This window comes from Eleutherodactylus coqui, chromosome 4 (genome assembly GCF_035609145.1).
Source record: "Eleutherodactylus coqui strain aEleCoq1 chromosome 4, aEleCoq1.hap1, whole genome shotgun sequence".
Lineage (NCBI taxonomy): Eukaryota > Metazoa > Chordata > Amphibia > Anura > Eleutherodactylidae > Eleutherodactylus > Eleutherodactylus coqui.
The window spans coordinates 149,035,365-149,107,453 of record NC_089840.1 but is presented as its reverse complement, the minus strand read 5'-3'; the positions used below and the strand labels follow the sequence as shown (position 1 = coordinate 149,107,453).

The window sequence follows — 72,089 nt, the reverse complement described above, 5'->3', positions numbered from 1 at the left end:
GCCGCGATTTGTTTCCCGCATAGCATCGCGGTACCATGCAGGAAAACATTGCTCATGTGCATGACCGCATTCAAAAGAATGGAAGTCATATTTTTGCAAGATTTGTGCATCTCAGAATGTGCAAATCTTGTGCGATTTCCTTGCCCATGTGAAGCTGGCTTAAATCCACAGCATTTAGAGTACAAACCATACAGATGAGCTTTTCACAAATCTCATCCAATTGCTGCAGAAAAAATCTGCAGTGGAGTTAACATTTGGTTGAAATTTTAATCTGCAGTATGTAATTAATTACTGTGGATTTTATTTCCACACCAAAACCAGCAGCAAAAATAATGCACCATTTGCTGCAGTTTCTGCGGCTCGGGATTTGCTGCACATTCTGTACTGATTTTTGCAATGTGGATCCAACACGAATGTATGTGCTTACCATAAAAGGATACTATAGGCTAACTTCAGTGTATACAATGCATTGGGAAAGTCTTCAGACCCTTTTACTTCTTTACATTTTATGTTGTGGCTTTGTGCAAATGTAAGCTCTTAAAGACCGCCCATACGTCTCCGGTGCCAGGGACAGTGGGTGCTTGGCTGTCAGATGACAGCTTGGTACTTCCTCTAACAGCAGGGACAAAAAAACATGTATCTCCGTTATTTAACTCTTTATATGTCGATGTCAGGGTGACCGCGGTATGTAAATGTCTGACAGAGGCGGGAGGCTCCCTGTGTCACCCATCAAACCCCCGTAGTGTGATTGCAGGGTTGGGAGGGATTGCTTTGACACCTGAATGCTTGCAAATTGCCTCTGGGTCTGCCAGCTATGGTGGCCTATGAGTCTCAGGCTTTATTCACATGAGCGTATATTGTCCGCCATTTTCATGGCCGGCCGATATACGCTACCATCTGATGCATTGGATTCCGTAAAAACATTGACGCTTGTGTGAATAAGCCCTCAGGCTGAGCTTTATAGGCTTTCTAATGCTCGGCTATACCGAAGTATAGTAGTGTATTAGAAGACTGATAAAAGATGTGGGACAAAAATAAAAAGTCAAAACACCACCTTTCTCCCTTTACCATGTAAAAAAATCATACATGTGGTATTCCTGCATAATGACCCAGAGAAAAGTACATTATTAACCCACACAGTGCACGTCATGAAAAAAAATACAAAAAACATGGCAAAATAGCCACTCTCACCTTACAGAAACCAGAATAGAAAGTGATAAATACATTGCATGGATAACAAATGATAACAATAGCATCCTGCAAATAAAAAACCCTTTCACAGCACAGTAGTCAAAAAAATAAAATGTTAGGGGTCTTTGAACACGGTTATAAACAAAAAAACATTTTTTAAAAAGTGTGAAAAACTTGCAATAAAACCTACATAAATATGGTACTCACATAATCGTAGCGGTTTGCAGAATTAATTTAACATATTTATACCACATGGTAAACGCCATTAAAATAAAAGCATGCCAGAATTGCAGATTTTATCTTGCCTCCAGAAAAAAATTGAATGAAAAGCAATAAAATGTTATATGTTCTCAAAAAACAAGCCCTTATAGAGCTCTGTCGATGGAAAAATAAAAATGCTCTGGCTCTAGGAATACAAATCTTTATTAAAAGAAAAGTGACTTTTGTGTACAAAAATAGCAAAACATTAAAAAAAACCTGTATAATCTTGGTATCGCTAAAAAAGGGCTGACCGGAGAATGATGTTATCACTTTGTTTATTTTGCACACTGAGCGCCGTAAAAAATGAAATCCAAAAAGAAAATGGCAGAATTTCTTTTTTTTCCCCAAACAATTACCCAGGATTGTGTTGAGGCACAGATCTGGAGAAGGCTTCAAAAAATGTATGCTGCCCTGAAAGTTTCCAAGAGCCCAGCGGCCTCCATAATTCTTACATGGAAAAAGTCTGAAACACTTCCTAGAGCCGGTCGACCCTCCAAACTAAGTAATCAGGGAGAGGGGCCTTGGTAAGAGAAGTGACCAAGAACCCAGTGGTCACTCTGACTAAGCTGACAGGACCCTGTTTGCAGATGGGAGAAACTGCATGAAGGTCAACCATCACTGCAGCACTCTACCAATCTGCGCTTTAAGGCAGAGCGGCCAAAAAGAAGCCTCTCCTCAACAAGGCCGCTTTCACGCAGCCGAGAAAATGGTGTGGGATTTGTGCGTTACAAGGTGCACACATCTTGCACGAATATGAACCCTATTCTTTTGAATGGGGTCATATACATGAGCCATTTTTTCCCCACATCGTGGTGTGGGGAAAAATTGTAGCATGTCTCATCTTTAGGCGATCTCTCGAATGCCCCGCCCATCGTTTTTAACGGGACTTGGAAAAATATTGTATGGCGTGTGATATTTCCCATTGAAAGCAATTGCTACTTCCCTGACATGGTGGGAGGCGTTTTTGGACACAAACGCGCCTTGCATCGATGGGGAAATCACACGTTCCCGAGCGCAATATCATGCCTGCTTGTGTGGAATTATCCTAAGGGCTCTTTCACACCATTCCTTCAGATAGCAGCATCATGCTGGGGGGACAGGGAGAACAGTCAGGATTGATGGAAAGCTGAATGGAGCAAAGTATGTAGTTTATGAAAACCTGATCTAGAGTGCGAGGGACCTCAGACTGGGCAGAAGGTTCACCTTTAAACAAGACAATGAACCAAAGAGCACAGAGGGGGGGCCTTGGGACAACTCTGTGAATGTCCTTGAGTGACCCAACCAGAGCCCGGACTTGAATCCAATTCAACACCTCTGGAGAGACCTGAAAATGGCTGTCCACAGATGGCTCCCATCCAGCAGAGCTGGAGAGGGTATGCAGAGTAGAACGGCAGAAAATCCCCAAATCCAGGTGTGCAAACCTTGTGGCATCATAGCCTACAAGACTGGAGGCTGGAATCACTGCCAAAGGGGCTTCAACTAAGTACTGAGTACACGGTGTGAATACTTATGCAAAATGTTAGTTTTTAATTTAAAAAAAATAACAAAAACTTCTACCATTCTTTTGTCCTTATGGGGTATTGAGAGCAGAATTATGGGGAAAATGTTTTACACAAGCCCACAACTTAACAAAATGTAAAAAAGTGAAATGGTCAGAGGACTTTCCAATTGCAGTGTATATTGCTGTTTGTGTACGAAATTCATATTCTAGATCAGCAGTGTATTAGATTTTCCACAGCTTGTTTTTCTCAATTCACATGTAGCAGGTGTTACAAACATTCATCACCTGGTTTCCTCACTATAAATGCAGTGACATCCACCTTGAAAGCATTTTAATGTTTAATATACTAGCAAACACTAGATAAACAATTAACTAAAAATAGGGCTTGGGCCGCCTGCACATGCCCGCATGCGGAATCCAGCCCTGACCGCTGCTAGCGACCCTGCATACCTGTCAGTCATCTTTTTTTTCTGTACTGTGGATGGTTCGGACAGCTCACCATTAGACATGCGCAGTACAGATTTTCCTGCGCCGTCGCTGGGCGATGACGTGGGTGCCCACAAGCTTTCCGCAATGTTAATTGTGGAAGGGTTGCAGGTCGGACTGCTTCCATTGACCTCAATGGAAACTGAGCAGAATCCTCGGCAAGAAAAAAATCTCAATTGATTTCCATCCATGTGCAGGAAGAATCTCTTCTCCATAGCGTGCTATGGACAGTGTTTGCTGTGGAACCCGGAGGCAGACGCCCGCTCCAGACTCCACAATGCAAATCCACCTGTGTGCAGCCGTCCTTAATAAAGTAGACCTTGTGGAGCAGATCAATAGTATAAACCAAGATGAATATTACAGAACAATGCTCTTTCTCCACTTATCAGTGACTTCTCTGCCCCATGCCTCCTGCACTGAGCACTCTCAATACTATAACCCTACATCAGAGTCCCTTACACTGAGGGATAAGGTTACAGTTGCTGTGCATAGAAGTCTATGGAGAGGCAAGGAGAAAAAAGGAGGGTGACAGTTTAAGTGGTGAAACTTACAGTGTGTCTCCAGGTATAAAGATCATTCTTAAGAGAAACATTGTGTAGTGTAATTTCATCATGTATCTTTATAGGATTTGGAGAATTTCCAGTAGAGGTTTGTCTACTTATCTTCTTGATTTATGATGAAAATTCTTACTACAGCAGCAGGGGAGCTTACTCTATATAGCTTAAAATGAACTAAATTAAAAAATTCTTAGTGGGACACCTCCATGTAGTCCACCTAATCTCCATAGGCCGGGCTGGCTGCAGAGGTGGAGCAAGCTCATCTGTATTATATTTGAAGGAAAATAAAGGACATGATTGTGCAAATATGGACTATTAAGGCATTACATAATACCCCTGTACAGTGACCATAAAAAGGTATATAGCAGTTCTACACAGGTGCTCTACAGACCGTATAAGTGATTATAGTACAGTTAACTCCTTTGTGACCGCCGATACGCCTTTTGACGGCCTCACTAGCTGGGCTTTATTCTACACGGCCGTCAATTGATGGCCTCACTGTGGAAAAAAGCCACAGCTTCAGGCTCTCACCTACCCGAGGTCGGTGGCAGTCTGGAGCACACGCGGAGAGCTGTGGTTTGCAGTCCCCAGTCATCCGATTACCAATATCTAACAGATATCGGCGACCGAATGAAAGTGCATGGCACTTCAGCTCCCCTCAGCAATCGGATCGCTTTGTTGGGATGAAACGGCTTACCTGAAGCCTGCTGCAGTCCCCCGCCGCCATCTTCCTTCCCGGAATCCCGTCTACATGTGCTGCGACCACTAGCAAAATGGTGGGCGCTTGCGCAATAGCAGGCAGAAACCCAGGAAATTTGAAATTTCTCTGCTCTCCGCTACCAAAGGCAATAGAGAACAAGGAGATGTCACCGGGAGTCATGCTATGCGGTCCCCGGTCACATGATCGCCATTATCCAATGGATAACGCCGATCATATACAGTTAAAAAAGTTTAATCTCTCCTCACCAATCGTATCCGTGAGCGGAGATGAAATTACACACCAAAGGCCCCCGGCTTTATCCTCGGACCTTACTCCGGCTTCTGCGCATGTGCCCATCGGCAAAATGGCAGACAAATGCGCAAAAGCCGAGGATTGCTGGGGTAATTTAAAATGTGCTGCAAGCGCAGAAGCTGGAGAAGGCCTGGGAAATTTAAAATATCTTTGCTCCTGGCTAATAAAGGTAGCCGAGAGCCTAGAGCAGTGGCCAAGGACTGCAGCAAGTGGTTCTTGGTCACATGATCGCCATTATCCATTGGATCACATAAAAGTTTTTAAAAAGTCAACGTTTAATCTCCCCTCACTGATGCGATCAGTGAGGGGAGATGAAACTTCTTACTAGGGGCCTCTGCTTTTGAACTCCGACGTGATCCTCCTCCACGGACTATGTTCTGCTTCTGAGCATGTACCCGCCAGCAAAACGCCGGACACATGCGCAGAAGCCGGGGAGAGCCCAGGAGATTTAAAATCTCCCTGCTACCAAAGGTCGACGAGAGCCAGGATCAGTGACCGGTGGCCTTGTTGAGCGGTCCCTGGTCACATGATAAAAAGGTAGCGGTCTACCTTAGGCTGGTTTCACACGACCGGATAGGAATTGTGGATTTCGCATGTGTTTGATCAGCGGTAATACACAGATCAATGAAATGCATTGGATTACACAATTCCACTCACATTAGCGGGTTGGAATTACGTAATCCACTTACAGGAAACAATGCAGCATTTTCTATTTTACCACGGATATCCACAACTAAGAGGCCATTGTGCTTTATGGTCGCGGATATACTCATAGCCCATATGCAATTACATTGAGTATGGGCTGCGGGTACCTGTGTCATTGCTAAGCAACGAAGCGGGAAGTATACACAAAAAAAGGTGTGCTGCACATAACCACCTGCATGAATATGCACTTATGCGCAGTACACTATGCGGCCGTAGGCAGGGCTGCGGCTGGGCTCACAGCTGGGATCCGCTGTGGGCCTCCGCAAGCGGATTCAACATACGGCAGTGTGAGCTCAGCATTATTCAGATCGCTACCTGTAATACATAATTTACAAGAAGCCCCGGGAACGTTCGCCTTCCTGCAGTTCCAGGAGCAGCTTGTTGAGCGCCTTCTGTGTGAGACCGCCGCACCGCAAAGATTACAGTGACTCACAGAGCGACACTTTTTACACCCCATCCCTGCCGCTAAGGTCAAAAAATACCCCCCTAAAAACGTGTCGGGTTTGCAACGAGCATGGGAGGAGGAGGGATACTCAGTTTTACTGCCCCATGCGCCCATCCCAACCAGGGCTCTGTTATTACCCCTGCTTTCAGACACACTACACAGTTTACATTATTACTTTTATCTAAGGTTCAGGAAATGCCAAGGGGGGGGGGGGGGGGGCTGATCATTTTTATAGAGTCCATTTTTTTCTGCAGAAGTGAGCAATTGGGCCTGGAATTTATTCAGTTGTGCCCTGAAATCCAATGGGTGTTCCCTCCATTATAGGCCGAGCCATGTGTCCTATAAGTAGATTAGGGCCACAACGGGTATATTTCTGAACACAGGATAAACATGGGTATCCATTTTAGGGTGCAAATCTTCATTTATATGTGTGCTGTATGAAAAAAATGTTTTTAAAATGACACAATTGCCAAAAAAAATGAAAATCATAATTTTGTTCATTCAAAAAATAGGTGTGCGCAGTACACCCCTAGATGAATTCATTATGGGTCTAGTTTTCAAAATGGGGTCATTTGTGGGGGTTCTCCATCGTTTTGGCTGCTCAAGGGCTCTACAAGTGGGTAATGGGTCCTGAAACACCCTCAAGCAAAATGTTTGTTCTGAAAGCCACCGGCTGCCTCTTTCTGCTTTGGGCCCCATTGTGCATACAGACATAATCGGTGTTCCTAAACACAGGACAAACAGGGTTATCCATTTTGAGGTGCAAATCCTCATTTTCATGTGCACTATAGAAAACAACCTATCTTTAAAATGACATACAGTAGAACCTCAACTAATGTCATTAATCCGTCCGGAAACAATGGACTTTAGTAGAAATCAATGTTAGTTAAGGACATTATTTCCATAGGAATTAATGTAAATCCAATTAATTGGTTCTAGATGTTCCAAAAAACACACCAAACACCGTTTAATAGAGAATAACTCTTTAATACCAAAAACAATAACAATACTGAATGAATATAAAACACAACTGTAAAGAATAAATTAACATTGCAGGGACATCATTATAGCAGTATGTAGCACTGTGTTATCTGTGCTTTGACATAGGACTGCAGTATTTATTTGCAAATGTTTCTTTACTATACTGTACTCATCTGTACAGTACTTACATTTTGCAGTACAGTGGGGATTCAGGAGGCAGGCAGCGTTTAGTCGGCACTTTGGGGATTCAGCTGCTGTACTGTGTCAGGAGGCAGGCAGACACAGCAACGTTCAGCCGACACTGTGGAGAGGGGAGTGGGAGGAGTAGGCGTGCGCTGATGCAGGAGAAGCAGGAAGTGACCGGCATCAGCTGTGCGCTGGCTCACTGAGCGGCGTCCGGGGTCATGAAGTGGTCGGCGACCTTATCTGAGCAATGCAACTTTATTTGAGGGACCGCGAATTTCTGGAGTTTTTCTTCTGATGACGTTTATCATGCGGGGCAAATAATGCATTACTTTCATAGAACAGACTTTTACGGATGCAGCAATACCAAATATGCATTTTTGTTTTATGATTTAGATATTTTTATTATAAATATGATGAAAGGTGTTTTTTTTTACTTTTAGTAATTTTTTTTAATAATTAGTAAAACTTTATTGATTTTATTTTTACTTTTTTTTTGGTCCCCAGAGGGACAACGTGCAATGCTTTGATCGCTCCTGTATTATGATCCACTGGCGTAACTATAGGGGATGCGATTGTACCCAGGCCCAGGAGCCTTAGGGGACCCATTAGGCCTCTCTTCTCCATAAAGGGAGCCCAGTACTATGAATAATGCATTATAGTTGGGGGTCCTGTTACAGGTTTTGCATTGGGGCCCAGGAGCTTCAAGTTACGCCTCTGTGTTAAGGGGTTAAGAGAAGTTGGGGGGCCCCAAGATAAACTCTTGCACCTGGGCCCATGAGCCTCTAGCTACACCCCTGGTATGATGTAATGCCATGGCATTACATCATACTGTGATCGGGCAGGCACTCTATCAAGCCACCCCACGGGCATCACTTGATAAGCATTCTGCCATGATGACCACATGGAAAGTAGATCAGGGAATTCAAAATGCCACTGTCAGAACTGACAGCAGCATTTGAAGGGTTAACTGCTCCAATGAGCCGCATGGCTTATCGGAGCTATTGCCACTAGGTGTTGGCTGTAAGAAACAGCCGGCAGCCACGATGTATGGAGGGAGATCTCCGCGCGATCTCTCTTCATACATAGCCCACAGCTGCAGGATGTAAAAACGCGATAGGCCGGTCCCTATCAGGTGAAAGTGCTGCAGACTGCCAGAAAGCAAGCTCTGCTTACTTACCAGGATGCACATCATGTCACTGTAAGGAGGAGGATACGGGCAGGAAGAGCTAGAAGGTGACCTGCTGTGCCCTCGCTCCACTATACCCCCGTCTACAGTATATGTGTGTACTATGGGTACAATGTATGTAGTATGTTGAGAATGGTTTTTGTGAGCATGCAAGAGGTTGGCTGAAAAAAACAACACCTACAGTCAACTACTTCACCCCTTTTCAAGAAATCTGTCTGCACTGAGTGTTACTATTATCTATGGACTGAAATTGTTCTAATGAAGGAATTGGGACTGTTCATGCTGAGAAACCTCATGTTATACCTTGTTGAATATATTGTGTTAATGTTTATTCCTGGTCGAAGGTGCGGATGCAAGAGTGTGACGCTGTATGGTCTCCATTGAGGGCAGGACCAGAGACTCTAAGACTGGGCTCACATGTATTGCGGATTCCGCGATCACAGTCCACGCAGACGATCTAAAGGTAAAACGCTGGTATTGAAAGGTATGTATTTTTGCAGAAACGAATTGTGTATTTCACGAGCGGAGGAAAAATCGCAGCATTCTATATTCTGCAGTGGAATCTGCGCGGACAGCCTCCATTGATTTTAATGAAGGCATTCAACCTGCAGCGCATTTGCAATTAACATTGCGTCATCGCTAAGCAACGGTGCAGGAAATGCAAATTTTAAAAAAAAACAAATTGTACTGTGCATGACCGCCTGCGAGCCTCCGCAGTCATCTGCAATACAGTTAATGCAGGTACGCAGGGTCACCACATGGCACATAGCCCAGTCTAACTGGAGTTGCTTCACTTGCCTCATGATGAGTTGTTAAGGCCCTTTTACATACGATTATCGCTCAAAAGCCATCTTTTGGGCGATAATCATTGCTTGTAAATGTGTGCCCATCGTGCACTTACCGTGCACTTTTTGTCCATCACTGATTCAGGTCAGCATTAGAGATGATCGAGCACCCAAATGCTCGGGTCCGCATTATTTGAGTCAAGCTTTTCGTAAAATTCGAGAGCTCTACTCGAGTAACAAACCCCATTGACTACAATGGGAGACTCAAGCATTTTGGTATGTGGGACGCCGGGTCCCGAGCTTTTTTTTTTTTCCCTTGGTTCGTGTGTTCTGCGTCGCGGCGGGGAGGGGCCAAAACAGGCACGTCACAGCGGGGAGGAGCCAAAAACTGGGGTGGGGTCAAACACGGCATGATGCTTGTTCGAGTAATGAGCACCATCGAGTACGCTAATACTCGAACGAGCATCAAGCTCGGCAGAGAACATTTGCTCAACTCTAGTCAACATGAAATCCATTGTCCCTGATAAGAGGGGCCGCACGCTGAGTTCTTCATGGACAGCACTGATAACATTCTTTAACAGCTGCTGTCCCACTGGAGAACAATAGTGGTGTATTTAGAGAACAGACCACCTGCTGTTCTCTAAATCCAGGCAAATGAAGCTAGTTAGCTACTAAAGGGCTGATTAACCCATTATTACCTAATGCAAAATGATCGCTCAAAACTGTCAGTTTCTGAAGAATTTTGAACTATTATCTGTGTGTGTAAATGCACCTTTACACAGTTGAAGAAAAGTGTACAACAAGTGGCAGTTGTGGCTTTAATGGCTACATGAGACTGACTGGAATCTGGAAGTATCATTTGGCCTCGTCTGGGAGAATCAGAGTGGGTCCAGCAAGGGAGTTTTGTAAAACCATAGATCTCAGTAACCTACCACCTTGGTTTCTTGACTGATTCATCTGTCACCTTGCCTTGAGCTGCTATGCCTGAGAAGAAAACACTGCTTGAAGAATCCCTGATGCTAGGCACCTGTATCCTCCGAGGCCCATCTTTAAAGGAGAGATACTGTTAGGGTGGTGCTGGCTGGGATCTTTTGTGCCACAGTGTTTCTAGCAGCACAGATCCATAGATGTTGGTGATTTTTTTGTCTGGGTGTGTGTGTGTTTCCAGTCAGCCAATCACTCCAGGTCAGTACACATAAAGCTGTCTTCTTAGGTGTGGGTGTAATTAACTTTCTCTGTGCTCATTCTCTCTCTCTCTGTGTGGCATAAGCAGGTTCTCTGGTGGCTGCTAGAAAGGTTTGCGTCTTGTGGTTTTCTTTGGTTGTGTCGTTGGACTCCTGGTTAGTGTAGAGACTAGCAGTATTGCTAGGAGCCGTGATATGGCCCGCTAGCTTCCATATTTTTGACATTTCCAAAGTCAACTAATACCTGCCATTTATAGCATTTACATCTGCTACTAATGGTTGTGTTTGCTGCTGTATAGTGTGTTTATGGTCTCTGTGTCTTATCTGGTCTAGTTTGTCCCTGTCAGTGGTGGCATGTGTATTTGCCTAGCCTGGGCGCAAATTCCTAGTAGCAGCAAGGGGCCCAGATCCGAAGACCGCTGGGCTGCCACCTGGAAATACTGTACTGTGACCTAAGCCAGCCCTGGAAAAACTACTGTACAGCCACAGACTTGAACCAAACTCAACCCTGTTGAGTTTGGTTTAGGTAAGTTGGCCTGTGGCATTAACCCTTAATCTAAGTGTGCTATTTAAAGACTAATATCCAAACTGAGTGTGCCCTCTAGAGACTGTAACCACCAAGTTGAGTGCCATAGAACAACAGCCCCTACAAGCAGATGATCAGTGGAAGTCCTGGGAGGCACACCTCCACTGATCAGCCATTGATTACCTATCCTGAGGCTAGATCATCAACACTTAGGCTGGGTTCACACAGGGCGGATTTCCATCTGGAATTTCACTGCGGCAAATCCGCATGCGGCCGCTAACCCCGGTATTAGCGGGCCATGTGGATGGGATTTGTGAAAAATCTCGTCCACACGGGACAACCAATCCGTCACGGCAAAGTCGGCGCTGCGGCATGGATTCCCTGGCCGCAGCATGTCAATTTTTTTTTTCCATTGCGGACGCGCTCTCCTCTATAGGAGCGCTGGTCGCAACAGAAAACGTGCGGTCAGCACTCCCAAACCCGCGGCTAAGTGCTGTGGGTTTTGAAGCAGCGCTTTCCCGATGGAAATCTCATGGTTTTTCACTGCGGCAAAACCGCAAGATTTACGCCGGGAATACGTCCCGTGTTACCCCAGCCTTAGAGATGAGAACCCCTATTTAAGCTCTGTACCTTCTGTGAAGAAAAGTTATTCTAGATTATGAGTGTCTGCCTCCAGTACTGTGCCTTATTCATGTTGGGTCCCAAATAGAAGTCAATAGCCATACATAAAACTGACTTGCGCACAAGCGCAAAATAAATTTATCTAAAAGTTACTACCATGAAAATGACTTCCATTGCCGCAAGAACAGAATAATTAAAAACTACAAGCAGTTTAAATTGAGTCTTTCAGCAATGATATGCTGCCCTCTGTGAGGGCAACATGAATTAGTGGCAATCACAGATTTCAATGGTGTGTCCAGGCCCAGACTGATAATCTACCCTAGCTGCTGTTAGGGACTCTGAGCGTTGGACCCACTGTGCTAACTAACCAGCCTGGCTTTTGGACCAGACCTGGTGTGGCTGGTAGCTGACCCCATTTGCAAGGCAATCGCAAGTGAGGAATCTTGCCCTAAGCTAATCAGGAAAATAGGAAGACCCCTGCCTAAAAGCAGGGTAGGTGTCCTGATAAAAACGGCCCCACTGTCTTCACCTCGGACACAGGGACGATGTACTGAACACAGGGGACACAAAACAGTACTGACTTACCACAGAGACAAGAATGATGCACAGACTAGAAGGAAATGAACAATGCACACAGGCAAAGAACATACAGATTAAACAGATGCAGGATCAAATAGGACAAAACAGTCCTGAGACAGGTGACCTAGATGTGCTGGGTGTCTGAGACAAACACACAACAATACTGAGGCAAAGATGGAAGATACCCAGCTCAGCTAAATAGGGAGGTAACTACCAATTAAGCTGCAGCTGGGCTGTGAGCACTGAGCAGGGTTAACTGGTGCAGTGCTGATATAAAACAGAAGCAAAGAATACATTCATACAGAAGAAATAGAATGATGCCCAAGTCTGACTAAAGCAGCAAGAGGGCGGTTGACACGGGTAGCAGAACTAACAGCTGGTGTGTAAACCACAGCTATGGGCAGATTAAAGGGAGGGGCCATTAGAGTAGACCCAGGAAGTAGCAAGGAAATGTGAATTAGCAGTGGGTTTAGTTGAATCATAGTGCAGCGTGGAGAAAGGAAATGTAGAAGGAAAGAAAATGCCAGGAGTCGAGAAAGGGAATGAGAGAAGTGAATAGGAACCGAGCAAGACGCTGCAAGCAACATGAAGGTCCAAAGTGGCAGAGGACGAGCAAGCCCAGGAAAAAAAGTTTAGGTGAGACCAGAAACATTTGTACACTACAGCTACTAGCCTCAATCACCCATAAGCAGTAAACTTCCCCAACTAAAGCCACAACGTACCCTTAAAGGCACACCCAAAATGAGATTGTACTAACCTTTTTTCACTCCTCCCCACCACTGCGTTAATCCCCAGAGTCTCTGCTTACTTCCATGTAGGACAGTCATGTGCTGCCCAAGTGTATGACCGCTGCAGCCAATCCCTGGCCATAGAAAGGTCACACACTTAAACAACAGTCAACACACTACCCAGAAGTGAGTGGAAACCCTGGGGACCAGAGCAACAAGGGTCAGAGCAGTAAGGGAGTGACGAAAGAGGTAAGTGTAGGCTGTTTTTTATCCAGCGATTTTAGTTTTTTTTAATGTAGCCAATAGACCACCTCTTTATGAGTCAATGTACAGTCCCCTCTAAGCTCTGACAAAGCAGAAGGATCTCTAGCCAAAGCTGTTCTTCCAGCAACATTGGCCAAAAGGATGTAAGATTCACTATTGTGATCTGGAGTCCACAAATAAGGGGTCTGGGGACTACAATGAGGGGGTTTGGTGACAACTATCAAGGCCTGTCTACAATTAAGGGTGCAGTCCCACAATATGGGATCTGCATTCGGGCAAAACTACGGCCACCCATAGCAGCTAGTGGCTGAGAATTCTTGCGAGCAACATTTTTAAGATTAAGTGACCAAGGGTAGGTGGGATAGTGGGTACATAGTTACCACTTCTTGGGGCAGTATCATAAGGGGTCTGCAATTAATTAAGGTTTCTTGTCTAGTTCTAGATTAATTTACGTGTTGAATCTGACTTCTGAATTTATTTCTAATGCTACAGTGGTCGGGGATAGCTGCAGAGGCGACGAGACAAAGATGTCTAATGCAAAATATGCATCAGGTAGTATACATTATTAGACTAAAGGCCCATTTACACGTAACAATTCTCGCTCAAAATTCATTAGAATGAATCTGAGTGATAATTATTTAGTGTGAATGTGAAAAAAATCATTCACTTGTCGTTCGCGGTTGTTTAACCCCTTAACGACTGCCCCATTGGGAAACTACGTCCTCAGTAAGTGGGCTTTAATCCTAGAGGACGTAGTTTTATGCATCCTCTTTGGATTAATGCCCACTTGCCTGAGGACGTGACAGCTCCATGCTGTCGGTGCCCGCAGGTAGCCGACAGCATGGAGCTGTCATCCCAGGATGCGGGCAGTCCCCCCCCCCCCCCCCGGTATTGCGATCGGCGCTATCCAATAGATAGCGCCGATCGCAAAAAAGTAAGTAAAACAGTGAAAAAAGTTAGATATTCAGCTGCCCTGATGGATCCGATCCATCAGGGCAGCTGAAAATACTCACCCGCCTTCTACCCGCTGCCCGCTGATCTGGTCCTCCCGGACCCGCCGCAGGCCATCTGCGCATGCGTGCCAGACGATGACGTCACGCGCACGCGCAGAAGCCCGGGAGCCCCCGGCAAATTTAAAAACTCCTGGCTCCCGGCTCCTGAAGGTAGCCAGGAACCAGGAGGTGTTACCGGGGACTGCTGTGAGTGGTCCCCGGGCACGCGATCGCCGCTATTCACGAAAAAGTTAAAAAAAGTTTTAAAAAAGTAAAGTTTCACCTCTCCTCATGGATCGGATCCATGAGGGGAGGTGAAAATACTCACCTCGGGTCCTCTGCGATGTCCCGATGTCCCGGGACCCGAAGTGCCCGTCTGCGCATGCGCGCCCGATGATTGACATCGGGCGCGTGCACAGAGGGGCTCGAGCCCCGGGAAATTTAAAATCCCCCTGCTCCAGGCTGCCATGTGTAGCCAGGAGCAGAGAGATGTCACCAGGGACATGATCACTGTTATCCAATGGATGACAGTGATCATGTAAAGTAAAAAAAAAAAAAGGGTACAAAGTAAAAAAAAAAGTTTAAAAACGTTTTAAAAAGTTAAAAAAGCTTGCATTTCATCTCCCCACACGGATCATATCTGTGAGGGAGGATGAAATGACGTACCTAAGGCCCACGGATTTATCCGCGGACCTTACCCCAGCTTCTGCGCACGCCGCCGTCGCCACAATGGCAGGCGCATGCACAAAAGCTGTGGTAATTTAAAATCTCCCTGTTCCTGGCTACAAAACTTAGCCGAGAGCCTGGAGATTTCACGGGGGGCCTCGGTGAGCGGTTCCCGGTCACGTGTTCGCCATTATCCAATGGATAATGGCGATCACGTAAAAGTAAAAAAAAAGGGGAAGGTTCATCTCTGCTCACCGATGTGATCGGTGAGAGGAGATGAAACTTTTTACCGGAGGCCTCCGTATTTGCACCCCGACGCGATCTTCCTCCGTGAACTTTCCCGGATTCTGCACATGCGACCGCCGGCAAAACACCGGACACATGCGCAGGAGGCGGGGAGCCCAGGAAAATTAAAATCTCCTTGCTCCCAGGCGACCAATGGTCGCCGAAGGCCTGGAGCAGTGACGGGTGGCCTCGTTGAGCGGTCCCTGGTCACGTGATAAAAAGGTAGCGATCTAACATAGGTCGGTCTCACATGACCGGATAGGAATTACGGATTCCGCATGCGTCTGATCCGCGGTATTACGCAGATCAATCGCATTGGATTACACAATTCCGCTCACATTAGTGGGTCGGAATTGTGTAATCCACTCGCAGAAAAGAGAACGCAGCATGTTCTATTTTACCGCGGATATGCGCAACATAGAGCCCATTGTGCTCCATGGTCGCGAATATACCCGCTGCCCATACGCAACTACATTGTATACGGACTGCGGGTACCCGCGTCATCGCTAAGCGACGGTGCGGGAAATGCAAACAAAAAAAAAGTACTGCGCATGACCGCCTGTGTGAGTAGGCAGTTATGCGCAGTACATTACGCGGCCGTACGCAGGGTCACAGCCGGGCTCACAGCTGGGATACGCTGCGGGCCTCCGCAAGCGGATTCCACCTACGGCTGCGTGAGCCCGGCGTTATTCAGACCGCTACCTGTAATACGCAATTTACAAGAAGCCCCGGGAACGCTTGCCTTCATGCAGTTCCAGGAGCACCTTGTTGAACGCCTTCTGTGTGAGACCGCCGCACCTCATCAAGCTTACGGAGACTCACGGAACGCCACTTTTTACACCCCATACCCGCCACTGAGGTCAAGAAATATCCCCAAAAAGCATGAGAGGAGGGGGAATACCGGTTTTATTGCCCCATGTACCCATCCCAACCAGCCTCCGTAATTACCCCTGTCTTTGGAAATACTACACAGTTCACATTATTACTTTTATCTAAGATTTAGGGAACGCCGAAAAGGGTGCGGAGTGTGTGGGGATATTTTTTTTAAGTGTCAATTTTTATTCCGTACAAATGAGCAATGGGGCCTGGAATTTATTCAGTTGTGCCCTGCAATCCAACGGGTGTTCCCTCCATTATGGGCCTAGCCATGTGTCCTGTAAGTAGATTAGGGCCCCAATGGGTATGTTTTTGAACACGGGACAAACAGGGGTATCCATTTTGGGGTGAATGTCTTCATTTCTATGTACACTGTACAAAAAAAACAGTTTTTAAATTGACGAAATTGCCAAAAAAATGAAAATCATAATTTTTTCCTTCTGCTTTGCTTAGATTTATTCAAATACTGTGGGGTCAAAATACGCAGTACACCCCTAGATGAATTTGTTAAGGGGTCTAGTTTTTAAAATGGGGTCAGTTGTGGGGGTTCTTTATCGTTTTGGCCGCTCAATGGCTCTACAAGTGGGAAAGGGGGCCTGGAATTTATTCAGTTGTACACTGAAATCCAACGGGTGCTCCTTCTATTATAGGCCTAGCCATGTGTCCTTTAAGTAGATTAGGGCCACAATGGTTATGGTTCTAAACACGGGACAAACAGGGGTATCCATTTTGGGGTGAAAGTCTTCATCCGTATGTGAGCTGTACAAAAAAAACAGTTTTTAAATTGATACAACTGCCAAAAAAATGAAAATTGTAATTTTTTTCCTATTGCTTTGCTTAGATTTATTCAAAAATTGTAGTGTAAAAATACACAGTACTCCCCTAGATAAATTCGTTAGGGGGTTTACTTTTCAAAATGGGGTCATTTGTTGGGGTACTCTGTCGTTTTGGCTGCTCAAGGGCTCTACAAGTGTGCTATGGGGCCTAAATCACCTTCATGCTAAATTTCTGTTCTGAAAGCCACCGACTACTCCTTTCATTTCGTTGTGCATCCAGACAAAAGATTAGGGCCACAATGGGTATGTCTCTGAACACGGGACAAACAGGGGTATCTATTTTGGGGTGCAAGTCTTCATTCATGTGTGTGCTGTACAAAAAAAGCAGTTTTTAAAATGACAGAATTGCCAAAATAATGAAAATCACATTTTTTTCCTTTTGCTTTGCTTGAATTCATTCAAAAACCGTGGGGTCAAAATGGGCAGTACACCCCTAGATAAATTCGTTAAAAGGTGTAGTTTTCAAAATGGGGTCACTTGTGGGGGTTCTCTTTGGTTTTGGCCGCTCAAGAGCTCTACAAATGTGCCATGGGGCCTAAAACGCCTTCAAGCAAAATTTATGTTCTGAAAGACACCGACTACTCCTTTCGTTTTGGGCCCTGTTGTGCATCCAGACATAAGATTAGGGCCACAATGGGTATGTCTCTGAACACGGGACAAACAGGGGTATCCATTTTGGGGTGCAAGGCTTCATTCATCTGTGTGCTGTACAAAAAAAGCTGTTTTTAAAATGACAGAATTAACAAAAAAACGAAAATCACATTTTTTTCCTTTTGCTTTGCTTGAATTCATTCAAAAACTGTGGGGTCAAAATGGGCAGTACACCCCTAGATAAATTCGTTAAGGGGTCTAGTTTTCAAAATGGGGTCATTTGTGGGGGTTCTCTTTGGTTTTGGCCGCTCAAGAGCTCTACAAAGGTGCTATGGGGCCTAAAACGCCTTCAAGCAAAATTTATGTTCTGAAAGACACCGATTACTCCTTTCATGTTGGGTCCCGTTGTGCATCCAGACATAAGATTAGGGCCACAATGGGTATATTTCTGAACACTCTTTTTACAACCAAAATGAAGTACAACATGTGGCGAAAAACGAATGCCAGAATCACTTGGATATGTAAAGCCTTTACGGAGTTATGCTACGTTGAACGACGCATGTCAGATTTCCAAAATTTGGCTCCGTCACTAAGGCGCAAACAGGCCTTGTCACTAAGGGGTTAAGTTGACTTTTTTCAGTCAGTTTAAAAAAACTTTGTTGGCTCGCCAGCTTCTCGTCCCATGTAAATGCTTCCCGGTCAGCGTTTCACATAGGATGTGAACCACTGAGCGAGAAGCGGATGAGAAGCCCGCAATCTGGCGGCAAGTCTTTCTGAGTAAACACTCTGCACAAGTGCTGACGACCTTAGTGGTGACATCAGCTCCTACAGTTGTTTGAAAGGCTGTTGGCCCGTGTAAGAGGGGCTTAAGACAGGACACCTGCTGTGATTGGCATGGGCTGTCCAAGTGAGAAGCGCTGGTTAGTGAGAGCGGTGTGTAATGTGTAAGACTACCAATGGATACTAATGCAAAATATGCATCAGGTAGTCAGAGAAGCACTTCAGACATCTTGTCCACACCCTGGGGGTCGTTTTAACCCCTAGACACCACAGGGCGTAAGTTTGCATCCTGGCTGGGGGCACTTAATGCAACAGGATGTAAACTTACATCCTGTGGATAGCGTGGGCTCAGAAGTGAGCCTGCAACATCCCGTAGCAGGAGCCAGCTCACACCGATAGCCGGCCTCCCGCTGCAAGAGTGGGGATTGATGAGAACATTGATCACTGCTCTTAACCCCTTACATGTACATCATGGAATGTAAAGGGTTTGTCATGTAATTGTGGAGGGCCAATGGGTTGCCATGGCAACAGGACGCCACACATTGACAACGGACCTGCGATCATTATTGTGAGCGATAATGCATTGGTGTACAATGCATCATCATTGCGAATAGAGCTTTTATGGTTCAAGTCCCCTACAAGGGCATAAAAATGTAAAAAATAAAATAAAAATTGTGTAAAAAAAAACAAAAAAAAAAAAACCTCTTAGCGCACTTTCCCTTTGTATAAAAAAATGTGTTTAAAACTCCCACATTATCGTATCCGTAACAATCTGTACAATAAATTATTTTATGCATTTTGCCTACCAAAAACACAATAAAAGTGCTAAAAAAGCCATATGTGCCCCAAAATGGTACCAATAAAAACTACAGCTGGTCACGTGAAAACAAGCCCTCGCAGAGCTCCATCAATGGAAAAATAAAAAAGTTATGGGACTTTGAATGCAATTGAAAAAAAAAGGGAGTTTTACTGTGCAAAAGTGGAAAAACCTAAAACACAGTAATAATTTTGGTATCCGTGTAATCGTACTGACCTGCAAAAAAAATGGATCTTGTCATTTATGCTGCATGATTAACACTGTAGCAAAAAAAATAAAAACAATGGCAGAATTTATGTTTTCTCTCCCTGCCATCATAAAAAGTTTTATATAAAACTTGTACAATACATTATATGCACCCAAAAATACTAGCAATAAAAACAACAATTCACTGTGCAAAACACAAGGTCTCATACAGCCGTGTCGACGAAAATATAAAAAAGTTATGGCTTTTGAAATGTGAAGACAAAAATCCCCCCAAATCGTTGCTTCTTTATGGCCAAAATAGGTCTTAAGCCTGCTGCCACACAGGCAGCTGTAAAAACGCCACCAGTAAACATGGCGTTCACAGCATTTCCAAAGGCGTTCAACAGCGTTTTTTAATGCACCATGTCATTGCAATGGGTGATGAGATGCATTTTTAAATGCTAAAACGCACTAAAATAGAGCAATGTTCGAAAATCGCAGCTTTAGAAACGCCAATGAAATCAAAGGAGGCGTTTTGCAGCATTTAACGCAGCGTTTGAAACCCAATAGAAAGGCCACGCTAAACACTGTAAAAAATGTTCTGCGTCAGAGTGGCCTTAGGGGTTAATAGTCCACCTTCTCTTTCAGTGTTGTATGCTGTTGTCTAGCATTACTGGTGCTCAGCAGATAGCTTATCTCTCTTGGTTAAATTCACACCTCCCAATCTTCTCCAATCAGAAGGCTGGATATAAGGGGCCGGTCTGGGAGCTCGCAGTCTCATGTCAGATGTTTCAAGGCTTCAGTACATCTAATTGTGCCATTACTAATACTAGATGCCAACTTGGTGGCCTCAGACAAATATACGCATGCGCACTGTATATATATACACATCCAAATATATCCCTGCAGATAAAAGATATATGCCTGGATACACAGCGAATGGCAGCTTCACCAGGGACAACATTTGGTGACACATTTGACCTCCTTTGGCCTTCAGAACAACAATTCATGCTGTTTGTGTCAAATTCTGACCCTCCCAAGACAGTGCGACAGTAAACTGGACTCCTCTGACCGAGCCATGTATCTCAGTGATTCACTTTTCGCGCTCTTTCACCCACCTTAGTCTTGCACTTCTGTTTTTTTAACACTACTGGCACTTTAACTGGTTGTCGTCTGTTACAGGCCACCCGTGCTAAGGACCAGCAAGTTGTGGATTCAGACACATTAGTTAAAGGGGTTGTCCCGCGCCGAAACGGGTTTTTTTTTTCAACCCCCCCCCCCGTTCGGCGCGAGACAACCCCGATGCAGGGAAGTAAAGAAAGTTTACCGGAGCGCTTACCTTAATCCCCGCGCTCCGGTGACTTCTATACTTACCTGTGAAGATGGCCGCCGGGATCCTCTGTCTTCGTGGACCGCAGCTCTTCTGTGCGGTCCACTGCCGATTCCAGCCTCCTGATTGGCTGGAATCGGCACGTGACGGGGCGGAGCTACACGGAGCCGCTCTCTGGCACGAGCGGCTCCATAGAAGACTGCTGAAGACCCGGACTGCGCAAGCGCGGCTAATTTGGCCATCGGAGGCCAAAAATTAGTCGGCACCATGGAGACGAGGACGCCAGCAACGGAGCAGGTAAGTAAAAAACTTTTTATAACTTCTGTATGGCTCATAATTAATGCACAATGTATATTACAAAGTGCATTAATATGGCCATACAGAAGTGTATAGACCCACTTGCTGCCTCGGGACAACCCCTTTAAAGCTCAAGCATTATATTTCGCTGCATTTTTTTTCGCCTGTTCATCAGAATGATTCTTGACAACCTCCTCTGACCCCTTTAGTCAAGTAGCTTACATCCACAGGATCCTCTTTTAGGGCTCATTCACACTGGCGATCGCAATTTTGCACCGGCAAAAATTGCAACAAAATCGCATCTTTGTTCCCTCGATTTTTGAGCATCAGTGATGCTTTTACCTGAGAATATTCTCGCATTGCAGCTGCCCGCGATTTTCTCGCGCGAAATTCGATTGCAGTTTCTAATGTTAAAAACGTATCACATCACACGAAAATCGCAAGTTTGTGCATTGCGATGTGATAAAAATGAGGCTCCATAGGGAAACAGGAGAGATTTTTAAAAAATCAAAAAACGCAGAAAGATAGGGCATGCTGCAATTTTTCTTTTTTTTTCACTCCATATCGCATGAGTAAAACATCTCAAATGGAAATGAAACCATTGAAAATGATTGGATTAATTATTCTGCATTTTCACTCACTCTTGTATTGAAAATCGTGCAATTTTATTGCAAGTGTGAAGGCAGCCTTAGGCCTCATGTCCAGGGGCAGGTCGTATTCCGCGGGCGAGAGCCCGCAGCGGAATCCCACCTGCCCGTGGCAAAAGGACACTGCTTACCTATCCGGATCTTCTGCATGGCTGTGCAGGTCCCTCTATCTTCTCCAATGTAGATGTGGGCTGGCGTGCCGCTGCATATGCGCCGTGGAGTTTTTTCTTTTAAATCTCGCGCTTTCCCGCAGGAACCCCGGCATGTCCACAGTGTCAGCTGCAGACTTGCCGCGGATGATACGGTTTTCATTAACTTCAAAGGAAGACATCCGTGCAGGACCCACAGAAAAATAGAGCATACTGCGTTTTTATCCCCGTGCCTGCGATCAGCAAATCGGAAAAAATGACATCCGCAGGTATTTAATTACCTGCGGATGCCCAGTGATTGCCTGAATGAACTGCGGATCGCACATGTGGGTGACACGTGTGGATTCTGCAATTCAATTATTTCCATTGACATGAGGCCTTTAGGGTAGTTTTAACTCCATCAAACATGAACATGTGGCAATAGCTTCATACATCTGAAGGCGTATTGACCGATTTACATTTTTTAGCATTGAAAGGGGACGGGTCTGGTGATTCTTATGAATTTTATGTAATTTGCAATTTTTCACACCAAAAAAAATATGATATGTGAAGCAAAAATTAGTTTTCACCTTGAAGGCTCCTTCACATGGCCGATGTGATATTTTTGGTCATACGCGTCGCGGCCACATCGCAGCCGAAAATAGCATGTACGAGGGAAAGCCGCCTTCAAGTTGCGGCTACATCTCTCTCTTTGTCGCCCGTTAAGATGGCCGGGGCTGCGGCACATATACACTGCAGCCTGGAATACCGTTGGGTGGGGGAAGAGAGTTTAGCTCTGCTGAACTCCCCCTCTCCGCCCCTTGCCGGATGTCAGCAAAGGGAGGGGGCGGGACAGGCAGCAGCTAGTATGCTAATCTCTTGCCCCATCCTGCATCCTCCCTTTGCCGGCAGCCAGCAAAAGTCAGAGAGTGGGAGGGAGTTTAGCAGAGATGCTGCTAAATTCCCTCCCACTTCCCTTTTCCGGCAGCTCCCATAGGAGTCTATGGGACCGGCCGCTGTATTCCGGCCAAAGATCTATCTTTTCCGGTCAGCGGAAAAGCGTGTGTGTTATTTTTACCAGACAGCCGATTTTACGCCCCCAAAATCGCCCATCTGAACAAATGCATTGTAATCTAATGCTTCAGATGGTCGAGAGTTTTGGCCAGCGTTTTATTGCAACAAAATCACTGCGATAAAACACCCATGTGTATGTAGATTAAGACTGATCTCACACGATTTGATTTGAATTGCGAATTCCGAGAGCGGAAAATTAAATGCAACATGTTCTATTTTATTGTGGATATCCACCATATAAAGCCCACTGTGTCACAGATATACCTGCAGCGCATACACAACGTAGGTGCATCATTGTAAGCAAAGGCAAAGGTAATATAACAAAAAAGAAAAACGTGCGCTGTACATGACCACCTGTGTGAGTACGCAGTCATGTGCAGTACAATTTTGCGGCTGTATGCAGGGCCACAGCTGGGCTCACAGCTGAGATCTTCTGCACGCCTCTGCAAGTGGATTCCCCTTATGGCCATGTGAGCCCGACCTGTCAGATATTAACTCCTATTAACACTATGTGGCATGGATTTGGGGCGCTGGAAGCATGCAGTTAGTAATCAGTGCCATTTTTGTATGGCAGAATAATGAAGCAGGTTAAAAGCTGTGCCCGCAGCATCAGCCAATGGCAGTGGCTAATTTCACTTAACACACACGGGTAGCAGATAGCTTCACATCCTACCGCTAGTATTGCAGGCGTAGGTGTAGTGCTCATTAAAATCAAATTACAACTGCTCCTCTACTTACGAGCACCGACTACTACACAATTTGCCTGGAAAGTCCCATAAATATGGCAGCCTGGGCATGACCTAATAGGTGCCCATCAGTTTGTCCCAACGCCTAGATCCATGTGTACACAGATGGCAGAGACATGCCTACTACTGCAGTCAACCCAGTAAAAATGGGCAGACTAGATGCACGGGACACATTAGATGGACATTCTGAGAAGGATTAGAGGAACACCGAGGGAGCTTGAACTGGAATCTGGCGGCATTACGTAGACCGGGGTCACAACCTTTTTTGGTGTGTGGGCTGCATTGTCATGTTGTACCTTAAAGGGGTTGTGCGGTGTCAAGATAACATTTTTTAAAGGCTAATTATGAGTTGAAATTTAAAAAAATAAAGCATACTCACCTGTTTTCACCCCCCTAGGACTACCCCCGCATTATTCCCATTCTCCCCCACTGGGAGTCAGCTGACCACTGCAGCGTCACTGTCCCGAGCTCAATGCAGGCGAGTACGCTTTATTTTTTTATTTTAACTCAGGCCTAGCACTTAAAAACTTCTATCTTGAAACCACACAAAGCTCTATTAATGCAGTCATAGTGTTACATTACTGAGTAATGCCATCGTGAAGTACGCACATTTATGTGTTTAGTTCTTCAAAGATTTTTGGGAGGGAATAACGCAAAAAAAGTGCTACATGCATAAATCATAGAACAATATATAGACAATGGGGCTATATGGAATACAAGTCACAGCAAGCATGTGGAGCAGGACCATGTGGGACGCAAATAACAGCCTAAGGGCTCATGCCCACGGACGGAGCAGGATACACCCGCGGATTAACGTCGTGGGAGTAACGTGGTGGTAAACAAAAAGTGCCCACTGGTGATCGCGGAAAATGAGCTACTTTCCGCGATCTCTATTAATAGTATATTAATGGAGACCTCTGCTGAAAAACACGTTGAAATAGAATATCCCGCTATTTTTTTCCGCAGCGAAAATCCGCTGCAGAATCACGCATGTGAGCACTGACAGGCAGAAAAGCTATTGGGTTCAATAGAACCTAATAGCTGCGTTATTCCGCCGTGGGGAACGCGGCAGAAATCCGTCCGTGGACACCCTTATGGGCACAGATAATAGATATAGCACAAAGTCAGCAAATTCATATGGGGTGCAGATAACTGACCCACACAACAAGTGAATAGTACAACCAAACTGTGGTAAAAAATAGTCCTATGGAGCCATACAGAACAAGACCGAGCCGTACAGAGCCACACCGAGCCGTACAGAGCAAGACCGAGCCGTTCAGAGCCACACCGAGCCGTACAGAGCAAGACCGAGCCGTTCAGAGCCACACCAAGGTCATATCATGCTGTGGGTGCCCATTGTGGGATCCACTATTAGCAGGCTGCCCTTACTGATCAGAACCAATTGCTATATTCAGCATTGCCTGGCATCTTTATCATCTGCCCCACATCATTTCCCTGCCTCTCAGTACTAATGTTCCCTTCTGTGCCCCCAAAGTGCTACCAACAGCAATGCAATCAATGCAATAAAGCCCCCTCTGTAATTGTGTTTACTCTGTATCCTCTCAAAGCAATTGTGCACATTTTTGCACTCTAAGTAATTGAGTCCCCTTCAAAGAAACTGTGCCACCTCAAAGCAATTGTGCCCTCTCTGTGTCCCCAATGTAATAGTGACACCAAAGTAATAGTGCTTCTTTGTGGAGCACAAAGAAATTTTGCCCACTCTCTGTCCCCTCAAAGCAATTGTGCTCCCTCTGTGTCTCCAAATTGTGCCACCAGAGTATTAGTGCCCGCTCTTTTCCCAAAGCAATTGTGCCCTCTCTGTGCCACCTCAAAGCAATTGCACTCTCTCTGTATCCCCAATGTAATAATGCCACCAAAGTAATTACTTTGTGGCACAAAGTAATTTTGCCTGCTGTGTCTCCTCAAAGTAACTGTGCTTCTTCTGTGCTCCTAAAAAGTGCCAAGAGAGCAACAGTGCTCTGCTCCCTCTGTGTCCCAAAGTAAATGTTCCCCCCCAAATAATTGTGCCTTTTCTCTGTCCACTCCAATTGTGCCCCTTTGTATCACTAAGTATTAAAGGGCTGCAGTTAGTCTGACATGCCATAAACCTCATGCTGCAGCCAATGACAAAGTGCAGTGATCATTCCTATGCTGTTATTGGCTGCAGCAGCCTTTTTAGGGACAGCACAGACGGACTGCAGCCTGTAAACTACGTCACTAGGTAATCCCAGAGCCGCTGGCAGAGGGCACGCAGAGAACGGGGAATATGAGCTATTTATTATGCGTGCCACACAGGGGACCTGTTTTATAAGGAACATTTATCTCTGACAACCCCTTTAATACCTCTCTGTGCCCCCCGAAAGTAACTGTGTCTGATGTGTGTCTCCTGAGTGCACTGTTCAAAGCTTCTATGACCCCTCTGTATCCCCAAACTAAGTGCCTGACGGACTGTAGCGGTACGACAGAATGACATGACTGCCTTGCACTGATCTGGGCTCTGTGCAGCATGCGGCCCGATTCCTTTCTGAGCCGGCCTCCTGCTCCCCAGCGGTCAGTGTACTAATCAGAGGGGAGCTGTGTAATGGGACGGAGGTCAGTGTGTTCATCCGAGTGGACGCGATGGGAGGCACACATGCTGTCCACTGGGTCGGGCGTCAGTGTGCTCATCGAATGGGAGGAGATGTGCTGCACGTATGCTGCGCACAGAAACGAGGGTCAGTGTACTCATCAGAAGGGAAGAGATGGGAGGCAAGTATGCTGTGCACTGGGTAGGGGGTCAGTGTGCTCATCGAATGGGAGATATGCTGAACATTTGCTGCCCACTGGGACGGTGGTCAGTGTACTGATGAAAGGGGAGGAGATATGCTGCACATATGTTGCGCACTGGGTCGGGAGTCAGTGTGCTCATTAGAGGGGAGGAGATGGGAAGCACGTATGCTGCGTACTGGGACGAGGGTCAGTGTACTCATCAGAGGGGAGGTGATGTGCTGCACATATGCTGCGCACTGGGTCAGGGTCAGTGTGTTCGTCGGGGGGGGGGGGGGGAGATGGGAGGCACGTATGCTGTGCACTGGGTCGGGGGCCAGTGTGCTCATCGGATGGGAGGAGAGTTGCTGCACGTATGCTGCGCACAGGGACGAGGGTCAGTGTACTCATCAGAAGGGAGGAGCTGGGAGGCAAATATGCTGCGTACTGGGATGGGGGTCAGTGTGCTCATCAGAGGGGAGGTGATGTGCTGCACATATGCTGTGCACTGGGTCAGGGTCAGTGTGTTCGTCGGGGGGGGGGGGGGGAGATGGGACGCACGTATGCTGCGTACTGGGACGGGGGTCCGTGTACTCATCAGAGGGGAGGAGATGAGAGGCACGTATGCTGTGCACAGTGTCGGGGGTCAGTGTGCTCATCAGATGGGAGGAGATGTGCTGCATGTATGCTGCGCACAGGGACGAGGGTCAGTGTACTCGTCAGAAGGGAGGAGATGGGAGGCACATATGCTGCGTAGTGGGACAGGGGTCAGTGTTCTCATCGGAGGGGAGGAGATGGGAGGCATGTATGCTGCGCACTGGGACGGTGGTCAGTGTACTCATCAAAGGGGAGGAGATATGCTGCACATATGCTGCTCACTGGGTCGGGAGTCACTGTGCTCATCGGAGGGGAGGAGATGGGAGGCACGTATGTTACGTACTGGAATGGGGATCAGTGTGCTTGTTGGTGGGGAGGAGATGGGAGGCACGTTGCTGCGCACTGGGACGGTGGTCAGTGTGCTCATCGGGTGGGAGGAGATGGGAGGCACGTATACTGCACACTGGGATGAGGGTCAGTGTACTCAACAGAAGGGAGGAGATGGGAGGCACGTATGCTGTGCACTAAGTAGGGGGTCAGTGTGCTCATCGAATGGGAGATGTGCTGCATGGATGCTGCGCACTGGGACGGTGGTCAGTGTACTAATCAAAACGGAGGAGATATGCTGCACATATGCTGCGCAATGGGTCGGGAGTCAGTGTGCTCATCGGAGGGGAGGAGATGGGAAGTACATATGCTGCGTACTGGGACGGGGGTCCGTGTACTCATCAGAGGTGAGAAGATGAGAGGCACGTATGCTGTGCACTGGCTCAGGGGTCAGTGTGCTCATCGGATGGGAGGAGATGTGCTGCACGTATGCTGTCCACAGGAAAGAGGGTCATTGTACTCGTCAGAAGGGAGGAGATGGAAGGCACATATGCTGCGTAGTGGGACAGGGGTCAGTGTGCTCATCGAAGGGGAGGAGATGGGAGGGATGTATGCTGCGCACTGGGACGGTGGTCAGTGTACTCATCGGAGGGGAGGAGATGGGAGGCACGTATGCTGCGCACTGGGACAGGGGTCAGTGTGCTCATCGGAGGGAAGGAGATGGGAGGCACGTATGCTGTGTATTGGGACGGGGGTCAGTGTGCTCATCAGAGGGGAGGAGATGGGAGGCACGTATGCTGTGTACTGCGTAGGGAGTCAGTGTGCTCATCGAATGGGGAGGAGATGGGAGGCACGTATGCTGCGCACCAGGACGGGGGTCAGTGTGCTCATCGGACAGGGGGAGATGGGAGGCACATATACTGTGCACTAGGATGGGGGTCAGTGTGCTCATCAGAGGTGAGAAGATGAGAGGCACGTATGCTGTGCACTGGCTCAGGGGTCAGTGTGCTCATCGGATGGGAGGAGATGTGCTGCGCGTATGCTGTGCACAGGAAAGAGGGTCATTGTACTCGTCAGAAGGGAGGAGATGGAAGGCACATATGCTGCGTAGTGGGACAGGGGTCAGTGTGCTCATCGAAGGGAAGGAGATGGGAGGGACGTATGCTGCGCACTGGGACGGTGGTCAGTGTACTCATCAAAGGGGAGGAGATGTGCTGCGCACTGAGTCGGGGTCAGTGTACTCATTGGAGGGGAGGAGATGGGAGGCATGTATGCTGCGCACCGGGACAGGGGTCAGTGTGCTCATTGAAGGGAAGGAGGTGGGTGGAACGTATGCTGTGTACTGGGACGGGGGTCAGTGTGCTCATCAGAGGGGAGGAGATGGGAGGCACGTATGCTGTACACTGCGTAGGGAGTCAGTGTGCTCATCGAATGGGGAGGAGATTGGAGGCACGTATGCTGCGCACCAGGACGGGGGTCAGTGTGCTTATCGGAGGGGGGGAGATGGGAGGCACATATACTGTGCACTGGGACGGGGGTCAGTGTGCTCATCAGAGGGGAGGAGATGGGAGGCACGTATGCTGTGTACTGAGACGGGGGTCAGTGTGCCCGTGGGGGGGGGGGGGGGGGGGAGATTGGAGGCACGTATGCTGCGCACTGGGACAGGGGTCAGTGTGGTCGTTGGGGGGGGTGGGATGAGAGGCACATATGCTGCAAACTGGGAAACTGCTGCACTGGCTGACACTGGTGAGTGGGCCCTTGAAACCCCTTACTTAGGGGCCCGATTGTGTGACTTTGGCAACCCCTATATCTATGCCATTGGGGTCTATGCTGTGCTTCACTTCTGCCTGGAGCTTATTTGAACTGGAGGCAAACAGTCCGATCCTCTGAAGTAGACCAGCCTGGTCTTACATGTAGACCCCACAGCCGTGGATCAGAGTTGGGGTCCGGTGTGGCCGAGCCCCCCTGATCTACTATGGCTGCAGGAGGCCAGTGAATACTATGATTAATGACACCACAGATGAGGTAGGAGTACCGGCAGCCATGGTCGGAAGTCCACCCATGCCGTGGATGAGCGCTCCTCACTGAACCTCCCAAGCCTGCCGTGTGCCCATCCCAGTCTCCACCGCTGAGCGCGGCTCTCCTCACAGCCCGCCCCCGGGTTACCGTGCTGCAATGGATGCTGGACTGGAGAGCTCAGCCCCAGATTGTGTCCGCGCCATGCTGGATCCGCATCTGCTCCGAGACCCCCGGGTCCTCATGAACCTTCTTGCCCATGAAAGGCGGCAAAAAGTGGACTTGGAGGGCTCTGCATGCCCGCAGCCGGAGGTGACGCTGGACGCGCGGAAGGAGCTGGCCTACTGGATGATACAGGTACTGGCCGTACAGGAGGCTCGGGGCGCCCAGCGGGCAGTGTGGGACAGGACAGGGCTCATCAGTGCGGCCGCCATATAGGACTGGGAGCAGTGCGTAGGGACTTGCTGCAGTTCAGGTGAGGCAACTCTCACACCTGCCTTAAGTTGAGTTCTCACACTGGCTCTGGGGTCAATTCAGGTGAGGCCACTCTCACACCTGCGTTAGGGTCAGTTTCGGTAAGGCTGCTCCCGCACCTGTTTTAGGGTCAGTTCAGATGAGGCCGCTCTTAAACGTGTCAGGGTAAATTCAGGTGAGGCCGCTCCCACATCTGTGTTAGGGTCAGTTCAGGTAAAGCTGCTCTAACACTGGCTCTAGTGTCAGTTTAGGTGAGGCCACTCTCACACCTGTTTTAGGGTCAGTTCAGGTGAGGCTGCTCTCACACCTGTTTTAGGGTCAGTTCAAGTGAAGCTGCTCTTACACCTGTGTTAGTTCAGGTGATGCTGCTCTCACACCTGGGTCAGGGTTAGTTCAGGTGAGGCGGCTCTCATACTGGCTCTAGGGTAAGTTCAGGTGAGGCGGCTCTCACATCTGCGTTAGGGTCAGTTCAGGTGAGGCGGCTCTCACATCTGCGTTAGGGTCAGTTCAGGTGAGGCGGCTCTCACATCTGCGTTAGGGTCAGTTCAGGTGAGGCGGCTCTCACATCTGCGTTAGGGTCAGTTCAGGTGAGGCGGCTCTCACACCTGCGTTGGGGTCAGTTCAGCTGAGGCGGCTCTCACACTGGCGTTAGGGTCAGTTCAGGTGAGGCTGCTCTCACACCTGCGTTAGGGTCAGTTCAGGTGAGGCGGCTCTCACACCTGCGTTAGGGTCAGTTCAGGTGAGGCCGCTCTCACACCTGCATTAGGGTCAGTTCAGAGTTTCTGTTTTTGCTGCTCCTGCCTTTTAGAGGTGAGAAACTGAAATAAAACAAATCCTTTTTTTCCCATTGATTTCAATGAGGTTTCAAAAAAATCTAAAGAAATGGTAAAATAGTGCAATCTGTAGCGTTCTCTTTTCATCCAAAAAAAAGCAAAACCTGATGGAAGAGAAGCAAACAGAAGGAGTGTGTGTGTATCACACTCATTGTCAGTAATTTTCCCCCCAGAAGGAATATATATATACACTCATTGTCGGTATCATCCCTCCCCCAAAAGGGATGAAACTTTCTCTGTGTGATTGTAATGTCGATGTAAGTAAGTGATTACAATATCAGCGCAAAAGGACCATTAATTGTGGAGACCTGACCCCTCGAAGGGCAATTAGTCAATATGATATCACATCCCAATAATGCGCTCCTCTCAGACTCTGGTAACGGCGTGAAATCTGTTATCTGCGTCGTAGAGGCGTCTAGTGCTCAACAAGCTCCACACAAGTTAAAGAAGAGGTCACTACACACAAGGAGCTGCAGCAACTGAGGAGCTTGACAAAGATCACATGGGTCAAAACGTTGCATCAAAAAGGAAATTACAGTTTTTGCACCACTCATACTGCTACTTCTCGAATTGCTATTTTGGAGGCACCGGCTCTGGCTTCCTGGTGGCTTGCCATGTATGTTTTTAACCTCAGCCATTTAGGCTAATGTTAATTGTGTGCTGCTGACTACAAGTGGAAATTGGAAGTGCTTAGTGGTAGCATCGGCACATCCTGCATAGAGTAGGCCCACGCCAAACAGAAGGGAATCGCTCAACTTTCTTCATTCTCCACTCACAAACCGATAATGTCTGCGGGGGTCACTCATGGACTTGAGAGCAGAACTTCTTGCACTCCTACTCTTAGACTGCCTCTACTCTCTCCGACACTCTTGCATAGACTAGCTAGCATGAACTCTCTCTGCATAGCATCATCGCACAGCGATTCTCCGCTCGCGGCCGGCAATTCGCAGCATGCTGAGAATTGCCGGGATTCTCCGCGCTGAGCCTATCTGTCAGATAACCTCACCGCGGAGATTCGTCTGCCGGCGCCTGCTCCCGGGGCCGCGGCTCCCATGGCAAAGATCCACCGCGGGATTTCATAACGCCCGTGGACAGGCACCATAACTTATTCAGTGCTGCAGAGATGCAATTTACAAACCAAATACACACTACAAATAAGACACTGGCAGGACAATGGTCTGAGATAGACATACTGTATAACATTATGGAGGGGCCCCACTAGTTCTGAGCCATTACCGAGCCTCCGAGAGTCTTTTATAGGCCAAGGGGGAACCACTTTTAGGATCTCAGGTGACAAGACCGTTCATCTAATCACGCCACAACTCTCATCATTTACATATCTGCCTGAGATGGAACTGCATGCCGGGGTTTACAGAAAAACGACAACTTCTTCTGGGGACGGGAATGTTTTTGACAGAGTGTATATTCATGGGGCGCTATGTCATCTAGTGCTTACCTGGATGAGGCATGTGGCTGAGGATGTGTTCACCCAGGACATAAATGCTATAAATTCACAGCATTTCTAGTGCAAGGTATGTGGCTAGGATTTCACATGATGTGGAAAAATTCAGTTTGGAGTCTGCTTAAAGGGGTTGTCCCGCGAAAGCAAGTGGGGTTATGCACTTCTGTATGGCCATATTAATGCACTTTGTAATGTACATTGTGCATTAAATATGAGCCATACAAAAGTTATTCACTTACCTGTTCCGTTGCTAGCGTCCTCGTCTCCATGGAGCCGTCTAATTTCAGTGTCTAATCGCCCGATTAGACGCGCTTGCGCAGTCCGGTCTTCTCCCTGGTGAATGGGGCCGCTCGTGCCGGAGAGCTGCTCCTCGTAGCTCCGCCCCGTCACGTGTGCCGATTCCAGTCAATCAGGAGGCTGGAATCGGCAATGGACCGCACAGAGCCCACGGTGCACCATGGGAGAAGACCTGCGGTCCACCGTGGGTGAAGATCCCGGCGGCCATCTTCGCAAGGTAAGTAAGAAGTCACCGGAGCGCGGGGATTCGGGTAAGTACTATCCGGTTGTTTTTTTTTAAACCCCTGCATCGGGTTTGTCTCGCGCCAAACGGGGGGGCTATTGAAAAAAAAAAAAAACCCGTTTCGGCGCGGGACAACCCCTTTAAGGCTGCCTGCACACGAGCGGAAATCCCTCGGCGGGATTTCCCGCGGGATCTCCGCCGCTCAAAGCCTGCATAGGAGTGCATTACAATACGCACTCCTATGCAGACGGCCGCGGTTTGGCCGCGCGAAATGTCGCGCGGCAAACAAACCGCGGCATGTCCTACTATTTTTGTGCGGGGCTCGCAGAGCCTCGCACAGATACGTCACTCACCCGGCTCCGGTCTGCGCATGCGCCGGCTGCCCGGCAGCCGGCACATGAAAGAGCCCGGGGCCGCCGGGCGCGGGTGAGTACACGCTCGTTTCTGCAGGCGCTCAGGTCGGGCCCCGCGGCGAGAATTCTCGCCGCCGGATCCGACCCGCTCATCTGCAGGCGGCCTAAAATTGACATACTGTGTGGGTTTACAGTTTGCAGCATGTCAGCTGTTGGCAGTGGGTGAGCTCTGTGGCTATTCTGCAGCATCAAGTGAGGATTTTTCCACTGAATATTTTCCAGTGCGGAAAATATGCCGCAAATACGACCTTGTGACCATACCCTGAAGGTCACGTATGCTTCAAAGAAGCTCCAGATAAAAAATAAGTTTATGTGTCTACAAGACCAATTAAAGGGGTATTCCCATCTGAGACAGTTATCCACTATATTGTGGATGAGGTGTAATTTAACGATCCATTGGAGTACAGCTGCTGAGACCACCAGAGATATTGTCTCCAGCACATTCCTGAATTTTGACGACTCCATTCACTTCAATTGGACCATCGGAGACTACTAAGTGCTTGAACTTGGCTATCTCCAGCAATTCCCTTTGAAGAGAATGGGGTGCGGCCACTGCTGTCCAAATTTTGGGGCAAAGATCTCTGGATTGTTGTTGGTCCCAGCGGTCAGGCAAGTCATCGCTTTGCTCAGATGGGAATATACCTTATGGTTCAAGATGTATTTATTGATTTTACCTTATGTACATTAACATTTTTGTCACAATAAACCAAAGTTGTTACAAAGAAACTGTTGCTGAATTCTAGCCATTGAGTCTCTTTAAGTGTCTGGGTCTCTTTTGCAATATTCAAGACTCCCGTCTTGTTCAGCGAGCATCGCCTGGAAGACCGATTTAAATTGTATGATAAATAGGCATGTGCTGGATTCGTTAAAGCTTAAAGAAAAGGTAACAATTGTAAAATATAACTATATAACATATGGTACCACTCTTGCCGAGAATAGACTCAAGAAGAGGGAAGTTTAGGGGAAAGCTTAGTATAGAAGAGAGTAAGAGAAAGTTAAGGAGGGGGGGGGATCCAACCTGAGCAGTATTGTCTGGCTAAGTCGTAGCTCCATCGCCTGTGGAAGCTGTAACAGATAGGTGGGGATGCGATCGGGGAGGTGGGGTAGTTCCATTCATGACCCAAGTGGTCACATCCTGCGTGTCCCGAAGCTGGTTCCAGATGAACCAAACTGACAGGTATTTGTTATGTCTCATCTCATCTCTGGCATGTAGCTCCTCTAGGTGCCTGATGTTATCTAGTGCCTCTAACCACATTATCCGGGAGGGTGGGGACGTGGACTTCCATTTTCTAGGGATCACCTGGCGTACTGCTAGAATGAAAAATCTCAGTAGTGAGCTCTTAGCCTGGGCCAGAGAACCGGTGAACATAGATAGCAATGTTAGTTCCGGGGTTAAATGTATCTAGTTCCGGCTGACCCAAGTATAGAAAGCGCCGACTTCCTGCCAGCGAGGGCCTATCAATGCGCATAACCACCATATGTGGGTAAGTGTACCTTTTTCCTACAGGCATCTCCAGCAGGTATTCGGGTGTTGGGGGTAGAATCTGGCCAGTCTCTTCGGGGTCCTGTACCATCTCGTGAGGATCTTGTAATTTAGTTCTTGCAATTTGCTTGAGATGTTTATTTTGAATGTCAGAATATAGACCTTCCTCCATGACTCCTCTGTGAATGCGCCCCCTAACTCGCGCTCTCATTCCTTCTCTAGGCCCACCCCCTTGTCCCGGGTTTCCTCATCTACCAGGAATCTGTATAGGTCTGAGATTTTGTTATGATTCGTCTGGTTGCATATGAATTGGTTCTCAAAAGGTGTCGGGGATGTGTTTATTTGTTCAACCTTTCCCAGAGATCTTATATAGTGGCTAAGTTGGAGATACTGGTACCAAGCTCCAGCTGGGGGCCCCTGACCCCCAAGCGCCTCCCTCAATGGCTTAAGTCTGTCTGTCCCAAGCATGTCTTTAACCCTCGGGATCTCTGCTGGGCGTGTGGCTATCTGTGTATTTGTAAGAGATGAACCTTTGAAGAATAAAGGGATATCCGTATTACCTACCAAAGGTGTCAGGGGGCTCGGTCTCGCTATTAGTTTTGCTTTGGTCGTCGGTCCTATCCAAGATATTCTCAATAAAGGGTGATAATCTGAGGTTTCTGTAACTCGCACGACCTGGTAGCCACAGTAGGCCCTGGCCCTTATATGGGACTGAGTCCTGCTCCATCATCACCCACCGTTTTTGGGAGGGAATATACCTTGATGAAACCATTTCAGTATGGATTCCACAGAGGGACGACTTGCCGTTCAGTACATGGGCGACATTTTCAGATCCCGATGCCCATGTAACTACCGGTAATATAATCTGAGTAAAATTCTTGGCGTTCTGTATATTTTTTTTCTCTGCATCATATCAATTATGTTGGGATTTATTGTAGATTTTCAGCATGGATTTCACGCTCTGCAATGAAATCCACGAATAATCTGTATCTGAGGCGTGGATTTTGCAGTGGACTTGTGGAGTTTCTCTTCTGTTTCTACAGAAATGTCCCTCTTGTAAGCCCTGTCCCCATTCTTTCTTTGCCAGGTGTGTGATCTCCAGCTTTGTGACGAAGGCGTCTTTCCCCTCGCTATGAGCTACGTACGAACCTGCTTGTCCTTGTTTCCAGTGCGCTTCGATCAGATGAGGCTACTAGGTGCCACCTGCCTCTTTCTAGCCTCAAAGATGAAGAATGAGTCTCCGTTGTCCCTGTCCATTCTGCAGCGTCACACCGACTACACTGTCACCTCTCAGCAAATCAAGGTAGACTTTTATATTAACTAGCTATCTGATGTTATTATAGGAATGTCCACCTATTCTAGAATCTAGAAGTCTTCTGGGTTTCTAAATATGTCAGAACTAACTTCTGAATCACTTTAACCCCTTAGTGATGGCCAGTATGCCTTTTTACTGACCTCACTAATGGGCATAAAGCTGCACATACATATTTTTAAGGCCATTACTTGGCTGACTAATGACAGCCAGGCTCCTGCTCTAAGCACAAGTAACAGAGAAACCTCAGATCCTGGCAGTTGAACCCTTTACAAGCTATAATTATAATCGGTGTGTAAGATGACTGGGGAAGGGGCTCCTTCTGTCACCCATTGGCACTCCGCAGTGCAATTTCAAGGTACCAATGGGTTCCCATGGCTGCTGGAAGCTTGACAAAGGCTACATGTCTGCCATGTAACTCAGCCTATTAAGCCCCAGCAGAGTCTAATAGTTTACTATCACTAAGTAATGCAGTGTACTATCCTGGTGATCGAGCAATCACAATTTGTAAGTCCCCTTTAAGGACTAAAAAATAGCATTGTTTTTCTTTAAAAATGTGTTTTTATTGTACAAAAGGAATAAGAATAAAAAATGCATATAAACTCGGTATCACAGTAATTGCACTGATAAATTATGAAAGTTATCAGGTTATATTTATGGAATGCTTAACCCTTTCCAATCCAATTTGTATCCGGTTTTCCTAGGGGGTTTACTTTTTTCTGCTGTTATACAATGGAGCTATATGCTGGCTAAAGCCAGTACTGCATGAGGTGACATGTTGGATAGGCTCCGACAGCAGAGAGGCTGGCAATATTCAGTAAGAGAACCCCGACAGATGTCTTCCAACATCGGAGCTGTACAGCCTTAAATCAAAATGTCTTCAGAGGTAAGACAGTGGATTGGAAAGGGTTAATGATGTGAAAACACAAACCCAAAAACTGGTAGAATTTCTGAATGTTTTTACCACCCCACCCCTCCAAAAAGAAAAGGTAATAAAAGTTCTCCCTTACATTATATGTTCCCCAGAGTGATGATGATGATCATATGTTCAAATGCATCCGACCTTCGGTCTCTTTATGGATCAATGTCCTCCATACATTCCTGTCTTTCACTGCTTCTTTCACAGGGGTTATACTGTTGTTTTCCTTGACGTATTCTAGGATGGTATCTCTCAGAAACCCCTTAACCCCTTGAGTGGCACGCCCGGAAATTTTCCGTAACGAGCTCCACTGCTCATAGCGACATAGCCCGGAAGATTTCCGGGCTATGTATCACTATGGGAGCTACAGAGCACAATGCCACAAGCTGTAGCAGTGTGCTCTGCCTGCACAGACCCACAGAGAACAAAGCAAGGGCTTTGAAAAACCAGAAGAAGATATTGCCGATATGCCGGCAATCTCCTGCTTTGTTTACAGGTTGCCATAGAGACCATCGGCTTGTCAGAAGCAAGCCGATGGTCTCTGTGGCAGGGAGAGCTTGGTGCTTGGCTGTCAGAGGACAAGCAGGCACCAGCTCTTACAGTGTGTTAACCCTTTACATGCGGCAGTCTATGTGACTGCAGCATGTAAAGGGCTGTCACTGCAGCATGTAAAGGGCTGTCACCATCGGACCCCCGGAATGTGATCAGGGGGTCCTGATGGGTCCCTGTGGAAGTCCCCTAAAGGGACAAAAAAATAAATAAAAATTTTTAAAAAAGTTAAAAAATTATTTAAAAAATTATAAAAACACTTGTCTCCCTTTTACTTTGTAAAAAATCAAAAATACAATCACACATGGGGTATCCATGCGTCGTAATGACCCAGAGAAGGAAGTTAATACATTATTTAACCCCTTAATGACATGGCCCCTTTTTTTCTTTTTTTCCTCCCCCCTGTTTAAAAAATCACAACTTGTCCTGCAAAAAACAAGCCCTTATATGGCCATGTCAATGAAAAAATGAAAAAGTTATGGCTCTTGAGACGCAACTGCAAAATTTGTTGAAATTCAATGATTAGACCATTTTAAAAAACCTGCCCAGGTGGGCACGACAGGGTGGTAGGAAACCCGCCACTCAAGGGGTTAAATGGTTTTCCAATTATTGAAGTGAGACTTACCGGCTTGTAGTTACCAGGCTCTCTTCTTGACTCCTTTTTGTATATCAGAAGCACATTGGCAATGCGCCAATCCAGTGGTACAACCCTGATCTCTAGAGTGTCCATAAATATAAGAAATAGCGGTCTAGCTATCATGTCACTTAGTTCCCTTAGAACCCTTGGGTGTATTCCATCTGGGCCCGGCAATTTATCGAATTTAATCCTCTGTAACCTGTTCTGCACTTCCTCCTGTGTTAGGCATGCAATAGTTCATTTTATTCCCCTGCATCTCGTGTGATATTTCTTTTTCATTCGTGAATATACTTGAAAATAAACCATTTAATAGATTTGCCTTTCCCCATCGTCTTCTATGGTTTCTCCATTATTTGTTAAAGGGCCAGTACTTTCAATGCAAATTCTTTTACTGTTTATATTATTAAAGAATAGTTTAGGGTTATTTTTGCTCTCTTTGGCAATCATCCATGTATGATTTTAGCACTTCTTCGCTGCCTTCTTGTTTAAGCGCTTTCTTTTTTTTATTTATTGCCCCCCTTGCAGTCTTGTCGAGCCACATTGGTTTCCTTTTACTTGTAGTTCTTTTATTTTTAAAGGGTATGAACTGCTCACATGAGGTAATTAGGATGTTTTTAAACTTTTGCCATTTGTTCTCTGTACTGTTATTTTTGAAGATGCTGTCCCAATTAATGTTACCGATAGTAGCTCTGAGCTGATCAAACTTTGCTTTGCTAAAGGTTAGTTTTTTTGTCGCTCCCTGATAAGGCTTCTTATTGAAATAAAGCTGGAAATTAATTATACTATGTTCACAATTTTCCATGTGTCCCTGCACCCCCATGATTTAGTCCGGTTTGTTTGTTAATAAAAGGTCCAGAGTGGCGCTCCCTCTAGTCGGCTCCCGCACAAGTTGGGAAAGGTAGTTGTCTTTAATTGTTCTCAAGGTTCTCAAGAGCCTATCACCCCTGTGTGATTTGCAGGTTTCTTCTTGCCATATTATATCCGGGTAATTAAAGTCCCCCACAATAATTACTTCATTGCGGTGTGACACCTCTTCTATTTGCCTTAATAATAAAGTTTCCGTTTCTCCTGTTGCTTTTGGTGGCCGATAGAAAGCCAAAATCAGGATTATGTTATTTTTTTTCTCCCTTTATTTCTACCCACAGAGATTCCACACTTTTATCTCCTAAACCTATATCTTCTCGTAGCCTTGGCATTAGGTATGACTTAACATACACACACACCCCTCCCCCATTCTGTTTGCCATGGTCTCGTCTGAAGAGATTCTAACCCTGTAAATTCACTGCCCAATCGCACTTATTAAGCCATGTTTCTGTTATTCCCACTATGTCGTAATTTTCCTCAGTCATTCTCTTTTCAAGCTCACCCACTTTACCGATCAAAGTTCTTGCATTTGTTGCCATACAATTTATACGGTTGTTGTTGATCTTTATATTCATTTTGCTACTAATGGTACTGTTGGCTGTTCTAAGTGAACTAACCCCACCCCCTACTCGACCCCAATTCCCATTACTTGTTCCCAGGTCACTGTTTCCCTCCCCTGTTTCTGCCGCCGATCACAGCTGTTAACCACTTGAAAGTTCTGACAGCAGCATTTAAATGACCCGGTAGACATTTAAATGTTATGAATGCACCCCTTCTCCGTATTGAGGTCGCCGGGTACAGCTTGTGTGTCATGGCCACTGGGGGCGTTGTACATGCCTGCAGAAATACATAGTAGCCTGCAAAAAGTGAGAGGGGGACCACAGACTGCGGGTGGTGGGGAATATGTCGCTGATATATCGGAAGGTTTAGTGCATTGCTGGTAGGTTAACGTTTACATCTGTTTCCGCTGCACACCCACTCGGCTCAGAGTCATATTTGCAGTTATACATTTTAGTATTTAATATATTTGCTATAACCAGTTCCTCCGTCTGCTGTAGGATTGGGAACTGTTCGTCGTCAAGCAGCTGCGCTGGGACTTAGCCATCATAATACCACACGACTTTCTTGACTACATTCTGGAAAGAGAATTTTTCTCCTTGGACTTGCGGCCCGTCTTTCGTAAGAATGCTGTGGCATACCTGACCCTCTGCTGTGCCAGTACGTATGCGGTAACGCCTCTTGTGTACTCCACCACTCTTCAGGGTTGTCAACAGCTCACGTTATTTGATGGTGTGACTGTCATTCAGCAAACCACTTTATTCTTTATTTTGTCATTGCACAGACTGTAATCTCTGCAGATTTGCACCATCGACAATCGCAGGAGTCTGTATTGCAAAAGCAATATCGGATTCGGGTTATCTTGTGCCTCCCGCTGATGATTTCTATACCCACCTCTTATCACTTACTGAAGCAACCACAGTGAGTAATAGCCAACAATACAATATACATCATGCTGGGGACCCATAAAATGATAGATTAGTAATTCTGTTCCACTGTTGGATCCATCCAGAATCCTGAGATAGCCGTCCGCTTGTGGAGCCTAAACAATACCCTCCACATTATGGGCTTAAACAACACTGTATTGTCAGGAGTGAACTAAGGTGTTGTCCCATAAAGATGATCACTGTATGTCCAGGTTTAGTGTCCCGGGCGGACCGCCATCATGGGTGCTGAAGCTGCAGTTGACCAATCAGTTAATAATGATAATCTTAATAATAATCTTTATTTATATAGCATCAACATATTCTGCAGTGCCTGCAGCAGCCAGTTGAAGGGACACATAGAATTACATGGTGGCCATTGAGATGGGGACCCATTCTCTGTAGACTGCGCACCACTCTAATTCGAACTTCTCTTTTCCGCCTCCAAGACTTCTCCAGAGCAGCAATGGTCCTCTGAAACGCATTACCAAAGGCTACCTGGGCAATCCAGGACTCACAGAACTTCAGGCGTGCTCTAAAAACGCACCTCTTCAGGGAGGCATACCGCATACCCTAAAACTCCTTTGTAACCCCCTGATAACATGCTCCCTGACCTACTGACTGCAATTCCTGCTAGCCATCATAAACCGCTCCTGCAGTCATACCGTTTCTGCCGTCACACGGCTGAACGTCTGAACATTGTCTGTGTATAGCATCCCTCACTCTCCACTTCACCACACCGTGCACATCTCCAGCCCCTTTACCTTCTGTATCACCCCATTATTTGTAGTATGTAAGCTCGTTGGAGCAGGACCCTCACCCATATTGTTTCCATCAACTGATTACTATGTAATCGTGGAATATGTTGGCGCTATACAAATAAAGATTATTATTATTGTTCATATACCTAATAAGGCATTTGGACAGATAATGTCTTTATAAGAGAGTCCATTTAAAGATACCCTTGATAATACAAGGCTGCATATATGGATTTGTATCAGTACATCCGGTACTTAGGAACCATATTTCTTACACTATGTGAAATTTAGTTTTCAGTTTTACACAGTTCCTTTGTCACATCTTACATTTTCCTTATTTCTCTATTATAATCTTACAAGTGGGTTAATTTGGTGCCTTCCTGAAATACTGAGGGAAACGCCTTGAAAGGGGAAACTAATTAAAAATAGTCATTTAAAAGGGTTCCTTTATCTCAGTTCCTGAAACACCCAGCCAACAATCAGCAAGACAACTGCTGAGACCTCTGCATAGGAAATACAAAGCTACTAAGGTATAAAGAAACCAACACACTCAGTGTTTTATAGAAAGCAAACTATTACTGATATAGCCTAAATACTTACAAATACTATTGAAGACCTATCTCCAGTGATGAGCTGGGGTCCACCACTCAGAACTCTGACCAATCATCTGATCTGGTTCCCGCTGTCAGTGCCACAGTATACAGGGATCAGAGCGTAGGCAGATAGCGCTGACATCTGTGTAGTGGCCAGTGCTTGTAATTGCAGACACAGCTCTCATTAAAATCAAAGTAGTTGCACCTACAATTACCAGCGCCGGCCACTACACAGGGGTCGGAGCCATCTGCTTCCGCTACATGGTCCTGTGTATTGTGGTGCTGACAGGACTCCTAATCTGCTAAGTGGCTGGGGTGCTGAACAGCGGATGCCAGTTGGTTAACTATTGCTGATCTATCCTGCGGAAATTCAGTTGAATAGTCATGCCTGTAACATGGTTGGCCCAAAGTACTCCAGAGCCAGAGGGAATATAGACAGGAATTTTCCTGCTGTAACAGTTACATTTCAATTCCAAAAAATGTGCGATTCATTGGGTAAAATAATCTGGTCTTCAAGGGAGGAACTATTACCACCCAAATAGGGTATCAGATAAAACTCCATTTGCCTAGATGGAAATTGGTGTCATACAGAGTTATACTAGGGGTCATATGCACGTCTATGGCAGCCGTATTACATAATACAAGACTGCAGTGATGGGATTTGGCATTGTGATTCATTTTGTATAATTATCTGAACTATATTATTAGCACCAAAATAGTTGGGGAATTAGGAAAAAAGTTCACAAGCCTGGAATAAAATTGGAGTCCTACATAGGTGCAGTAGAGTTATAACAGCCCTATTACCGCTCCAGACAAATGGAGCCATAATATATGTATGTGCCTGAGCCCTTACTTGTGGAACCATTGGCGTGGCGTGAGAACAGCTCTTACTGTGGGAAAGAGTTGAGGCATCAATAAGAAAGCGGACAGAACATGTTTAATTACGATCTGTGAATAGTTACTACTGCTGTGAGGTGGATTAACCATTTATGTTATTTTATCTTCTTTCCGCAGGATGAGTTCCTGGCTTGCAAAACTGCAATCGAAAATGCTTTGTGCAAAGAAGTGCAGGGAGATCACACTTATTTCAAGTCAAGTTATAGCAATATTTAAGTTAGCAAGGATTGTTCTTCCCCTCTTTGTAGTATTTCACTGTTTGATTAGTAAGTTCATAAAGTTCTAGGTTCATATGACCTAAAAACTGACAGGTTTGCCATTCTTCATTTTTGTTATCTTAGATGTTATAAGGTATTTTTGCATTGGAAGGTAGACTGCAAAATCCTGTCCTGTTGAACAAGGCTGCCTGTGTTGCTGTGCCGGAAAAGAAATGTTGTGTAGACAATGAAAACAATTCTTACTCATCCAAGTAACATATTCGTTTTAGGCAGGCTTTGTCTTCTCGTCGAGCTTTGCCTTTTGTTGAAAGCACTTCTAATACTGTGATGATATTCATCTGTCCATAAATCTCTGTTTACATTCAACTTCTCAAACTGTTGTCTGAAATAAATTGAATTAATCTGCTATATAATGTCTGTCTCCTGTTAAACAAGTACTGTATTGGTCTGTAGCAAAAGCCATATATTGTATTCCAAAGGTATGGACAACGCTGATGCATGAAATAACTCTTTGGCTGCATTCAGGCCGGAGTAATAAACCTTTCCAAGAGGCATCCCTGCACTCTATTGACAGGATCCTCAGACATACTTGGTGTGTAGACTATATGGCTGTAATGCAGCTCTTAAGGCTGGTTTAAATGGGCTGATGATCGCCCAAAGATCGCTCAAACGACTGAGTGACAGCTTTGAGCGATCATTTTGCATAAACTATTAAGTAGCTACTCAGCTACTTAAGTAGCAATTAAGTGTGCAAATGAAGCCTTCACTGAATGCAGTTAATAGCCCAAGGGCTATTATCTGCACTTAGATCCTTTGTTCTCCACGGGAAACAATGCTATCAACACTCACTATGGAGAACTTCTGATAAAAGTGAACTGGCTGGTGTAAATGGGCCTTTAGATGTAGTGCCAAGAGAAGATCACATGCTGTCAGAACAAACAATAAACCTTTCCCCAAAGGTTTACTTCTCTAACAGGATGCCACCGTAGGACATTATGGACATGGCCAAGCTGAAGCATGGAGGCGGTATGTGGGCAGGACATATTGAGATATTCTGCCTCACAAACAATGATTCTACAAATCTCCGTACAGACATACAGCTTTCCTGTATTCCAGTTTTTCTGTTTGATTCCTATGGAAGCAGACCGGACAATAAAAACCTCCCTGTTTGAAATGGATAAAGGCGGCATGTAGCTCCATAATAAGCCACCTATAGCTTAGTAAAAGACAAAGCAGTAACACCCGGAGACCTTATTTGTTGCAGTCAGTGAATAGGACTTATTCTAATATGCTATTTTATGAGATCTGGTTCCTGCAGCGAATCTCTGACCAGCGGCACACAAGGGGGATCGCCAGCATGTTGGCCACCGTTTTCCCTATTGTCTTAAAAGAGAAAATACAAGATTCTTAGGAGGTTTTAGGAAAACGTCTTCATCAAAAACATGTTTAAGGCTGGGTTCCCATGGGGCGGATTTCCGACGGAAATCCCGCGGTTTGGCTGCAGCGAAAAACTGCAAGATTTCCACAGGGAGAACCGCTGCTTCAAAACCTGTGGCGGTTTTGAAGCGACCTGGTCACTCTTCCACTGCGGCCGGCGCTCCCATGGAGGAGAGCGTGGCCACAGCAGAAAAAAAAGAATGGACATGCTGCGGTCGGCAAATCAGCGAGAAATCTCGTCCACATGGCTGGCTAATACCGGGATTAGCGGCCGCATGCCGATTTGCCGCGGCGAAATTCTGCGACAAATCCGCCCTGTGTGAACCAGAATTACGCTTCCAAGTTTTGCTGTAATGATGCGGTATTTTTTTGTCTCAAAGTATTTTATTGAGTTTTCAATTTTAACAGTAAGATATATTCTGAAATATCACCACGCAGGGGGTCTTATATAACAAGTTTGTGATCAAAAGGTAAAACTTTTTTTTTTTTGAGAATAATTGTGAGTTCTCTGGTACATAGCAAGTTTACATGTATTTGAAAATGACATAACATTTATTAGAGTCCACACTGGCCGATCGTGTTTGTGAATTAGTTTTGTTTGTGAGTTGTCTCCCCCCCCCCCCCCCTCCATCCCTTCCCCCTCTCGCTTATTATACCTTATGTTGCAGTATGTCTTTAACCTTTTACTTAAGTACATATGTTCTTGAGATTGGTCGGTCTGTCTTCCTAAGTTTTTTGCCAGGGCATTTGTTCTCTGTGGAGTTGTTTTTTTTGTTTTTTTTTTTGTTTGTTTTTTTAAGGTTACCTTTGACCTTAGGCTGTGGGGTTATTCCTTTCTTGCTTTTCTTCCTTTTATGCACTAAGGGGTCTGGCCAGGCCTGGAATTTCCAGGTATTCCGCCCAGGATCTCCAGGTCTTTAAAAATAGTTCCATGTTGTCTTCTCTCATGGCTGTTAATTTCTCGTAGAGCATCATTCTTGATACCCTAACGGTTATCGGTTCTAGAGAGAGAGTGGGTTTCATCCATTGGGATGCAATATAGATTCTCGTTGCCATACATATCTGTTGAGAGAGTTTATGTTGTTGGTTGTTATAGCCTAAAGGCTTGTCAGCTAGTAGACAGATGCCACCGGGTGGAACACCTTGTCCAGAACCCCTGAAACAAGTCTGGATACTTCTTTCCATAGCCTGGCCACTCGTGGGCAGGTCCACCAGATGTGGGTTATCGTGCCCGGGCTGTTACATCCCCTAAAGCAATTCGGGGAGGTCGAAGGGGAATATTTATGTTTTATTATAGGTACTATATATGATCTGTGTAGGATTTTAATTGACGATTCTGCAAGGGTTACTTGGTGACTACCTTTTGTGATAGAAGTGCAGCAGTGATGCCAACGTGGTAGTGACAGGGAGATGCCAAGATCTGTTTCCCAGCGTAGCATGTAGGGTAGTTTTGTTTCCCTAATGGGCTTGTTCATGTTAGAGTATAGTTGCGATATTATGCCTGGTTGGAGTGGGGCCCATAAACATGTTCCTTCAAATGACGTAGGGACCAGTGGGGGATCTGTGGGATCTATTAGGGAGCGGAGGAAACTATAGATTTGTTTCAGTTCAAGCCAAAGGTGGTCAGGGATTTTATGTTTTTCAGTCAGTTGTTGAGGGGAGAGAAGCTTACCCCAGGACATAAACCGGTGGATTGACGTGAGGTGGTTGGTTTTACACCATTGGTAGTTTTCTTCTCGTAAGCTTAAAGGAAGGGTTTGATTAGGGATGATTGGTAGTAGCGGGGAAGTTTTTGAAATCAGGGCGTACTTAAATCTATTTCTTCTCCATATTAGGAATTGGTGATGAGTTAATGGGGCCAGCTGACGTATATTGGTGGCTTTCCACTTTCTGTCCCAGAAGATATTCTTTAGTGTTACTGGGGCCAGGAGGGCGGTTTCTATATCTACCCATAAAGGCCTTTTGTTCCCTGCGGATATGGCTGGAATTTGTGCTAGCTGAGCCGCTATGTAGTATTTTTTTAAATTAAGTACGGATAGACCTCCAAGTCTCTTGTGGTAATGCATTATTTTTTGCTTTATTCTGGGTTTTTTGTTTTTCCAGATGAAATGGGAGATGGAGTTTTGCATCCTCTTGCGGGGATTTCTATCGGGAGGCATCTGAATGGATAAAGTAGGCGGGGTAGAATGTTCATTTTTATTGAGTTGATGCGTCCTATCCAAGAGATGGCGTGCTGTGTCCAGTTTTTCAGTTCAGCTTTTAATGAAGTGAATAGAAGTGGGTAGTTCCATTTGTATAGATTGTCTAAGTTGTGGGTGAGTTTGATGCCTAGGTATGTGATGTAGTGTGGGCAAGCTTTGAATCCGAAATTTAATTCTATCAATTTCTGGGCATGGGCAGGTATATTGTGAAAAAGGGCTTCTGTTTTTTCCATATTAACTACCAATCCAGATACCTCCGCAAAAGAGTCCAGGGTTTTTATTAGATTGGGTAAAGAGGTGAGTGGTTTCGTTATGGTGAGGAGGATATCATCCGCGAAAAGGCTGACCTTGTATTCTCTATTTTTTACTGATAGGCCTGATATGTTTGGGTTATTTCTAATGAGTTGAGCGAGGGGCTCCATCGCCAGGGCGAATAGCGCTGGGGACAGGGGGCAATGATGCGGTATTTTAAGAGGTCTTCACATTTCTGCATCAACCATGTAAATCAGATCAGATTCTTTGAGAGAGATGAAGTGGACACATTCAGATTACATGAAGAAAGGCACTAACTGCAGTGGTGTGGTTCTGACACCCATCTTATGGCTGCAATACGGATGTGTAAGAACTGTATCATTTACAATAACCTGGATCACATCCCGTCATACAAATATTATTTACAAGATAAGACACTGAATTTTATTACTTAAAGTTCAATGCATTCTTTTGTATAAAACTATCTATATACCTCTCATACCAGAGCATAGTTTACTCCTAAAGACAAATGGGACATATATTACCTTTCCATACTTAGGCCATGTTCAAACAGAATTTCATGGAGAATTCTCTGGCACTGATTCTGTTTCCCATTGACTTGTCTACAATCCACACAGTAGTTTATGCAGCACAGATTTCCCCCTGTTGCTTTCTGGGGAGTGACATCACTTGACAAAAATTCCACATTGAAGTATCCGCACTGACTTGTCTAAAAAGTCTGACATTGAGTTGTAGGAATGCTGCCTTCTAATAGGTGGCGCTGCAGAGGTATTGTTCTGTCTGCCATTTGCATATTACCCAGAGGAGCATGGATGTGGCCTTGTAAGTCTCCTCATTCACCTTCTAGGTGCTCTCCTTAAGGAGAAACAATACCCTTCCCGACCTACATCCATAGGCCTCTCACTAGTCAAGCCAGAAACCTACCAGACCCTGATGAGGGGCAATCACCCCAAAACAGCTGTCTGTGTATGGATTCTGGTTTTGGCTTACAATTCCCAGTCATTGTTACAAGACTTGTTCAAAAAGTCTAACATTGACTTGCAGGAAGGCTGCCATCCAATAGGTCACCCTCATGACATGTAACTACTGGGACTTATTCAATACATCTCATTCTCCTGACTTTGTCTAAGAGTTTTTGTATGGACGCCAACATAAGCTTGTTTCCTCTATAACTGCGGGGTGCATTATCCACCCTCTTTTCACTTGTTAGCTAAGGGTAAAGGATATACATAGGGTTTTTTTCCTACGTGTTTTCCTTTTGAATTCCTTATATGTTGATCTGAAACAGTGTTACCCTCCTAATATACTCCACAATCCCTGCCTCATAGCCATGTTTTATTATCTTACAGTATGGCTACTGGAATAGTATCTTTTAGACATGGAATGTCTGAGGTCTTAATGACTGTGTTAAGAGGGCCCTCATTTTCAGATACCTGTGAAACGAAGACTGATGTAGTTTGTCTATAGGGATGACTAAAGATAAACTTCCCCTGATAAATAGACCCTAGATTCAGTGGTCCTACCACTCCTCTTTTACAAGCACAGCTAGAGGGGTCTCAGTCCTGCTCCGACTATCAGGACATTGCCACCTATATACAAGAACTAGTGACAAAGGATAGATACATTATGATTCACTGCCTTAGGCTGCCTGTCCATGGGCGTTGCGATATCCCGCAGCAGAGCCGCCGCCCGGGAGCAGGAGCCGACAGATGGATTGTGCTGCGGATTATCGCTGCGGGGAACGCAATTAACAGGCAGCCTTATATTTTACAAAACTTTTATACTTATTGTGGTATAAGTTCCCCATTCATACTCTTCACTGATTGCTCATATGTAGATTGGTTTCATCACAGGACACCCTCTCACCTGTCTGTCTCTTCTCAAATTTGATGTCATAGATGCCTGGAGAACCAGAAGCCTACTAACTCTGCAATAGTCTTGTTTTGCACCACAGTTTGAGGCCACATCACGTATTTAATGCTTATACACAGCTCTCTTCTTACTTCTGTTGGATCTAGACAAGTATCTTACTGAATCATCTCAGAGCAGTCCCCGGGGACATTACACTTGAGACTCCCATTGTTGACTTCGAAGGGTTAACTGAGAAAAAGTAAATAGTGAAAAACCCAAGTGTATTCAGTAGTATAAATAGATCCCTGAGTACCTTTCGTTATTTCTAACTGCTCGTTTTGTTTAGGGGGCCATCATTGAGCAATGAAATAGAATCCATCCTGCTAGGGCGGTTGTGACAAAGAGATAGGCACTAGAGATGAGCGAGCGTACTCGTCCGAGCTTGATGCTCGTTTGAGTATTTGGGTACTCAAGATGCTCGCTACTCGAGGCGAGCACCACGTGATGTTCGAGTCAATTCCATTTCCTTCCCTGAAAGTTTTGCGCTATTTTCTGGCCAATAGAAACGCAGGGAAGGCATTAGAACCTCCTCCTGTGACGTTCCAGCCCTATCCCACTCCCCTGCAGTGAGTGCCTGGCGAGATCAAGTGACCCCCAAGTATTTAAAGTGGGTTCGCCAGAGTCACACACTGGGAGAGATCAGGGACAGTGCTGGTGCTGCTATAGGGAAAGTGTTAGTGTAGGATCATGTGTACAAGAACCCCAACGGTCCTTCTTAGGGCCACATCTGACCATGTGCATTACTGTTGTGGCTGCTGGTAGCAGTTTTGCAAATTTTTTTTTTTGTATATCGGGCGTGCAGCCCCATTACAGTTATAGCGTTCTCAGGCTGCAGTCTGTACTACATAGTATAGGGACAGCGTTGCTGAGATAGGGAGAGTGGTAGTGTAGGATCCTGTGTACAAGAACCCCAATGGTCCTTCTTAGGGCTACCTGTGACCGTGTGCATTTTACAGGTTGTCTGATGGGAGTTGTAGTCCATCACTATTGCACAGCTAGGCCTGTTTGCAGCCTTCCGTATAATTTTTTTCTGGCTGCAGTTAGCATTACATAACCGCTGTCAGCCTCCAACTGTACGCCAATAATTCCAAAAATTTTTACACCGCTCTGTGTCTGCCTTCAACTTCACGCACAGTGTACGGCTACAGCCCCTGATAGAGGGAAAGTCATATACACGCTATATAGCCGGTATTCTTTTTCAAAAAATTTTTTAAATAAAAGCTCCTTCTTACGGTTACCTGTGACCGTGTGCATTTTACAGGTTGTCTGATGGGAGTTGTAGTCCATCACTATTGCACTTAGGCCTGTTTGCGGCCTACCTGACTATTTTTTTCTGCCAGGAGTTTGCCTTACTATACTGCTCTCAGCGACAAAGACTACGCACATAATTCCAAGATTATTTACACCGGCCTGTGTCTGCAGTGAATTAGAGACGCACAGCATACGGCCACAGCAACTGATAGAGGGAAAGTGATATACACAGTATATAGCCTGTATTCTTTTACCAAAAAAAAAACAAAAAGCTCCTCAGTTGGGCTACCTTTGACTGTTTAAATTTCACTGGGTGTCTGATGGGAGTTGTAGTCCACCACTATTGCACTTAGGCCTGTTTGCGGCCTTTCTGACTATTTTTTTCTGCCAGGAGTTTGCCTTACTATACTGCTCTCAGCGACAAAGTCTACGCACATAATTCGAAGATTATTTACACCGGCCTGTGTCTGCAGTGAATTAGAGACGCACAGCCTACGGTCACAGCGACTGATAGAGGGAAAGTAATATACACACTATATAGCCTGTATTCTTTGACCAAAAAAAACTAAAAGCTCCTTCTTAGGGCTACTGCTGACCATTTAAATTTCACTGGGTGTCTGATGGTAGATGTAGTCCATCACTATTGCACTTAGACCTGTTTGCGGCCTTCCTGACTATTTTTTTCTGCCTGGAGTTTGCCTTGCTATAACGCTCTCAGCGACAAAGTCTACGCACATAATTCCAAGATTATTTACACCGGCCTGTGTCTGCAGTGAATTTGACGCTCAGCTTACGGCCAACATGGGTACTTATAGAGGGAAAGTGATATACACAGTATACAGCCTGTCTTCTTTTTAAAAAAAAAAACCAAAAAGCTCCTTCGTTGGGCTATCTCTGACCGTCTGCATTTTACTGGGTGCCTGGTGGGAGTTTTGGTGCATCACTATTGCATTGCTAGGCCTGTTTGCGCCCTTCCTTCCATTTTTTTCTGCCTGGAGTTAGCGTTACGATTCCGCTCTCTGCGTGAAAGTGTACACATATAATTGCATAATTATTTACAGCGGTCTGTGTCTGCTCTATTCGTAGTCCACCATGCTGAGGGGTAGGGGTAGCAGTCGAGGATGTGGACGCGGGCGAGGATGCGGAGTTCCAAGTGAGGGTGTGGGCACAGGCCGAGTTCCTGGTCCAGGTGTATCCCAGCCGGCTACTGCGGGATTAGGAGAGAGCCAAGTTTCTGGGGTCCCCATCTTCATATCACAATTTATGGGTCCACGTGGTAGACCTTTATTGCAAACAGAGCAGTGTGAGCAGGTCCTGTCGTGGATGGCAGAAAATGCATCCAGCAATGTATCGGGCACCCAGTCTTCTACGCAGTCCACTGCTGAAACTCTGAATTCTTTGGCTGCTGCTCCTCCTTCCTCACAGCCTATACTGCTGCTACAAAAATGGTACTGGGGTCTGCATATGCTTCTGCTACATAAATGTTACAGGGGTCTGCTGATACTGCTGCTACAGAAATGTTACAGGGGTCTGCGTATACTGCTGCTAGAGAAATGTTCCTGGGGTCTGCCCATACTTCCACTACAGAAATGGTACTGGGGTCTGCCTATACTGCAGCTACAAAAATGTTACAGGGGTCTGCCTATACTGCTGCTACAGAAATGTTCCTGGGGTCTGTTCATGCCTTTGCTACAGGAATGTTACAGCGGTCTGTCTATACTATGGGTGCACTAAGTCTTCCCATCGTGGTGTTTTACCTATGTGGCACAAATAATACAGTGACTGACTAGGCCAGAATTGCTGGCCGAGGCCAAGTTGCTTGGCGGGGCGAAACTCTCCCATGGTTGGACACTCCGATTTCTTCATGTGTAATACCATCCTTGTGCACTTACAGCATAGGCTAAACCAAGGAACTCAAAGACTGCCCCTTCCAGTGTTAAGCTATCTATGTTACGACACATGGATTTCCCATTGCTGTGTAACTCAGGGCATCTTGGGTCACAAGGGTTGAGGCTTGGAACCGAGCCTGACCCTGGGCCCACTAATGTGCTTCCCACACAGACTATAGCGGGTCCTGGTCATGGTGTCTTAGGCTTGTAATGCCAGCTCCTTCTCCTGCTTGGGGTCAGGGGATCAGCACTGGGCAGCATGTATTTTCTCCCGTGTTACCACAGTTATCTGAGACACTGGTTTGGGCCAAAGAATAGGAGCGTTACTGCATTGATGAGACCTTCAAAGCTGTACTAGCATCGGAGTCTGCTCTATGCCCACGATTGCTGAGGGTTTGTGCAGAGGCCTATGTACTCGGCACAGTGAAACTCTGGCATGTTTGGGCACTATCATTTCTTCATGTTTATTACTCTCTTTGGGTTCCTTCGGCTCGCCTACGCTGTGGGTGCACAAAGAGTTCCCATAGCGGTGATTTACCTGTCCGGCACAAAGTCACTGACTGACTTGGGTAGGGTGCATAGTGCAGATGGCTTTCCCCTTGCGGTGTGGATAGAGCTATCCGACACCTAGACAGAATGAATAATGTGTGGGCACATGGACTTCCCATTGCTATGTCAGTCGCGGCACCTTGGGTCTCACAAGGTGTTTGCTTGGACCGAGCCTGGCCAAGGGCCTGCTCACATCCTTCCCACACAGGCTACAGCGGGCCCTGATCATGGTTTATTGGCCTTGTAAGGCCACCTCCTCCTCCTGCTTGTAAGTGATTTAATGAGACCTTCACAGCATCGAAGTCCGCTTCCTGCCTACGATTGCTTAAGCTGTTGGCCGACACCTATGTCCCAGGGGAGCTGCAACGGCGCCAGGTTGGGCCTGTGGAACTTTTTCCTGGCTAATCCAGTCTTTGGAGTGGTGAAAGAAAACGTAACAGATTTACTGAGACCTTCACAGGTGTACTAGCATCGAAGTCCGCTTCCTGCCTACGATTGCTGAAGCTGTTGGCCGAGGCCTATGTCCCAGGGGATCTGCAACGGCACCAGGTTGGGCCTGTGGAACTTTTTCCTGGCTAATCCAGTCTTTGGAGCAGAGAAAGAAACGTAAGTGATTTAATGAGACCTTCACAGGTGTACTAGCATTGAAGTCCGCTTCATGCCAACGATTGCTGAAGCTGTTGGCCGAGGCCTATGTCCCGGGGGAACTGCAACGGCGCCAGGTTGGGCCTGTGGAACTTTTTCCTGGCTAATGCAGTCTTTGGAGCGGTGAAAGAAAAGGTAACTGATTTACTGAGACCTTCACAGGTGTACTAGCATCGAAGTCCGCTTCCTGCCTACGATTGCTGAAGCTGTTGGCCGAGGCCTATGTCCCGTGGAAACTGCAACAGCGCCAGGCTGGGCCTGTGGAACTTTTTCGTGGCTAATCCAGTCTTTGGAGCAGTGAAAGAAAACGTAAGTGATTTAATGGGACCTTCACAGCATCGAAGTCCGCTTCCTGCCTATGATTGCTTAAGCTGTTGGCCGAGTCCTATGTCCCGGGGGAACTGCAACGGCATCAGGTTGGGCCTGTGGAACTTCTTCCTGGCTAATCCAGTCTTTGGAGCAGTGAAAAAAAACGTAAGTGATTTAATGAGACCTTCACAGGTGTACTAGCATTGAAGTCCGCTTCATGCCTACGATTGCTGAAGCTGTTGGCCGAGGCCTATGTCCCGGAGGAACTGCAACGGCGCCAGGGTGGGCCTGTGGAACTTTTTCCTGGTTAATGCAGTCTTTGGAGCAGTGAAAGAAAACGTAACGGATTTACTGAGACCTTCACAGGTGTACTAGCATCGAAGTCCGCTTCCTGCCTACGATTGCTGAAGCTGTTGGCCGAGACCTATGTCCCGGGGGAACTGCAACGGCGCCAGGTTGGGCCTGTGGAACTTTTTCCTGGCTAATCCAGTCTTTGGAGCGGTGAAAGAAAACGTAACGGATTTACTGAGACCTCCACAGGTCTATTAGCATCGTAGTCTGCTTCCTGCCTACGATTGCTGAAGCTGTTGACCGAGGCCTATGTCCTGGGGGAACTGCAACGGCGCCCAGTTGGGCCTGTGGAACTTTTTCCTGGCTAATGCTGTCTTTGGAGCAGTGAAAGAAAATGTAAGTGATTTAATGAGACCTTCACAGCATCGAAGTGCGCTTCGTGCCTACGATTGCTGAAGCTGTTGACCGAGGCCTATGTCCCGGGGAAACTGCAACGGCGCCAGGTTGGGCCTGTGGAACTTTTTCCTGGCTAATCCAGTCTTTGGAGCGATTAAAAAAAAAAAGGAACGGATTTACTGAGACCTTCACAGGTGTACTAGCCTTGAAGTCCGCTTCATGCCTACGATTGCTGAAGCTGTTGGCCGAGGCCTATGTCCCGGAGGAACTGCAACGGCGCCAGGGTGGGCCTGTGGAACTTTTTCCTGGCTAATCCAGTCTTTGGAGCAGTGAAAGAAAATGTAACGGATTTACTGAGACCTTCACAGGTGTACTAGCATCGAAGTCCGCTTCCTGCCTACGATTGCTGAAGCTGTTGGCCGAGGCCTATGTCCCGGAGGAATTGCAACGGCGCCAGGTGGGGCCTGTGTAACTTTTTCCTGGTTAATGCAGTCTTTGGAGCAGTGAAAGAAAACGTAACGGATTTACTGAGACCTTCACAGGTGTACTAGCATCGAAGTCCGCTTCCTGCCTACGATTGCTGAAGCTGTTGGCCAAGGCCTATGTCCCGTGGAAACTGCAACAGCGCCAGGCTGGGCCTGTGGAACTTTTTCGTGGCTAATCCAGTCTTTGGAGCAGTGAAAGAAAACGTAAGTGATTTAATGGGACCTTCACAGCATCGAAGTCCGCTTCCTGCCTATGATTGCTTAAGCTGTTGGCCGAGTCCTATGTCCCGGGGGAACTGCAACGGCATCAGGTTGGGCCTGTGGAACTTCTTCCTGGCTAATCCAGTCTTGGGAGCAGTGAAAAAAAACGTAAGTGATTTAATGAGACCTTCACAGGTGTACTAGCATTGAAGTCCGCTTCATGCCTACGATTGCTGAAGCTGTTGGCCGAGGCCTATGTCCCGGAGGAACTGCAACGGCGCCAGGGTGGGCCTGTGGAACTTTTTCCTGGCTAATCCATTCTTTGGAGCAGTGAAAGAAAACGTAACGGATTTACTGAGACCTTCACAGGTGTGCTAGCATCGAAATCTGCTTCCTGCCAGGATTGCTGAAGCTGTTGGCCGAGGCCTATGTCCCGGGGGAACTGCAACGGCGCCAGGTTGGGCCTGTGGAGCTTTATCCTGGCTAATCCAGTCTTTGGAGCAGTGAAAGAAAACGTAAGTGATTTAATGAGACCTTCACAGCATCGAAGTCCGCTTCCTGCCTACGATTGCTGAAGCTGTTGGCCGAGCCCTATGTCTCCGGGGAACTGCAATGGCGCCAGGTTGGACCTGTGGAACTTTTTCCTGGTTAATGCAGTCTTTGGAGCGGTGAAAGAAAACGTAACGGATTTACTGAGACCTTCACAGGTGTGCTAGCATCGAAGTCTGCTTCCTGCCTACGATTGCTGAAGCTGTTGGCCGAGGCCCATGTCGCGGGGGAACTGCAACGGCGCCAGGTTGGACCTGTGGAACTTTTTCCTGGCTAATGCAGTCTTTGGAGCGGTGAAAGAAAACGTAACGGATTTACTGAGACCTTCACAGGTGTACTAGCATCGAAGTCCGCTTCCTGCTTACAATTGCTGAAGCTGTTGGCCGAGACCTATGTCCCGGGGAAACTGCAACGGCGCCAGGTTGGGCCTGTGGAACTTTTTCCTGGCTAATCCAGTCTTTGGAGCGGAGAAAGAAAACGTAACGGATTTACTGAGACCTTCACAGGTGTACTAGCATCGAAGTCCGCTTCCTGCCTACGATTGCTAAAGCTGTTGGCCAAGGCCTATGTCCCGTGGAAACTGCAATGGCGCCATGTTGGGCCTGTGGAACTTTTTCCTGGCTAATCCAGTCTTTGGAGCAGTGAAAGAAAACGTAAGTGATTTAATGAGACCTTCACAGCATCGAAGTCCGCTTCCTGCCTACGATTGCTGAAGCTGTTGGCCGAGCCCTATGTCCCGGGGGAACTGCAACAGCACCAGGTTGGACCTGTGGAACTTTTTCCTGGCTAATCCAGTCTTTGGAGCAGTGAAAAAAAGCGTAACGGATTTACTGAGACCTTCACAGGTGTACTAGCATTGAAGTCCGCTTCCTGTTTACAATTGCTGAAGCTGTTGGCCGAGGCCTATGTCCCGGGGGAACTGCAACGGCGCCAGGTTGGGCCTGTGGAACTTTTTCCTGGCTAATCCAGTCTTTGGAGTGGTGAAAGAAAACGTAACGGATTTACTGAGACCTTCACAGGTGTGCTAGCATCGAAATCTGCTTCCTGCCAGGATTGCTGAAGCTGTTGGCCGAGGCCTATGTCCCGGGGGAACTGCAACGGCGCCAGGTTGGGCCTGTGGAGCTTTATCCTGGCTAATCCAGTCTTTGGAGCAGTGAAAGAAAACGTAAGTGATTTAATGAGACCTTCACAGCATCGAAGTCCGCTTCCTGCCTACGATTGCTGAAGCTGTTGGCCGAGCCCTATGTCTCCGGGGAACTGCAATGGCGCCAGGTTGGACCTGTGGAACTTTTTCCTGGTTAATGCAGTCTTTGGAGCGGTGAAAGAAAACGTAACGGATTTACTGAGACCTTCACAGGTGTGCTAGCATCGAAGTCTGCTTCCTGCCTACGATTGCTGAAGCTGTTGGCCGAGGCCCATGTCGCGGGGGAACTGCAACGGCGCCAGGTTGGACCTGTGGAACTTTTTCCTGGCTAATGCAGTCTTTGGAGCGGTGAAAGAAAACGTAACGGATTTACTGAGACCTTCACAGGTGTACTAGCATCGAAGTCCGCTTCCTGCTTACAATTGCTGAAGCTGTTGGCCGAGACCTATGTCCCGGGGAAACTGCAACGGCGCCAGGTTGGGCCTGTGGAACTTTTTCCTGGCTAATCCAGTCTTTGGAGCGGAGAAAGAAAACGTAACGGATTTACTGAGACCTTCACAGGTGTACTAGCATCGAAGTCCGCTTCCTGCCTACGATTGCTAAAGCTGTTGGCCAAGGCCTATGTCCCGTGGAAACTGCAATGGCGCCATGTTGGGCCTGTGGAACTTTTTCCTGGCTAATCCAGTCTTTGGAGCAGTGAAAGAAAACGTAAGTGATTTAATGAGACCTTCACAGCATCGAAGTCCGCTTCCTGCCTACGATTGCTGAAGCTGTTGGCCGAGGCCTATGTCCCGGGGGAACTGCAACAGCACCAGGTTGGACCTGTGGAACTTTTTCCTGGCTAATCCAGTCTTTGGAGCAGTGAAAAAAAGCGTAACGGATTTACTGAGACCTTCACAGGTGTACTAGCATTGAAGTCCGCTTCCTGTTTACAATTGCTGAAGCTGTTGGCCGAGGCCTATGTCCCGGGGGAACTGCAACGGCGCCAGGTTGGGCCTGTGGAACTTTTTCCTGGCTAATCCAGTCTTTGGAGTGGTGAAAGAAAACGTAACGGATTTACTGAGACCTCCACAGGTCTATTAGCATCGTAGTCTGCTTCCTGCCTACGATTGCTGAAGCTGTTGGCCGAGGCCTATGTCCCGGGGGAGCTGCAACGGCGCCAGGTTGGGCCTGTGGAACTTCTTCCTGGCTAATCCAGTCTTTGGAGCAGTGAAAGAAAAGGTAAGTGATTTAATGAGACCTTCACAGGTGTACTAGCATTGAAGTCCGTTTCATGCCTATGATTGCTGAAGCTGTGGCCCGAGGCCTATGTCGTCGGCGCATTGTAAGTCTGCCATGTTTGGCCACTCTGATTTCTTTATTGTCCATGTCTTGGGTTGCGTTGGACCCACCTATGCTCTTAGTGCACACAGACTTCCCATTGCAGTGTTTGACCTGTCTGGCAGAAAGACACTGACTGACTTGAGTAGGGGGCAGGGGGCAGAGTGCAGATGGCTTTCCCCTTGCGGTGTCGATTGAGCTATCTGACAGCTAGACAGAATGAATACTGTGTGGGCACATGGATTCCCCATAGCTATGTAACTCATGTCCACATTTGCAGCTCCTGACGGAGGTTGGCATTTTAATGGAATGAAGATCGAACGTCAATTTCTCATTGATTCTCAACTGCATTGTGGGCTATGGCCAGATTGGAGTTCTGTAGAAGGAAATTAGAATGGGAGGGGAGGAGATGGTGGACCCCTTCCATAGTATAATCAGAAGGGAATAGGAGGTTATATAATGAGGTACATGGTTACCCTGAGGATGGGATCCTTGCTGAATGTTTTTCAGAATATGCAAAACATGCAGAAAAGTGTTACAAAGAAAAGGGTGAGAAAGTGAGGTTTTTATATGGGGAGAAGAATGTGATATGATGGTTCAAGAAAGTCAGAGAGGTCATTGGACAGCGAGAGGATGTGAAAGCAGAAACAGAGGAAGAAGCAGAGGTGGGATGCAGCTCGGGGATTTAAATGTGTGTTTGAATAATGGAAGTCTAGTGATTTTGCCCGAGAGTGCCCTGAGAAACAATGTTCTCAGCCACCTTGGGGAAAAATGACTAGGAGGGGTCGATGTACAACACTTGGAGGATCTCATGGCAATTTCCACTGCCTGAGATAGATCTCCAGGTGAATGGGCGGATGATTACTTTCCTGGTGGGCTCAGGAGCCACCAGGACATTAATACATCCCAATATGTAGCCAATGTTAAATGTAGTAATAGTCATATCCTGGTAAAAGGGGTTAATGGCCGGACCCACAGGGAATCCCTCTCTGAACCAGTTATAACAGACCTAGAGACAAATAAGCCTGTGAATGTCAGATTATGTAGTCTTGAATATGTCCAGTAAATGTGTTGTGATGAGATATTATGATAAAATTAGGTATACCTTCACCAGAGTACCTCAGGGCTGCTGTGAATCTCCAACAATTGTCTCCCAGGCTATGTCAGTACACTTAGCCCAGTTCCAGCCTCTTAGAGGTAGTCAGCGACTACTGCATGTTGGTAGTCAGCAGCAGACAGTGGAGAGAATTGTGGGGGGACACAGTCGCACTCTTGAGGTTTCTTTATGAGCAAGGCCATAAAGTAAACATGTAGAAACTCCAATACGGTCAGCAAACGGTTAAATATTTGGGGTATAACCTGTAAGATGAAGGTAGGCAAGCAATTCTGGAGGTCCCAAAACTATGAGCAAATGATGTCCTCTTTGGGAATGACAATGTTACGTGTGCTGCTGGGATTTGTTGTTCTATTGTGTTTCCAGCAGCACAGCACTCACAGGGTTAATGATTGAGCTGGCTGGGTGTTGTGCTGTCTGCTAGCCAATCCCCTGGTCAGTCTATATGGCCCCTCAGGCGAGCAGTCATGAATGCTTGTCTGGTGAGGGTTGCAGTGTGATCAGGTTCATGTCCGTTTGTACGTTTATATTCTGTCAGTTTTGTGTTAGTTTGCTGTGTGTCCTGCTATCTGTGTCCTGTCCTGTTGCAGCGTGTGGTGTGAACGGTGTCCGGTTCTGCTGGACTCCTGGTTAGTGTAGGGACTAGCAGTATAACCAGGAGCCGTGAAGTGGCCTACTAGTTTCAAAATATTGTACAACATGTCAACCAATACCTGGTATTTATATTCAGCTTCCAATCTGTTACTAGTGGTTGCATGTTGTATGTGGTATATTCTGGGTCTGTCATGTGGCATGTGAATGCATCCTGTTCTGGTGTGTGGCTCCTAGGATCAGCTAGGGCCCAGATCCGAAGACCGCTGGGCTGCCCTTATTAGGGCAATGTCCCCGCTTAGGTAGGGCCACTGTCATCCTCCCTTGTAGCACAGGGTCAGTTGCCTGAAACCGGTGTGAGTCCCGTGTGACCCTGGTGATACCAATGTGCGTCCCCTTTGGTCATGATCATGTGGGTTCCGTGCTTTGCCTGCCCACACGATCGTAACAGACAAACTTCTGCAGCTCCTGGATCCCAAATTCTGCATCTCTGACAGCGCTTCTTACCAGACTCTGGTGGGCACATCAGTCTGGGGGGCTGCTGAACTACAAGCCCTTTGTGCTAACTGTTGACTCAGGGGAAGGATATATGACCTCTGTGTTAACTCAGGAACACGGTGGGAAACAGACCGCTGGCATACTACTCTACAGACTAGATCCAGTGGCCGAGCGCTCCCACCCTGTGTACAAGTGGTAGTCAGACCTTCTGCCACTATAGTGCTGTCTCCCCACACATTGAGTACCGCACGCAGTTAGTTATACTCATATCTTAGTCCTTCTAGACATCCCCCTGCAGGACACTACTGCTCACAGCCACACCTGCCAACCTAGGGATGTACTACGCTCCATCCATCTGCCTTACTGCCTATTTCTTCAGACGGTCCTCCATACAACTGTCTAGGAGAGATGGCACATGAGGTGTTACTCAGACCAGATCTGCAGGAGGTATCTCTTGTGGATGCTGAATACACTCTTTGTAGATGGGCTGTACATCTCCGTTAAAAAAAAAAAAAAAAAGCTATCTTACCTAAATTGTTCTTCAGATGTGCAGCAGTTTTGAGCCATGGCCTGTGTCATGTCTCAACAGGGGGGATGGTAGCACTCATATGGACAGTGTTCACAGCCTAGGGGTTTACAAACTACTCTAAAAAAAATTTTTTGTCTTGTATTATTTGTGCTAAACAATGCAGAAGGGAGTATAAGACCAGGAGGGGGCACCGTCCTACACATGGGGGATGCTGGGAGAGCGCGGGGTGTAACTTCTATAGAAGGAGTGACGAGTGCCATACTGGTAGATCTGCTCCCGGACCTACTGACTGCAATCCCTGCTAGCCATCATAAACCGCTCCTGCAGTCACACAGTTTCTGCCGTCACACGGCTAAATGTCTGACCATTGTCTATGTGTATATCACCCCTCACTCTCCACCCCGCCATACAGTGCACATCTCCACCCCGCCATACAGTGCACATCTCCACCCCGCCATACTGTGCACATCTCCAGCCCCTTTACCTCCTGTACCCCCCATTACCTGTAGTATGTAAGCTCGTTGGAGCCCCTATTGTTCGCATCGCCTGATTACTATGTAACCGCGGTTCTGTGATGTTTGTCCTTCTGTCTTTCTGTATCCCCCCTGTCTATGTAAGCGCTGCGGGATATGTTGGCGCTATACACAAAGATTATTATAGATGTGTGTCAGATGAGGGACTTGTTGGTATTGCACACAAAGGGATAAGGCGTGGCTAGATGCTTGCCTGGCTTGATCGTACTCCTAGTCAGGCCACGTCCCTGGCGGCCATCTTGGTGCCAGTCATGGCCTGCGGCCATTTTAGTACCTGCTGTAATACCTTCAGCCGCCGCCCAGGCGCCATCTTGGCTCCTTACATCCCATAGCTGTACCTTCTACCTGGCATCCCAATGCTTGTACTTGTAGTACACAACACCAGTGATTAGTGCCTTCTCTGAACTGCATAGGAATAGTCAGCAGCCTCCATCACTGTCCTCTGTGTGTTGATGATATGTTGTCTACCTGAGGTGTGTGCTATAAGATGGGGTCAGTATGATACTGCGGGATATTTAGTCGTAGCAGAGGAATATGTAAGGTCTCCTTCAGATAAGTGTCAGGTAGTGAGGGGACAGGTTGCTATGGGTGACGGTAGTGAGGGGACAGGTTGCTATGGGTGATGGTAGGGAGGTGACAGGTTGCTATGGGTGACGGTGTTGCTGACAAGGATCAGGGATAGTAGGCAGCAGGACAGAAGGGGTGATTACATGATGCAGACAGTCCTGGGATCAGACAGTGAAGGAATGAAGGTTTACAGTAGTATTAGATGAAGATGACAACGGCCTGAGTGCTGCTCTGTGTGGTGGGGTCAGCTCACAAATGGTTACATCCTCTGTTACATGGGAATGCTTCTTTCACCCCCACCTTTCAGCTTTAGAGTTCAGTGAGAAAAAGGGAGGGGGGAGTGTGACTGACTAGCAATGCTCTGCTTGCTTGATATGAATAGACCTGTAATGAAGATGATCAGGAATGAAGTTTAGTATAAACCTGTGTGAATAGGGAATGTCCATTCTTGCTGTTATTTGTGTACATGTCAGTTCTGTGATTGGTTTGCAGTGATTTTGGTTGTTAAATGGTGTTTTCAATGTGATAATGTCATTAAGAGAAAAATAATAATGAAGTTGTTGATAATGTGAGAGCTGAGTGTCCCTATTACGGGAAGGATAGCACAAGGATGCTGCAGTTAGCTGTAGGAGGCAGACACAGCTAAAGCTCTGTTTATCTTACTCCATCACCTCTCCCTGATAAGAGAAATTCCTGAGGGGGGGTTGTTAAGGTTGGAGGATCAAGCGACTGCAGATGATTGGAGTAGTAGTAGTTGTGTAAATCTTAGTGTTATGCAGTAAATATTGTGTATAGAGAATGTTATTAATTATAGGAGATAGGAAGACTTGACCCCACGATAGATAAAAGTTAATGACAAGTCTTCAAGCTGTGATGAACGTAAAATGTGTGATTAAGCTTCTTAACTGTACCTACCCTCCACAGATAAGTGATCCATGTTATACATTGAGTTTGCTGTTTCCACCTGTGAGCAGGGACCAGATACCTGCTGTTGCCTCTGATCCTGGGGTTATACTTGTTTCGCGCTACCTGGTAATGGGACCGAGGCAGACTACGGGAGACTGCCTGAGGGATGCTGTGCGGAGAGGAGAACCGTAAGGGCACGCTGTCTCTGGGATATGGCCTGAGCTACAGAGAGCACGCACAGACGTGTGGGGGTTGTGTGGTGACCGGGCCTAGAACAGGTGCCAGGTACAGGCCCTAACGGGATTGTGCTTGGTACAACTGATAATGCCTGTGTACCTAAAGACCTCCTGGGGCAGCAGCAAGGGCCGTATCTGGAGAACTAGGAACACCTCTCCCAAAGGTTCCTCTGACCCATCGGGGTCCCAAGGGGGGTACCGGACGAGTATGGGACGAGAAATCGGATGGCTGCAGGGGGTTTGAGTCTCTTCTTGTATGGTGGGTAACAGTGAATAAAGATGTAAACTGGATTATATATATATTATAACCAACAGAGATTTGTTAATTATACAAGAGATGCAATCAGGGGCCTAGAGGAACAACTAGGACACACCTTACACTTATTGCATGGCAAAATAGAATTGCTCTTGTTATATGTTACTAGCAGAGTTTGTAAAATGATTGGAGGATATTGTTGTACTATCATTCCTAATAACACAGCACCAGATGATACCTGAGCACGGGAAGGGTTAAATGCATAATAAAATGAACTAGCTGATAACTCTGGAATAGACGATCCATTCAGGGACTGGTTGGAAAACTTGTTCGGACACTGGTCACAAGTCATATACTCCACATTAGTCTCTATGTCAGTATTTGCCTCCATTCTAGTACTCTGCGGTTGTTGCTGTATTCCATGTATCCGAGGACTGTTACAAAACCTTATTATTAATACTTCCATCACCAAAACTATGTTTCAAAATATACAAGATGACGAAGAACAAGATGGCTTACTGGGTCAGGTGACCACCTCTGTCTGACAAGTGATGGGTAAAAGTTCTACGAAGAAAGCGCCATTTTACTTTGATGATTTTGAAGTGTGACATTTTGATTCCAGTGCTTTCTGATTGTACCGGAGGATTGCTCTAAATAACTGATGGACACTTCGATAAGTAAGATTTTATATCATGATGGACAATCATTTATATATGAGGAAAGGAACATCAATCTCATAATAAATCAAGGCCAAGCTTCTCTTGGGGGGCGGGCCTAATTGTGGGTACAATTGGTGGAATGACTTCATATATATATATATATATATATATATATATATATATATATATATATATATATATGCATCAATGTAATACTTTTATATGAAATAATTACATACTTAGTTTTGAAGTGTAAACCCGGATCTTCTGGCAATAAAGTTTTGGGCCTGATGAAGCCAGGGGGTCTGTGGTAGAGTCATTATATATGTGTATTTACTATTATACTGTGTTGACGTATTGATCTAAAGTGGGGAATGTTAAGAAAATTGTAGATCAATGTATCAGTTAATTATTCTATATTGCATTATAGACTAGGAATATATAGCAGTGAAGGGGTTAAATGAAACTCTTCTATAGGCCTGCATGTCTTCTGAGGAAGAAAGATTAGAAGATAAGACAGTCTACTAAATCACTCATGTATGTTTATAGAATAACATATACAGGGAGAAGTAGACTGTATGGCGCCTTCCCAGGCCTTCCTTTCTCCTCTATTTATGACGGTCTTATTGTATGTAATAGATACACTTAAGGAGGTGTAACTTATGTTAATCATTTTTTGTTTTAGCCTATCATGTATTATTATTAATCTTGGAGGTATATACTTTTGCTGTGATGTAATTTATAGTATAAGAACCAAATACGCCTTAGAATAAATTAGAAATCATCTGATACAGCACAGGCTGGTGTGATGTGTTTCTCCTGGGCCCAGACTTCTGCACGGGATCTGGGATCGTCTTCTCTTTGATAAACACATAAATTCTCCTTACACATTACTGACGGGCAGAGGAGCAAGGGGAGCCTAGGCAGGTGCTCAGCTCTTCGTCCTGATCCAGCCTTGCAAGACGGACTCCATGTTTAGCAGCCATTTTCATTCCCCAATGATGGTCCCCTAGACAAAACAAGCTGTTAGAAATAATTAAAGCTATTCAGGGATCTATTCTACTACTGAATACACTGGGGTTTCGCTATTTATTTTTTCTATTTCTCAGACAAATCCTGTAATTCATTCTGACTAAATTTTCTACCAGCAGCAGCGTGTATTTTTGAAAAAGTGGCAATGATCTTTCGATAGTAATGATGGCAGCACCTCTCTCTTACTTGTCGCGACTGTGGGCCTCTTTAAAAACGTTGGAGTCTGCTTGGTTTTTTGCAGAGGTCTGTAATGCATGACCACTTTTGTCCCCCTATTTTCTCCATAGTGTAGCTGGAACAAAATTAGTCAACGTTGCATGGGGTAGATACGTGGTGAACCTCTGGCTCAGGCTTCTATCACATTTAGTGGCTGGGTCCCTATGAGCGTGTCTTGACAAGGTAGAGATAATGGCTAATGGACACGTGGAGGGCATAGTGAAATGTGGCGCTTCATCTCCTTTAGAATATCCAGTGCAGTGCCCTAATATTTTAGCGAAAGCTGCCCCCACATAGACATTCACAAGGGTAGGACAAGCTGGAGAGCTCACCTTATGTGAGAAACCACTGCTGCTTGTAGGAGTGCTGATGTAAGACATTACTCATGCTCCAGCTCTGTTAGACAAGAAGCCTGCCAGGCTCAATGATGGTAGGTGCTTAGTAAGGGTGATTAAGGAATTAAGCCTCCTGCTTCATCTTACCCTCTCCACAGGGGCTAGAAGGATCTCCTGGGGGTCAAAACTTGCTGCACTGGATGGCTGGAGCAGCAGCTTGAAGCTTCTTCACCTAGCAGAGCTCGACTTTTTAGGCTTCACTAGGCCGCACTGGACCATAAGCTCAGGCACTAAACTACAGCTAATGGTCTATGCGTTCTGAGGTGGCCAGTGCCAATTGAATTTGTGACCATCGGCTCCAATATAGAGCACCGCACGGACCTCCTCAGCAATTTAGTCTGCAGCTGTGGAGGCCTTACCAGGCCGCATGAGGCTATGCGGGCCGTGAGACTCCTCATTCCGCTCCTCCCGGTAGAAGGGTATAGCGGTGTTTGGTGGGATCTCATTGCCGTCTCCAAGGCACCCGGTGGTGCTATATTTCCTGTGCAGATGGGCCAGCATTAGATGGTGTGGCCATGAAGGAGACATTATTGACTGGGGTCGGAGAAGGAGGGTCTTGTTCTTGGTCTACTTTAGCTGATATTATTTGAGAACTGAATATTTCTGGGATAGTCTGAGAAGAACTATGTGGCGATGAGTTCTTGTGTTTTTTCATATTTAGAGAGATATTTTGCACTCCATAGGATGGAAATTTCTCTTTAAGAAGTCACAGATTACCACCTGGGCAGGGATCAATGTAACTACATACCAGCCCTGTACATGTGCTTCTTGGTTAAAAGAGTTCAAATGTCAGGTCATGTCCAGGAAAAAGGAGGAAATCACCCAATGTCGGATAGCTCATAAAACACTCAAAGGTTGGAACCAAGGAGATGGTGTTCCTGTAAAAAATTGAGGCTCACATCCTCCCCGATTGGTCTTCTAGAGAAAGGAGTTGAAACCTTTTTTGTTGATGGCCGGGCTCTAGGGAGTTACAGGGGGTGGACAAAAATCTGGAAACCCTTGACCAATGAAACCCTGTTGCTTGGGCAGATGTTTACTTCTTCCTGGCAGTATCTGTATCATATTACCTACACTGAAAATCGTTTTCTACATGCCTTATTGATAAAGTTAAAATTTACTAGTAGTATTGTGAATCCCAACTAACACCCGCTTTTATCAGAGGTTTTTTTTGCATGCAGTGTGCTATAGATGCCGGGGGAGCCTGGAATGCCCTACTAGTGTGGTGCACTGTGGTGAAATACGGCAATCCACTGCTTTGCCAGTAGGGGCTGTATTCCTGTATGGTGTGGCGCACTTATCTATAGCTGGCATCCTTGGTATCAGTTCATATGTGCCGACTATGTCTGTCAGCAGTTACCCCTCCCCCAATCTTGGGTTGAGTTGGGTGGCTGCTCATTAGTCTGCACTAAACATTTAGCTTCTCTATATTGCAATTTGGCTTTCTGCATGCCACTAGGGCAGAGGTCCCCAACTCCAGTCCTTAGGGACCACCAACAGGTCATGTTTTAAGGATATCCTATAGTAAGAACACCTGTGGCAATGTCTGAGGCGCTGACAATAATTGCATCACCTGTGCAATACTGAGGAAATCCTGAAAACATGACCTGTTGGCGGTCCCTGAGGACTGGAGTTGGGGAACCCTGCACTAGGATATATGGTGATTGGGCCTGCCCTGCAGTATCAGGTGATGCATATTTGTCTTCTTTTTCTGTGAGTTATGTCTTAGTACATTTTTTCTCTTACCTTAAGGCATGTAACTTTGTATGGTATTTTCATATTTTTGTCCATCACCTGTATATTCTTTGTAGACAATATTGGTATATAGTCTTATTGTAATTCACCACTAGGTGGCAGCAATGTCCTATCAGTTGGGTGATAAATAATAAAAGAGGGCGAAAAATCTGTACAAAGCTCTGGACTTTCAGTAAAAATAACATAGTAACAGTATGTTAGGCTGAATGCAGACATGTCCATCTAGTTTAGCCTGTTTCAACCCCCCACCCTCCTTCCTTCCCTTGTTGGTCCAGAGGAAGGCAAAAAAAATCTCAACAAGCCAATTTAGCTCATTTGGAGGAAAAAATTCCTTCCCGACTCCATAAGGCAGTCAGAATAATCCTGGATTAGCGTTTGAGTTTCTTCCTAACTCCAAGACCCAGATCAAAAGCCCCGCTGGTCACCTAATGTCTATATGAGAAAGGTAGTTATTTATCTCCTTTATGGTACACTTAAGACGTTTATTTCAGATATGCGGTTGCAGTAAGGATGTTATGCAGAAGGGTTCAGCAGTGGCTAGTACCGATGTGGCTTCCTGTGGGTCTGCTCTGTGAAGCTGTTTTAGATGGTGGGAGTACAGGAGTGTAATTAATGTTCTGTTAGACCAGCTATTGAGGGGAACCCACAGCAACCTTGCAGTATATGACTCGGGTTCCCTCTTCCACAGGCTAACTTGTCAACAACGGACACACTCCTCATACAGGCTGCTCCCTCTCCTCATCTGGAGCACAGATATCGCCACCTCCAGTATGAATCGTAAGGGCAGAAAATATTGGCTTAATTAAGCATGTTTTGAGGTAGTTCGGCAAACAATAAAGAGTAACACATTCTTTAAGTGGAAGTGAGAAAAGAAAAAAAAAATCTCTGCTTGTAAGGATTCCATTATGGTTGTACTAGCTGATATACCTGGCCTCGCCTGAGTTAATTTGCTACAAGTTGTTTGCACAGAAAATTTTATGAAGTCAAGGTTATTTTAGAGTAACCGAGAAATAAAATAAGTATACACATAGAGGAGCGGAATGCGCCACCTCTCCCACTCTCCTCATTTAGGACCTAAAGAATGCTCGCTCCAGGTTTCACGCTTGTACGACACCGAGATGTTACATTACATAATGGTGCACTTACTTTTGCACTTAGCATTGAATAATCAAGTTGCGACCCCTTTACTTTTCCTATGTAGGACCTAAAGAATGCTCCTGCCAAATTTCATGCTTGTACGATACCGGTAAGTTACATTACATATGGGCTGCAAATACTTTTGCACTTAGCACTGAATACTCAATTTATGACCCCTTTACTTTTCTATTTAGGATCTAAAAAATAGTCGTGCCAAATTTTATGTTTGTACGACACCAGGAAGTTACATTACATACGGGTGCTAATACTTTTGCACTTAGCATCGAATTTTTGAGTTGTGACCCCTTTACTTTTCCTATTTAGGAACTAAAGAATAATCATCCCAAATTTCATGTTTGTACGACGTAGAGAATTAGTGGTGAGTCAGTCAGTCAATCAGTGAAGGCTTGCACTATATATATATATATATATATATATATATATATATATATATATATATATATATATATACTGGCGAAACGTGTTTCGAGGCTAAAACATGCCCCTTTTACCAGGTCTTCTGGTCTGTACCTTCGGTTGTGAGGGACCTGTGAAGACCTGTGCTTGATAAAGAGGCATGTTTTAGCCTCAAAACTCATTGCACCAGTATATGTATACCTGACATATTGGTCAGACCTTTTATTTTATTTGTTGTAATAAAAAAAATATACACATTTATTGGAATATCCTTCTGCCTGAGTGTTCTGTTCCATATACAACCATAATAGAATCCTTACAAGCACAGGGATTTTCTTTTTTCACTACTGCATACCACCCACCCCTCCAAAGTCTTGAGTTTTGAAGTCTCTAGCTGCACTTCAACCTTTGGATGTCCTACGCATTGTAAGGCACTCAGAAAACATCACAGCCAACAGGGTAAGCTCCCTTACTTATACTTACGTGCTCAAAATGTATTGCTCAGAGATTTGCTCATTCCCACACAGGCGCTGTCCCTCAATATTTATTTACCTCCTCTAAGCGGTCTTATTCAATAAAAGAAAAGAAAAATAGCTGTTGTAACATATTTAACCACTAGATGGTAGTAGAGCGTATGACTTTATTTCTATAGAGGGTTTAGGCAACAAAAAGAGCAGCAGAGATCCCACCTGGTCCGTGTATAGTGGACACCTCCTCTTCCAGTGTCCATTCAATGAAAAGTGTGGTGGCATGGCAGCTCGGTCTTCTGCTCTGCCCTTTCAATATGTCAGTCTCGGGTAGGATAGGCCGGTACGAGTGTCCCTCTCACTACTCAGCTCTCAGGCTTGGAGAGCATTTCAGCTCCAGAGGAGTTGCACGTTGTGCCCTGATAAGCGGGGCCGTCAGATGACTTACACTCTGGCACAGAGGATAGGCGCACCCTGGTCCAGGAATTCATGCTAGCTCGGAGGCTGCAGCTATCAATAGGCCTTACCTAGCCACGGTGGATCTCTAGTAGGAGCAGCAGGCACCAGGACTCAATCCGCAGCGGGCGGGTGCTCTACCTGACACTCGGTACGGTGCAGGGTCACTCCAGGGGCCACTGGTCCACAGGCAAGTGCGGTATTGGGTGGATTTAGAAGGGAGCCCGTCCGCTAGACCCCCCTCCTGAGAGTTTTTTTTTAATAGATTAAGGGAGGAACCATTTTTAGGGCCTCAGGTGACAAGGTCGTTCATCTAATCACACCACAAATCTTATCATGTGTATATCTGCCTGAGATGGAACTGTATGCCGAGTTTAGCAGCAAAATAACTACTTCATCTAAGGGAGAATTTTTTTTTTACAGAGTGTAGAATGAGGTTCTGTGAAATGCTGTGATCATGTACCATTTCTTTATGTTATACCTATGCTGGCTCAATGACAGCTTCCTGTGGGGCTGGTATATATAACTCCACATTAACATTCTAATAAATAAACCACATAGTGTCAGGTACAATCTAGAACAGTGGTCCCCAACCTTTTTTGGACCATGGACCAACTTCAAGCACGACCATTTTTCCATGGCCAAGAAGGGCGGGGTGGGGGTGGGACAGGGGCTTTGGTCATATGGGGTTGGGTTTCAGTGGCTTCAGTAGTAGCAATGCTATTACTACTGGGGCCAATATAGTGGGCACTATTACTAATAGTGACACCCCACAGCAGCCCACTGTAGTAATAGTGACACCCCACAGTGGCCCCCTGTAGTAATAGTGACATCCCACTGCAGCCCCCTGTAGTAATAGTGACATCCCAAAGCGTCCCCCAGTAGTAATAGTGACACCCCACAGTGGCCCATAGTATAATAGTGAAATCCCACAGCAACCCCCAGCAGTGACCCCCCCCCCCCGAGTCCCATATACATAATCCCTCCACCTTGTGGCAACGCTGCTACTACTCTGCCCGGCACGCCGCTAGCAGCGCTGACCCCAGTGCACACTGTGACGTCAGTGTGCTACCAGACGCCTCCTCCCCTGCTCTCGCGGAACCAGGTATTACCAGACGTCATGGGAGGGGGGGGGGGGGGGGAGGATCCCGGCTGCACACTGACGTCACAGTGTGGCCGTGATCAGTGCCGCTATTAGCGCTGCTAAGTGAATACCAGTATTCACCACTAACGGGCTGAGCGGCCGACAGCGGTCCCGTGGACCGGCAAGAAACCCCCAATGGACCGGTCCACGGACCAGTGGTTGGGGACCCCTGATCTAGAAGATGGGGGATACTAAATGTATGCCCACTGGTTTGAGACGGAACCTCTCTGACATAATACTGCATACTAGTATATTAACATCTAGCTCTCTGGCATTTAAAACTTCCCAATTGTCTGCCATAGATCTTATTCTTGTGTGTATGTTGCCCCAATTGGCTTGGTGCCAGAATATTCCTCAGAGACAATGTCTTCTTATAAGTGCGACTCTGTTTATCTGGGATTATATCCTTAAACAGGGGATCTTTTATAAGTATGTGCTAGTGCTCATCTCCAATTCTATCTGCTCAGTGGTGTCCGACTCTTGGATACTCTGTAGGCCGGTCCTCTCCAGGTTTCTCTATGGCTGCTTTCAATTGCCTAATGTCCATTCCGTGTCCTTCTTGATGGTGTCCAGCCAACGTGTGTTTTGCCTTCCCGGTTTCCTTTCACTACTGACCATTCCAAGTAGCATATCTATTTCCAGTGAATTCACCCTCATCACGTGTCCAAAGTCCGTCAGTCTCTATCTGGTGATCTTGCCTTCCAGGGACACCTTCGGGTTGATACGGACCAGGACAACTTTGTTGGTGGCCCTAGCTGTCTAGGGAATTTGTAGAAGTTTTCTCCAACAGCTCGAAAGCATCAATTTTTCTTCTGTTTGCTATTCTCAATGTACACGTCTTACAGTCATATGTTGCAAATGGAAAGACGATGGCTGTGATTAACCTTCGTCTGATGATGACTGAGACAACCTTGCTCTTCCATATTGGGTCCATGCTCACTATGACTGTATGCCCCAGTGCTAATCAACACTTTATGTCATCTGTTGAGCTGCCACTATGATCAATGAGGGACCCAAAGAATACAAAATTAATTACTTCGATTTCCTTGTTAATGACCTTTAGTGTTCATCTAAAATAGCTTTAACCAGCCTTACTTCAGAAGTATGAGTAGTACTAGTATTATAATTGAAGCTATATCCCCCATTGATTTCATGTGTATTTTTCTTTTTCATATTATATTTCCTCCTCTTCTCAAGCAATTGTACCTGGCTGCGTTGTCTTAACTGATTAGTGGCTTCCTGAATAAGATGTTTGGGATATCCTTTATCAACAAAGCTCTTGCTCAATATTTGTGCTTCAATTAAAAATGTTTCATCTTGTGCATTTTAGATAGTGATTTTTAGATGGGGCAGTTGCTGGTCCTCCAGCGGTGGGGGCGCATCCCCCCCGGCTTATTGTCCGGCTGCCTGGGGCGCGGGTGCCCGGCCGGCGTGGTGTGTGTGGGAATAATAGAAACAGTTTGATAAGTGTGAGTGGATGGTGAGTTTACAGGGTTATAATCTCTTCAGAAGAGAGCGTGGTAACCAGAAAGAGGGAGGGGTGTGTCTGTACGTTAAATCGTACTTCATGGCGAAGCTACGAGAAGATATAGGTGTAGGACATGAACACGTGGAATATCTGTGGGTAGAACTACAAGGAGCAAAAAAATAACAAAATCCTGATAGGGTTTTTTTTTTTTATAGGCCACCAAAAACAACAGAAGAAACTGAAAACTTAAGACAAATAGGTTTTAAAACCGCAATTAAGTAATTATGGGAGACTTTAATTATCCAGATAAAATCTGAA

General features: G+C 46.2%; 1 protein-coding gene across 5 annotated transcripts; it reads left to right on the top strand.

Moving 5' to 3' along the window:
• The first annotated feature begins 12,681 nt into the window (after positions 1-12,681).
• On the top strand, positions 12,682-42,903 carry CCND3 (cyclin D3). 5 transcript variants are annotated; one of them, XM_066598705.1, is made up of 6 exons: positions 12,682-12,842; positions 13,025-13,183; positions 35,407-35,622; positions 39,659-39,818; positions 39,943-40,079; positions 42,447-42,903. In XM_066598705.1, the coding sequence occupies exons 3-6, from the start codon at positions 35,452-35,454 to the stop codon at positions 42,543-42,545; spliced, it is 567 nt and encodes a 188-aa protein (XP_066454802.1). In that variant the 5' UTR covers positions 12,682-12,842; positions 13,025-13,183; positions 35,407-35,451; the 3' UTR covers positions 42,546-42,903. The 5 variants fall into 5 exon arrangements, with proteins under 5 accessions (XP_066454802.1, XP_066454801.1, XP_066454799.1 ...); XM_066598704.1 differs by lacking the exon at positions 13,025-13,183; XM_066598702.1 differs by lacking the exons at positions 12,682-12,842; positions 13,025-13,183 and adding an exon at positions 27,228-27,265.
• The last annotated feature ends 29,186 nt before the right edge of the window (positions 42,904-72,089 follow it).

Bases quoted from the DNA above. Each gene is read 5' to 3' on its own strand.
- CCND3 (XM_066598701.1), top strand. From the start codon at position 27,364: ATGCTGCGCACTGGGACGGTGGTCAGTGTACTAATCAAAACGGAGGAG. The intron at 27,526-35,406 runs GTGAGAAGATGA...TTTCTTTGCCAG, and splicing joins GGTCCGTGTACTCATCAGAG to GTGTGTGATCTCCAGCTTTG. The intron at 39,819-39,942 runs GTACGTATGCGG...GTCATTGCACAG, and splicing joins CCTGACCCTCTGCTGTGCCA to ACTGTAATCTCTGCAGATTT.